This window comes from Hypomesus nipponensis, chromosome 12 (assembly GCF_054491055.1).
Source record: "Hypomesus nipponensis isolate SF chromosome 12, ASM5449105v1, whole genome shotgun sequence".
Lineage (NCBI taxonomy): Eukaryota > Metazoa > Chordata > Actinopteri > Osmeriformes > Osmeridae > Hypomesus > Hypomesus nipponensis.
The window spans coordinates 4,305,970-4,378,058 of record NC_140372.1 but is presented as its reverse complement, the minus strand read 5'-3'; the positions used below and the strand labels follow the sequence as shown (position 1 = coordinate 4,378,058).

At 49.1% G+C, this 72,089-nt stretch overlaps 1 protein-coding gene across 2 annotated transcripts; it reads right to left on the bottom strand.

The window, feature by feature from the left end:
• Positions 1-12,035: 12,035 nt before the first annotated feature.
• pcdh17 (protocadherin 17) lies at positions 12,036-67,887 on the bottom strand. 2 transcript variants are annotated; one of them, XM_084668096.1, is made up of 5 exons: positions 67,330-67,887; positions 63,720-66,549; positions 42,648-42,706; positions 41,837-42,012; positions 12,036-13,161 (listed from the first exon to the last, which is right to left on the bottom strand). In XM_084668096.1, exons 2-5 carry the CDS (start codon positions 66,207-66,209, stop codon positions 12,470-12,472), a joined length of 3,417 nt encoding a protein of 1,138 aa, XP_084524222.1. In that variant the 5' UTR covers positions 66,210-66,549; positions 67,330-67,887; the 3' UTR covers positions 12,036-12,469. The 2 variants fall into 2 exon arrangements, with proteins under 2 accessions (XP_084524222.1, XP_084524223.1); XM_084668097.1 differs by having other exon boundaries at positions 41,837-42,009.
• Between the last annotated feature and the right edge of the window lie 4,202 nt (positions 67,888-72,089).

Sequence of the window (72,089 nt, the reverse complement as noted above, 5' to 3'; positions counted from 1 at the left end):
ACATGAGTGCACGCACACACACACACACACACACACACACACACACACACACATACACCTCATGTGCAGACACACACACATGCACACACACACACACAAATACTTGCACCCAGACACACTCATGCACGCACGTACATACACACACGCACACACATATACGCACACATACACACGTGCACACACAGTTTTGCCCTCTTTCTGTACTATTTTGTTCACTCTTTCACTGTCTCTATCTCTCACTGTGTCAGTCAATGTCCTTCTTTGAAAGCCTTCTCTCTCCTGAACACACGCACACACACACGCACACACACACGCACACACACACGCACACACACAAACACGCTAAGAGAGCGTAGGCTGAGGAGTAACTTTAGAAGGGCACCTCTCATGTTATTCCATTAAGGTCCAGAGGTAATGGCTAGGATGTGGAGGCTGATAAGACCACACAAAGATCATCAAGTGGAACATGTGTGTGTATGCTTTCAACAGTGTCCGCACATGTCTGCTTGACAGTGTGCGTGTGTGTACGTCGGCCTCTGTGCATGCAAGTGTGTGTGTGTGTGTGTGTTTCTGTGTTTGTGTGAAACGCAAGGCTAATTCCATTCCATCATGGCCCTGACTATTGATACATCCATTGTGACTGAATGTTGAAAGACTCTCTCAAACATCAGATGCATCCTATGACAATACTATTTGTATTCAAACCCTGTTTGCAATGTTCAGCAGAAACCATCTCCCACAACCTTCAGGAGAAGTCATAGGTGTTCTTGTAGATGAGAAATGTATCAAGTCTGAACAGACTGGCTCAAACTGGCTGTGCTGAGTGATTCTCCTCTCTTTCACTCACTTCCTGTCCAGAGCAGACCCACATCCCAATGCTTGACGCCTCACTTCCTGTCCAGAGCAGACCCACATCCCAATACATGACGCCTCACTTCCTGTCCAGAGCAGACCCACATCCCAATGCTTGACGCTCACTTCCTGTCCAGAGCAGACCCACATCCCAATGCTTGACGCTCACTTCCTGTCCAGAGCAGACCCACATCCCAACGCCTCACAATTCACTTCCTGTCCAGAGCAGACTTGCACTACCGCTCCACGCTTCACTTCCTGTGTGGAGCAGACCCACAGTAAGACAGGCTCCTTCCCATGGCGCTTCCTCTCTTTGTCTCCGACTGACTGCAGCCGCCCGAGGGGGAAAACCTTCACAAAGAGCGTCAGTGGAGAGAGTTGGGCTGGTGGCCACCAGCCGCCATACACATCTTCATTTGTTTGCCTCACACCCAGTCCCGTTAGATCCGTTTTCATCTCTCGGGCGTTTGATGCGGTCTGCTCTTGTTCACTTTTGTCTCTATGTCATTGTCATCGCCGGGGGGGTGGGGAGGTATACAGAGCGCCAGCGGACTAGCCAATCAAAAGAGTGCACATTGTTTGAGGCTTTCTAATCGTCTTTGTCGGCCTTCTGCAGTAGTTCAGAGAGCGGGCAGTATCCCTGTGTGCTGCCATGAGCACAATGAGCACACACACACAGATACAACACACAAACACAGATACAACACACACACACAGATACAACACACAAACACAGATGCAACACACAAACACACACACTTTGGATGGAAGGAAAGAAAGGGAACAGATAAAGAACAGAAGACTTTGATCTGACTGAAAGCAATCAGTTGCCACACATATCACACTGTCCTCAGTTCCGTCAGACAAAACCCTGCTGGAGGCCGATCAGCAGCACAACAGAGGCGGACATTTTCTTTCCCTGGTTTTTCATGGCTTCATGGTGGAGTGCATGTTGTGGTTCCACAAGAGATTAGGAGAGAAGTGCTGACATAATCGTCAGAATAGACAGAATGGATCTTCACTGATCGTCACACACACACACACACACACACACATTCAATTGAAGACACACACTAAGGTCACACACATACACAGAAAAATAAAGACACACACATACAGACAGACAAAAGGACACGCATACAAACAAGAAAAGACACACACACACACACACTCATAGCGCCAAATTAAGACACACACCTACACCAACACACACACCCTCCCCGTTTCCAAGTCTTGAGTGGTGTGAGGCAGCTTAGCGACGAGGCTGTCTTCCAGACAGCTCCCCCATGCTCCACCTCACGTCTGGAAGCGAAAACGCTGGATGAAAAGGTCACTAAGCAACAAGGAAACTTAATAGGAAGTCGACGTATAAATTCCATGGGATAGGATTAGTGCCCTTGGCAAAGAGCAGCACTGACTGACACTGCATAATCAACCCATAAATATCCTGTAGCAGGTGAGCGAGGAACGCTGGGGCACTGGGAACCAAACCACGTAATGCCACCTGCACTTTGAACCCGTCTTTATCAAACTTTTTTTACTTTGTATTTTTCTTTGTTGGTGTGGGAAGAGGAGGAGGGAGGAGGGGTGGGAGGAAGGGTGTGGGGAGAGGAGGAGGGAGGAGGAGGGGTGGGAGGAAGGGTGTGGGGAGAGGAGGAGGGAGGAGGGGTGGGAGGAAGGGTGTGGGGAGAGGAGGAGGGAGGGGTGGTAGAGAAGGAGGAAGGGTGTGGGGGGAGGAGGAGGGATGGGAGGGAGGGTGTGGGGGGAGGAGGAGGGATGGGAGGGAGGGGGGGGGGGAGACATTCCCTTCCCTCATGCTTATTTAGTTATGCTTTTGAAATGTTTGCACACAGCTTACACACCATGTCCTGAAGCTAGGCGGAATACTTTAAGATGAATTTAGCTTGAGGTGTCTTGAACCAACATCAAGTAACGGCACCTTAGAGATGCAGGGCTGGGGTTTTCCAGTCGGGATCATATCAGAGACCGTGCCAGAGGTAGGGTAAATGGAAGGCTGTCCTTGGATGACACTAAGATATCAACAGGAAGTGAATCAGACAATGTGCCAGCGTGAGTAAGAAGAGAAAGGTCAATATAATAGCAACCGAAGAATGACCTTCGAAACAAACGTCTAAATACCACAGCTGCCAGGGCATCATCTTCTGGCAGAGAAGCCATATCGATTGTTCTGGAATATCAATTAGCCATGCCATCGTTAACAAAACTCTTAAGAGATCACAATGTCAGGCTGTCAATGTTAAGTGGAGGGTAACTTCCTCTGTAAGACTTGCATTGTGTGTACTGTATGTGGCTGTTTCACCACAGATATCATCCACACACACACGCACGCACGTGCACACACACTCGCAGACGTACTCACGTGCACACACACAGACGTACTCACGTGCACACACACACAGACGTACTCACGTGCACACACACAGACGTACTCACGTGCACACACACACAGACGTACTCACGTACACACACACAAGCAGACGTACTCACGTGCACACACAGACGTACTCACGTGCACACACACACACACACACACACACGCTTGTTACACCACGCACCACACACAGTAACAGCTCCGCCTCCATGATAAATCTCACCCTCAGAGAACAAATGACACTGTGGCATGATGAAGTTAGCCTTCATAGCTGAGGCTGCTTGTCTGCGGTGTTGACACCTGGTGCGCAGAGCGATTCCTGAGAGAACACACACGGTCAAAACGAATCCCCCCCAGCTGAACAGGATGCAGGGGCTGGTGTCGGCCATCTTTGTTTGTGCCCAAACGACCATGGCACTGGTTTAGACAGCTCTGGCATTTCCTTATCAGCCCAGTCGCTCTCCTGTCTCCCCCAGACAAGCTTTGGTGTGGTGGCTGCTGAGCCCAGACAAGATACATCCTATCAGAACACAGCTGACAACCACATGTCTCTGTTCATTACTGGGATGATGGGTGCCTGGCGTGTTGGTCATTGACTCTACCACACACACATGCACACACACACACACACACACATGCTATTACACGTACACACAGACACACACACACACACACACAGACAGTCAGACATGCCCACACGCACGTACTCATACAGAAACACACACTACACACGCACACACACACAGACATAACACACGCAAACCGACACACACATGCACACAGACCCTGGTCCTGGTCGTGGTTGAATGATACGGATCACTGTGAGCAGGTACGCAGGTGGAAAGGTCACTGTCTTCAGATGAAGAACGTTTCTCTCCTGGACAGTCCTGTTCTCGGCCATCACCAAAAGTCGTGTCATCCTCAGCGAAGCAGTATGATACAAATGATTCAGTCACAGAGACGTCAGTTAGGTCAAACAGCAGCTTCCCTTTTACTTCAGAGAAAGTGCATTCTCACATATTTGAAACCTTTCTACAGACCAAAATTTGAAGAACTACTGCAGCACTTCAGAAGGCTGTCCCAGAAGATGTCAGACCTGGGTCCTCAGTTGCTATTTAGCGGCCCTAGAAACGGGCTCAAACCACTGAGAAACCTCTGCTGCGTGATGTGTATTGCTCGGATGATGGGATATCTGCCTTCAGAATGGTTTGAGAGAGAGCTATCACTGACAGCCATGTGGACGTAGCTCCACCCTGCCGTTTAGTTGTAAGTGTCGCCTGCTTCCTGGTTCTGTGTGCAGCAGGGTATCATTTTCCCTGCTTCTTGCTGTTTCTGTTTGATGACAAGTGGCTTCTCAAGCACCTGATCAGGCCGCCCCAAAGCGTCCTCTACTTCCTGTACAGCTCTTCCTCTGTGGTATCAAGTCAAAGTCACCACTGATTACCTTGCCATCCTCCAGCTAGCTCATATTCCCCGTCTCTCATCATCAGACTCCAACCCCTCTATTTCATTTTGATTTGAGCAGCCTCCCTTTAGCTCACTCTCATTCTCTTTATCTCTCTCTCCTCTTTATATCTCTCTCTCCTTCTCTTTATATCTTTCTCCTTGTCTCATTCTCTCTTTCATTTTCATTCTTTGTCTCCCTGCCTCTCTTCCTCTCTCTCACTCTCTCTGTCTCTCTCCCTCTCTCTGTCTCTCTCCCTCTCTCTGTCTCACTCCCTCTCTCTGTCTCTCTCACTCTCTCTGTCTCTCTCCCTCTCTCTGTCTCTCTCCCTCTCTCTGTCTCTCCCTCTCTTTCTTTTATCCTCAGGCTTTCTTTCTCTCCCTGTCTCTCTCTCTTTGTCTCTCTACCTCTCTCTCTCTCTCTTCCTCCCTCCATAACTCTCTCCCTCTCTCCCACTTTCTTCCTGCCTCCCTAATTATCTCTCCCCCTTTTTGTCTCTTTCCCATTCTCTGTCCCTCCGTGACTCTCTCTCTTTCTGTCTATTCATCTCTCCATAACTCTCTCTCTACTTCTCTCTCCCCCGCTCAGCTCTTCCATTGTACTCCTCCCTGGTTGAAAGCTCAAAGAGGGTCCTTGGTGATGTTGACAATGTGAAGCGGTGAGTCCTCCCCCGACCTGTCGAAAGGTCCTGGTTCATTTCGTTTTTTTTACCCAGCCCGCTCTGTCTAGCAAACACTTCCTGATTAAATCCCATCAATACACTCGTTCAAGTCCCCTGATTAAAACGCAGTGATATGATTCTGGTGTCTAATCTGACTCAGTAATCTTTGCCTCAATTGCCTTGAGATTAAACTAATTGAATACGTGATTGAGACATTAGATGGTGTGTGTGTGTTGTGTGTGTTTTCCAGCTTGCTAGGCTAATTTAAAGGCAGGCTCACTGCAGAAGCCATGATTAGGATGATTATAGTTTTGATTCCTAGAAACTGTAGTGTGTTCAGTGGGCTCGCAATTGATGTTTTGTTTGTCTAATAATCAGGCAGAAATCATTTCAATGAAGGTTCTCTTCCGGTTTTAAGTGAACATTTGAAACGTCTGTTGATGAAGAATAGCGTGAACAATGAACATCTGCGGACGTTGTATGTGAAACGGTTTGCGGAGCATTGAGTCAGAAAGCACAGCAGGTTGGTTTGGGAAAAGGACCGAAATATGTGCACATTTCAGCTGCCACCCTTTCTGCTCTTTCATATGCTATTCTCATTCATATTCATTATCCATACCAATTTCACTTTAAATTACTTCTAACCTTTTGGTGCAGTATTTTCAAACACTCACCCTCCACTAACAGGGTTCGCTTCATCTATCCAACAGGGCCATTCACCTCGGGCTGTCTAAGACAGTCTTATGAAAGATGTTGGGTGGTCTGGAGAAAGAAAGAGAGAGGCAGAAAGAGAGAGAAAGCGAGGTAGAGAGAGAGAGAGAGAGAGAGACAACAAGCGTGGAGCTGATGAAGACATGCGGGGTGGAGCAGCTCCGGCCCTTATTAGCTCTGAGGCTCGAATTAAGAGAGAAACCTCGGCCCGAGCAAGCAGCAGCGACGTGCGAGCACTGGAGTGTGCGAAATGGTGCTTGATTTAAAAGATGGGTTCTTCTCCTTTCAATCCCTTTTAATTAATATCTGCCTGAGGGCCGCTGGTATATCCAAACAAGACGGGCGGGCGGGCATGCCAATGCCCTGCAAATGAACAGGATGACGGCGATAGGCCACTGTCTTCACAGTCGTGATGTAAATGAATTTGATCCAATCTTTTCAACAAAATAAACCACGCCGGCATGAATTATTTATCGCTATGGGATTTTTTATTTTTTAATTGCCTGCGATTCTGCAGTGCCAGTGAGCAAGCCTTGCCTAGCGTCTTCATCAAAACAGCATAAGCACGGAAAGATCCGCTTACTAGAATGAGTTAGTTGAGCGTGTGGATTGTGGATGAGTGCTGGAGGAGATTGAGCTTTATGTTTGGGAAGTCCTCGACAGGTTTTCTGAGTGAAGATCAAAGTCTGGTATCCTGTCTGCCAGGCCCGCCTGTCTGCTAATGAAGATGACTTCCTGTTTCCTCTGAGGGCCACGTTTGGACTCTTCACTCTCTCAGACTCACGGTGTTGTAGCTCGTCGGGAGAGTAGGGTTCAAAGCGTCTAAGTCTGCAGTTACGAGGCAAAGAGCCCCATCCCTCCCGAGAGAAACATGAGGGGAGTCTCATTCACTGGTGTTGCTTTCAGTCTCACCAGACTCTCGAGATGCTGTCTAACCCCCATGGCAATGAACACCCAATCACACACAGCTACGTTTGTGACCAAACAAATGAATGTGTGCCTATCTCTGTCAGCAGACGTCTCGGTTCCGTTGTGAGTACTGAAATTGGCCCGGCCGCGCAAATCTCGCTGGAGGTGGAGTGCTGGGTCTTATCTGTGAAACATTAGCGCACATGATTTCACCCGCTGTATCATTTGCCTCTCAGCGCAAAAAACACGAGCTGTAATCTTTTGTATGGTGGGAATGTGAACTAATGAGATGAATCAAGGATCCCTAGCCCAGGGCTACACTTTCAAGGGTGTGCGTTTCTGTGTGTGTGCGCGCGTTCACGCCAAAGACCTATTTTCTTTATAAAAATAACATAAAATGAAACGATCCTATTTTTTATGGCAGCAAACAAAGCTTGAGGAAACATGGCAAGCAGAATTCTCAATGAGGTAACGCCATCTTTAATGTTTCTACTGACTGCACATTCACCTCTTAAGATAGGAAAACCCACCCAAACAATGCTAATGTTATATTATCTGGGCAAACACTCCTATACAAACTCAGAAAAGAACACGAAGCCACTGCTATTAGTAACAGCTTTTTTTTTTTTTATTCGTAATTTTTGAACTTTTTTCTTCCAGATAGATCACATTGAACACAGCCTGTAGACAATAGCGGTTGAGATAATCCATACAAATTTCTGTGTGTGGTCCAGTTGCCTGTTGTACCATTTCCCCCCTCGTAAAGGAGAGTGCATGAATGAGTTGGAGGACCATGACAAACAATAGGGGCCAGCTTCAATTGCTCAGTTGTTGATGTGTGAGTGCATGTATGTGTGTGAGACAAAGAGGCGAGGATTGAACCCATCCTCTATATATCGCTTGGATAAATCAGCTAGTCTGCCCTGCCAGTTATACCACTGTCCAGATCCATGCCTCTACTGCGGCAGGTGTCATTAGAAAGCAGTGAGAGGCCGTACTCTGCAGCCCAGCCCAAACTATGTGTTGACCTCAGCAACTTCTGTCCTGTTTGACAGCTTGCAGACAGATAGGGGGGTGGAGAAAGAGAGAGATAGAGAGAGGGGGGGAGACAGAAAGAGAGAAGGTTGTGGTTATGAAGCTTTCACTAGTTCAATCTCATTTCATGCTGAGGGTTCCGTTAGGCTATCAATCAGCCAGCCAGCCAGCCTGGTAAACCAGCTAGTCAGTGAGCCAGCCAGCCTGGTAAACCAGCTAGTCAGTCAGCCAGTCAGCCTGGTAAACCAGCTAGTCAGCCATCCAGTCAGCCAGCCAGGTAAACCAGCTAGTCAGTCAGCCAGTCAGCCTGGTAAACCAGCTAGTCAGCCAGCCAGCCAGCCAGCCAGCCTGGTAAACCAGCTAGTCAGTCAGCCAGTCAGCCTGGTAAACCATCCAATCAGCCAGCCAGCCAGCCTGGTAAACCAGCTAGTCAGCCAGCCAGCCAGCCAGCCTGGTAAACCAGCTAGTCAGTCAGCCAGTCAGCCTGGTAAACCATCCAGTCAGCCAGCCAGTCAGCCTGGTAAACCAGCTAGTCAGTCAGCCAGTCAGCCTGGTAAACCAGCTAGTCAGTCAGCCTGGAACCCTTTTTGGTTCTATATAGAACCATTTATTTTAAGAGTGTAATCAGTCGTTACAGACTGCTGTTGTTAATCAGTAATAGGTCTGTTGTCAAACACTATGTCTATGCAGAACTACAGCACACGCACACACAGTCCCCAGGTAGCACAGCCTGTTTGGTGAGTGGTGGATTAAAACCAAACGTTACAAAACAGTTTAATCAGGAGGGCATTGTTTTCCAAGTGATGAAGGTGGTTCCGCTTTGAAAATGGCTAGGCCTACTGCAGAAACACACACACACACACACACACACACAGTATGAGAATATGAGCACCAATGGTGAGTGAGGAAAGATGTCAAAAAAGTAGGATCAAGGTGAGAATAGCTATGGGCTGAGTGGGCTTGCTGGTGTGTCTGGTCCAGGTTTATAGCTCTCATCCTCAGTGTCTCAGCTGCTCAGAGGGATGTCCCGTTCAGTTAATGAGAAGACAAGAGCAGAGGCCTTGACAGGTAGTGGTGAAGGGGAGGGATGGAAATTTGGCAGTGTGTGTACATTGGGTGAGAGTGTGTGTGGTGTGTGTGTGTGTGTGTGCTGACAACACAACAGGGCGCAGTGTTGGCGCCACGCTTTCGTTATTTTATTTCCGTTTGTTAATGTCAGACGCGTCACGCGTCCGTGCGGGACCGAGAAGGGAGGAGAACAAAATAATCTCATTTAGAAATGAACAAGAAAGCATTCCTGTTTTACCCCACCGTGCACCCTCATCCCCCTCCCTATAAACAGCTTTTCTCGCTGCTTCACAACGGGGGTAAACAAACCACACACCGAGGAGAGATGAGGGCGGGTAAAATCACCACTTGTTTTTTCGCGCGCTCCTTTGAGGCAACCGAACAGAGAACCGAGGAAAGGAATCGTCAAATAAATACATGCACAGATATATAAATAAAGACAGAAAGTGCAACTGAAGCAGGGTAAAGATGGAAATAGAGACATGCTTCTTTCTGCGCTGCCGTGTTCGCTGTAGCGTATGTGTGTTCTTCCACCGGCTACCCAGGCTACGCTGTTTCTCAGAACACAACAGAGAGACGAGGAGCGTGAGTGGAACACCGCTCTCATCATCTTTCCCGACTCTCCTGTTGCTGACAGGCCAACGTTTATTGTAATGAAGCTGAATAACACACCTGCAGACATCCCAACCCGCAGAGACTCATTTCAGGGAGGTGGCTTCTCCAATTCGGACACATGTTCCCCCCTCAACCAGCACATACCCCCCCCCCCCCCCCCTCCGATTTCCGGGAGATTGTATAGCATTTGCGGGCGTCAGAGAGCCGCTATTGAAATGCGGAAGACTCCCGAAACGTCCGGGAGATTTGGGATGTCTGCACCTGGAGATGAGAAAGCCACGAGAAGCACATATTGGGCGCGCACATATTTGGGAGTTTGCGGTCGTCATAGTGACTTGTAGTGACCTTCATTGACCTTCAACGCTGTCCGTTGTATTGTCTTTGAATATTAGAAAAAAGCTCCTCAATAAAGAGTCCACACCTATACGTAGCTGTCATATGTTTTTAGAAAAGACCAAAAAATAATTAAACGCTTGAAGCTAAACACATTTGGTTGGTATAAAGTGTGAATATTGGCATAACGCGTAAGGTGAACAGCTTCGACGCTAAACGATGACACCGATAATAGGCTATGATTTCAGGTGTGACGTTTAACTGTCAAGTGAGACAACAGCCTAAGAATGCATATTTAACAGTGAATGAACACAGACAGGATGAGGATGAGAGGATACATAGACTGCTCCAAAACAGGAACATTATTTGTGTTCCTTTTATACAAAAATGCACATTCTAATGTATCAGAGCTCCAACCAGTCATGTGGTGGATAGGACCGCCTCTCTCACCTCGCTAATAGTAAGGCAGTTTTAAATTCATCAGGGAAGCTACACTTGCCTCCAAAATGGCAGATTTCGCATTTGGAAAGTCAAAACTCAAAATTGTAACAGTATCAGTTATTGGTAACGAAAGAATAGCTGCCCTGTAAAAAATCAGCTTGATAAAAAATATTCAAATTGTAGTTATGTGGTTTGTCTTTGTTCTCGTTGTTGCTGTTGCCGGTTTGTTGAGTTGATAAGCTGGCGCATGAAGCTCTGATCAGTTTACGTGCGCGAGTCTGTCTGCTGGGCAGAAGATGATGTTAAAAGAGTTGAAGCGGCTTCCAAGCACACACATTAGAGAGAGAAAACACCCCCAAAAAAAAATAAAGTAAATGAAACTCATAGAGTTTGACAGCTACTAAGGCAACAGTTGCCAAATACAATATAAGCCCATGTATATTGCAACACAACTATATATTAATTTAATAAAATACACAATATAGCTCTTGTACACGTAACAATTTGGCTCAAATGCACAGAAATTGCAGTAAAATCAATAAAAATATGTCAATATTTTTTATGTAAACACATTAAATTGTATACATTTGCACATTTAATGATATTGTGTATAGTGTGGTAATGTGAAGGGACATTTTCTTTATTAGTTGTTCTCTTTTGGATGTTTTTCTTTGAATCAGTGGCAGTTTCCTTTACAGTTCCATGAATAAATATCCTGCCATCGGCTGGCCCTGCACTTCAGGACATGTTTTAAAAATTTCTAGCATTTTTCCGTTTCTTATTTTTTTTCTTTTCTTAAAAAATGTATAAATATCTTGTTAATATCTGGACACTATACATGAGTTCATACATATATTCATCTATATGATGAGATATCTTTTCACAGTTGAAGAAAAATGTCCCTTTTTATACAGGATTGTGATTGCCACAGGGCATGGTCAGACAAGTGAGTTTTACTATACATGAGGGACTTGAAGCTGATGATACACATGAAAGAGACACTTACACAAACTGCCGTGTGGGAGTGTGTCTGTGGGAATCTGTATTTGTGTGTGGTTGTAAATGTGTGAACATGTGTGTGTTGTTCAGTACTGTGTGTGTGCCTGTGTGTGTGTGTGTGTGCTTCACCAGTCTGGAATGTTCTATGAATGTTTAAATAGAAGTTCAAAAACACAGCTTACACATGTGACAATGACAGTTGAAACAATGATTACACTGCTCAAACCCCCCCCTATCAACCCCCCCATCCCTCCCTCAACCCTCCCCACACACACCCCCCCCACCTAGACCCTGACCACGCCCTCCACTTCGTCAGACTGACCATCCTCTCTGGATGTTAACAGTCTCATCTGCAACTTCAAACATCAATATTACAAAGTCAGAAAAGATGAAAGGGTGTTCAAGTCTCTTGGGGTCTTTGCGCTCGTCCCCGGACGACCAGTCGCAGGAACGGCGGCCGTTCTCTTCGCACCTCCGATTGTCACAACTGAGCGGCTGCTTGAACGCTAGCAGCGGCGCGCACACACACACGAAACAAACAACCCCCCCCCCCCCCCCCCCCCCCGAGACCTGGGGGTCTGACGGGCGGATGGACGGACAGTGAGACGGCACACACAGATGAGCTGCTGGGCACTTGGAGAAAAGCTGTTAGAGAAGCCGGGACAGGCGGCTTCTACCACGGCGCGAGAACGCAACACGAGAGTCCAAACAAATAGTCGGCAGACTGTTCAGCTGTCCCTGTTTACTCATCAATCTCTGCTCTGTCGTCTGCAGTAGTCACTGGTTTTAGTCGTCATGATTCATAACAGTAGCGGCATGTAGGCGTCCAGGCAAACTCCTTTCATGTACAAGGTTCATCAACGACACAATCAACAAACAAGATTGGCTCCTCAAAGAGTTCTCTTTTTGATCTCTCTTTTCCATTTTGGTGGCAGTCTGACAGGCAGAGCGCGCCCCCTCTCCTCCTCACACTCACCCCCCCTCGATCTCCCCCCCTCCCCGCAACATGTCACTTCCTGAGAGTGGCCGTCTCACTTCCTCTACAATCCTGGAGGAGTTTGTCGATGTCCCTGACCACCTGATCCGCATCCACGCCCTCCCGGCCCGTCTCCGCCCCGTTCCCAGCATGCTCCAGAACGCAGTCCATCTCCCCGGCCCCGCCCACCACGCCGGCCTCCTGGCTGATCCGCGACCGGGCCTCGGCCAGGACCTTGGCCACGGGGTCGGTGGGTGGGTACTCCCTGCTCTGTTTGTTGGGGGAGAGGTACTGCCCGTCGGGGGGGCCGTAGTGGCCGGAGCAGGACACCTGGGGGGGCTTGCCCTCGGCTCCGTCTGCTGGGCTCTTGACAGCCGAGCAGGGGGAGGAGGCGCTCTTGGTGGGGCTCCCGGAGGCGGAGGGGACCTCCTGGAGGAGGGGGCTGAGGGCGCGCTTGGCCTTCAGGTAGGGTTTGACGTTGGCCACCAGGATGGTGTGGTCGCGCCGCTCCTTGCCGAAGGTGCAGAAGGTCTTCTTGCCGTTGGGGTTGGTGGTCTCGTAGGTCTCGGTCTCCGGGACCGGCTCCATGCCCGGAGGGACGAACAGGTTGTTGCGGTAGTCCACCCCCTCCGCCTGGCTGCCCCCCGCGGGGAACTGGGGCATCCAGCAGCGGTCGGAGTGGCCTAGGACTCGACACTCCTCTGTACAGTTGACACAGTCTTCATCTGGAGAAAGAGGGAGAGAGAGAGACAGAGAGAGAGAGAAAGGGGGAGGGAGAGAGAGAGGGAGAGAGACAGACAGAGAGAGAGAAAAGGGGGAGGGAGAGAGAGAAGGGGGAGGGAGAGAGAGAGAGAAGGGGGGAGGAGGGAGGGAGAGAGAGAGAGAGGAGGGAGGGATAAAGAGAGCGGGATCGAGTGGGAGACGGTTAGATGAAGAAAAAAAAAATAGGGACAGTCTGTTAGTTTGTTTTGAAATAATATGAATCCATAGCAATATGGTGCGGATCTGTGATCAGTGCCTGATATCTGCTGTGGAATTGTCATGTACAGCAGCTAACTGTGACAAGCTAACAGTCCAAGTCCCAGAGGGTGGTCCCGGGCCAGACTGGATGAAGTGACCTGACTGGATGTGGACATGAAAGCCAAACACACAGACACACCACGCACACACACCCCACACACGTGGCACAGACAAATAGAAATGTTGGAGGTGGAGAGAGGGGGGTGGAGGAACCAGAGTAATTCTATAAAGAGTAGACACGTGTTTGTAAGGGGGATAGAGGGCACCAGCTGGTCCAATAGGCTTTTTCCATAACCATGATCAAGGCCATGGCTGAGCTTGCTGGAGAGACTCTGAACTACCCAACCAAGAGGCTGGAGGCAGCAGGAACAACAACAACAGTTGAATTTTGGCAAAGAAAAGGTGACGTTATCATAAAATTATGTCACTGCGCTTTGAAGGCGTCCCTAGATAGGGAGATGGGCTGGCCAGCCAAACGCATCCCTCTTCAATGTGTGTGTTTGTGTGTGTGTGTGTGTATGAGCGTGTGTACAAGTGGGTATGTTGTGGTGTGTGTATGTGTGTGTAGGGGTGTGCATGTGTGTACGTGTGGCATAAATGTGTAGGGTGTGTGTGTGTGTGTACATGTGTGTAGGGGTGGGCATGTGTGTAGGGTGTGTGTGTGTGTGTACATGTGTGTATGGGTGGGCATGTGTGTGTGTACAGTATGTGTATGGGTGTGTGTGGGTACATGTGCGTAGGGGTGGGCATGTGTGTGTATACAGTATGTGTATGTGTGTGTGTGTGTGTGTGTGTACATGTGTGTAGGGGTGGGCATGTGTGTGTGTACAGTATGTGTATGGGTGTGTTCCCGCTTTCATCTCTGCTCAGAAAAAACAACTCTGGGTTATTATGGGATGGCGGATGTGTCCAGACAGGATCCAGGGGAGGAGAAAACAACATAACATTTTTTCAGTTGGAAAACTGAACTAAAAGGAGGCCAGAGAAATGGCAGTAGTTCTCCCACCGATGTGGTCACACCTACTGGCCTGTTGGGCCCTGCCTCAGCCCCAGGACAGGTACTGGGATTCAAACCCTGGCTTCAGGACTGTGTGAGCTCGCGAAACTGAAGCTGATAACTTCTGAAGCCCAGCACTGGTCTACAAATCTAAAACAAAGTCAACGACAAACCTTCACTCGCTTTTATCCAAAGTGACATATAGGGGAGAATTTAAACCTGTAACATTTTGATCTGCAGTCAAATGCTGCAACTTTAAGCTACATATATATACTGTATATATAGTATACGTAAATATATGGACTGTTAGATTATCTAGTTTGATTGATCTATTTTTAGAGTGAGAGGACAGAAAACAGAGAAAGTGAGAGCGAGTGACAGGAAGTGAGATGTTCAGCTGGTGTCCAATTAGAACTAGTATCTATACTTACTCTTAGCTCGAAATGATACCAGCATGATTTAACCGACCCCTTCCTTCACCACTCTCTCTCTCTCTCTCTCACACACACACACACATACAATAACACCAATTAAACATTTAAAAGGTGTCCCCACACGATGCTGTATATAGAACATAAAACTGTAAGAAGTATAAAGCTCTGGCGCTTGTTTTGCAGCAAGGTTGAACCTCTGCAACTGTGTGTGCGACAACAGTGATGGGAACCTCCCTGTTATCCTGCACTATCCTGTCCTCATGACTGAGACTGACACACACTGATCCTACTGCACACACAGTCCAGCCATCAAGAGAAAGAGAGAGTGACGGAGAGATAGAGGGAGAAGAAAGAGAGAGAGAGAGAAATAAGAGGGTAGGCAGTATTAGATTCTACCATCTCTGCTGGTCCCTGCCTCCTGTGTTCTCAGAGATAAACCTGACACACTTGACCTCATGTCCATCCCTGAGTGGTCATCTCTCCCCTATTAGAGGCCAGAACATGCTTTTAGAAGTGGCACGCTGAGACACACACACACACACACACACACACACACACACACACACACATACACACATGCCTTGCCTTGGTCAAATAAGACAGTTTCAAAAGTTCACACTCTACACTCAGACAAGTATTCAGGTAGAGAGAGGCAGAGAGGTAGAGAGAGGTAGAGAGGTAGAGAGGTAGAGAGAGGCAGAGAGGTAGAGAGGTAGAGAGAGGCAGAGAGGTAGAGAGGTAGAGAGAGGTAGAGGGAGGTAGAGAGGTAGAGAGAGGTAGAGAGGTAGAGAGAGGTAGAGAGAGGTAGAGGGAGGTAGAGAGGTAGAGAGAGGTAGAGAGAGGTAGAGGGAGGTAGAGAGGTAGAGAGAGGTAGAGAGAGGTAGAGGGAGGTAGAGAGAGGCAGAGAGAGGTAGAGGGAGGTAGAGGGAGGTAGAGAGAGGTAGAGAGAGGTAGAGAGAGGTGAGAGGGAGGTAGAGAGGTAGAGAGGTAGAGAGAGGTAGAGGGAGGTAGAGAGGTAGAGAGAGGCAGAGAGAGGTAGAGGGAGGTAGAGAGGCAGAGGGAGGTAGAGAGAAGTAGAGAGGCAGAGAGAGGCAGAGAGGTAGAGAGAGGTAGAGAGGTAGAGAGAGGTATAGAGAGGTAGAGGGAGGTAGAGAGGTAGAGAGGTAGAGGGAGGTAGAGAGAGGTAGAGGGAGGTAGAGAGGTAGAGAGGTAGAGAGAGGTAGAGGGAGGTAGAGAGGTAGAGAGAGGCAGAGAGAGGTAGAGGGAGGTAGAGAGGCAGAGGGAGGTAGAGAGAGGTAGAGAGGTAGAGAGAGGTAGAGAGAGGTAGAGAGAGGTAGAGGGAGGTAGAGATGTATAGAGGTAGAGAGTAGAGAGAGGTAGAGGGAGATAGAGAGGTAGAGAGAGGCAGAGAGAGGTAGAGGGAGGTAGAGAGAGGTAGAGAGAGGTAGAGAGAGGTAGAGGGAGGTAGAGAGGTAGAGAGGTAGAGAGAGGTAGAGAGAGGTAGAGGGAGGTAGAGAGGTAGAGAGAGGTAGAGGGAGGTAGAGAGAGGTAGAGAGGTAGAGAGAGGTAGAGAGAGGTAGAGGGAGGTAGAGAGGTAGAGAGAGGCAGAGAGAGGTAGAGGGAGGTAGAGAGGCAGAGGGAGGTAGAGAGGTAGAGAGAGGTAGAGAGGTAGAGAGAGGTCGAGAGAGGCAGAGAGAGGTAGAGAGGTAGAGAGAGGTAGAGAGGTAGAGAGAGGTAGAGAGGTAGAGAGAGGTAGAGGGAGGTGGAGAAGTAGAGAGAGGCAGAGGGAGGTAGAGAGGTAGAGAGAGGTAGAGGGAGGTAGAGAGGTAGAGAGAGCTAGAGGGAGGTAGAATGAGGCTAGAGAGGTAGAGAGAGGTAGAGGGAGGTAGAGAGGTAGAGAGGCAGAGGGAGGTGGAGAGGTAGAGAGAGGCAGAGAGAGGCAGAGAGAGGCAGAGAGAGGCAGAGAGAGGCAGAGAACTGACATGTTTCTCTGCTGGTGCCCTCATCTGGAGAGGAAAGACAGAAGGCCAGGTCAAACCCGCCAACTAAGACATGGAGTCGATTGAAATTGTGTGTGTGTGGGAGTGTGAGAGTGTGTGTGTGTGTGGGGGGGGAGTGTGTGTGTGTGTGTGTGTGTGTGTGTGTGTGGGAGATACAGATAGAGGGAGAGACAAATAAATGTGTCCAAGCACACAGCTGAAGGGGTTTAAACCAAGCTCCATTGCAGTAGATTGAAACTCCACTTTCCACTCTCCAGCCACTGAGACCTGAGAGGACAGGACAGGATCCTACCCTGTGTTCTGTCTGATCTCTCGCTACTCCAATCTGTTTGGGCAACCCCCCCACTTCCCCCCACACCCCCATCCTTGCCCTAGGACACACACACGATTGTCCATTCACTGGGCGCATATTAACACATAAATAATCCATGCAGAAACATTTTTCTGCATTTAGTCAGAGGAGATCTGTTATAGATTATTCATGTCTGTGCCATGGAGTTAACCTTGAGGCCATCTCCTCATATCCATAACCAGACATATGACACACGAGACCAGCGGTGACTTTCCTCTGCCTCACGCCTTCTCTCCCTCTCTCTCTTTCTCTACCTCTCTTTACCTGGAACACCTCACCCTCTCCTTCTCCTCCTCTCCTTCTAACCTCACTCCATTTTGCCCCTTCGGTGGATTTCAATTCAATACGCTTCGTTAACATGAAGCGTTCAGGTTGGGCAATGTTGCCAAAGCAGTCCACGGTGAAGGGACAACATCATTATTCACATACATCAGAGAACTTAATTGTCAATACTTTCTTTTCATTATTCATTTTCTCCTTCTGTTTGTTTCCATACCTCGCACATCTCCTCTGTCTCTCTCACTCACTCTCTCTCTCTCGACTTCCCACCATCCCCCGTGTATCTCAAACAAAGAACAAAACACTTCCAGAAACAGAGACAACTCCAGCTTGCTTTCATAACCGCGACCCCCCACCCCGCCTGTGTTTACCAGGTGGGTTAGTGTGAGTGAACTCAAGGGCTCTGCGAGAGGAATTCTCTGTTTTCAAACGCTCCACCTCCGAGGGCCTGTCTGCAGAAGGTGAGTATTCTGCAGCTTGTCCTTGTATAGGGGATTCAGGAAGAGCAGTGGCTGGCTAGCTAGCAGGTACCTCGCCGTGTTAGCTAGCGAGCAAGCACTTCGCCGTCTTAGCTAGCGAACAAGCACTTTGGCGTGTTAGCTAGCAAGCAAGCACTTCGCCGTCTTAGCTAGCAAGCAAGCACTTTGCTGTCTTAGCTAGCGAACAAGCACTTTGCCTCATTAGCTAGCAAGCAAGCACTTCGCCGTCTTAGCTAGCAAGCAAGCACTTTGCCGTCTTAGCTAGCGAGCAGGTACCTCGTCGCGTTAGCAGTGGCTGGCTAGCGAGCAGGCACCTCGCCATGTGAGCGCTGCAGAGAGGAGGAAGTGGGTAGGCCTACCAGCCTGGGCGAAAATCTTTTATTAGTTCCTCATTTGTCAACCTGGATTCTCTCATGTGCCTAATGTTGACGCACGAAAAAATGCAGGCTAGACATAACGGTGTGCGGCCTGACATGTGTACACAAACACACACGCACACACAGGAAACAAGAAAACGCGTGCAGCCATTTGTGAAATGCCAATGGAGAATGAGGGAGAGATTACAACTCCCAAACAACCCACAGGAGCGCGAGCAAAACACAGCAAGCTACCTCTGAGAGCCAGGCTTTGCTGCTTTATCTGCACTACAGTTTATCACAAAGGCTATTAAAACTTCAGTATTGTCTGCCGGCTGCCTAGTGTGCAATCTCAAAGCAGACACACATCCAGCCTGCTATCAACAGCTGCTATCTAGTATTTCTCCATTGGAGGCAGCTATCGCTGGGTTGATGCTGGACTGACATTCATCACTCATATCCTCTCCTCACAATCAAAGAATACTGGGTTTCTTTCCCCATTACCTGCAGCAGACGATAAAGGTATTTTAGCTAATCAACATTGAAGTAAAGATGTTAATGGCCTAGTGACATCAACCAAAGACCAATGATAGATGATGGAGCTGATCGCCTCTTCCTGGTTCTTCTCTCTTTATCGTCAGACTGAGTGTGTTTACCTGTCTGCGTTTGTATGTGTAGCATGTGTGTGCTTGCACATCTCTGTGTTTGTGTGTGTTTGTTTATCTATGCTTGTGTGTGTGTGTGTGTGTGTGTGCATGCCAGTGTGAGTGTGCATTTGTGTGTATGTGTGTGTGTGTGTGTGTGTGTGTGTGTGCATGTGCAATAAAAAGGAGGGTGATTTCCCTAAACATCCGCCATCGCCCCAGGCATCTGCCCCCCTGGCCCATCCCACCCTTCCCTTCCTCAGTTTATTACCCAGCACCATGATTAATGTCCCGCCATCACACAGGGAGCGAGAGAGATGGAGGGAGGGAGGGAGAGAGAGAGAGTGAGGGAATTATAGTGAGAGGAAGGGAGAGGGAAAAAGAGATGGAGGGTTGGAGGAGAGAAGGACAAGATGGAGGGAGAGAGATGGAAGGAGGGAGAGGGAGGAGGAGAAGGAGGGAGAGAGACAGAGGGAGGAAAGAAGGGCAAGATGGAGGGAGAGAGATGTTAGGAAAGATGGAGGGAAAAAGAGAAAGGGAGAGAGAAGGATCTGCAGCAACAGCCCGTATGCAGTAGCTAATGCTAGCAGCCCAGAACTACAGTAGAAATATGAGGGCGGTACAGTAATGCTATGTAGCCGTGTACAATTTAAAGCTAATCCTTCTAACACATAATTACATTAGCATGCTAAAGATGTTCTATATGATTTCCCTCCTCCCCCGATGAGCAGATGCAGCCATGGCAACACAGCCCCCCACCATCCCTCTGCCCTAAGGGGGGAAGGGGGGTATTGACCATCACACACACACACACACACACACACAAACACAGGACTAATCAAACCCAGCCTGCTGGCCGGCCGGCCGGTGCCTTGGGCTCGCCCGGGGAATCAGAGTGGATAAATATCTGGCGTGGAACCGAGAGCTTTTCTTGATGGTTGACCGGCTCATCAGTCAGTCTGTTGCTTTTAAAGAACAGAGAGAGAGAGTTGGGCCTGTAAACCAGCCAGCTGGGGGCTCCGGACCACACTGACAATAACCCACTATCGCTCACCACAAGGCCTGTCCGTACCTCGCGGTATTGGGAGGTCATGTGTTGCTATTCTCTCTCTCTCTTTCTCTGCGTGTCTTTCTCTCTCGCTCCCGTTATCTATCGCTGTTTTGTCTCTCTCTCCTTTTCTCTATCTTTCTCTGCCTTGCTCTTCCCCATTCAATCGTTCTCTGCCTGTCTCTACCTTTCTTATTCTCTCTATTTCTCTCTCAGCCAGTCTCTCTCTCTCAGCCAGTCTTTCCCTCTCTCTCCCTCTCTCTTTCTCCCTCTCTCTCCCAGTGCGGGGCGTGGAGCAGAGATGTCCCCGGACCAGACCCTGTGTTCCAGCAGTCGTCCCCCAGGCTACCAGCTGGGCCCGGGAGGCTGCTGACGGCACACTTGGCTACAGGGAGCCAGGGGCCCCCCGGGGCCACACGGAACCCAGAGAGGGAGAGGAGAGGGGGAGGAGAGGAAGAGGGAGGAGAGGGAGGGTGAGGAGGGGGAGGGTGGGGAGGGGGAGGAGAGGGAGGATGAGGAGAGGGAGGGGGAGGAGAGGGAGGGGGAGGAGAGGGAGGGAGGGGGAGGAGAGGGAGGGGGAGGACCAAAGCAGCACCCGGCAAACCCAAATAAACATACAGGAATCAAAATTAATGGCTGGATGTTGAACTGAGGTGTTGTGTTTTTTTTGCAACCTAGTAATGACTGTGTTGGCCACAATGGAAACACATCCCCTGAGTGTGTGCGTGTGTTTGTGTGTGTGTGTGTGATCAACCATGCTATCTGTGTTGTGTATGCAGGCAGGCAGTGAGGGCCAGACAGACTGACTGACTTCCTCTGCCCCCCCTCCTGGCTCTGCCAGGGTCAGCTGGGAAAACCTGGTAGTCTGCTGAACAGAAGAGACCATGTCCTCCTCACGCACACACACACACACACTCCTCCACCTGGCATCCACCTGAGGCCTTTCCCATGTCCTAATCTAAATAACTGATCTAGCCTGAGTGCTTGTATAGCTAGTTAACCTTGGAACCAGCATGTGAACCAGGCACTACGATGAGTCACAGCATCCCCTCGCTGCTGTTGCCACAAATCACTTCATCAACCATCCAAAGACAAACAGGAAGAGCGACAAAGGTCGTGTGGAGTCAAAGCAGATGAGGGTGTTTCAGGTTTACCTGCCATGGTCTTTGAGAGAGGGACAATAGCCTTCACAAAGTCGTGCGGCGCAACCTTCTAGCTTCTGCAGAAGGCTACGCACAGCCAAGCTTTTCACAGACACACACATTCACCTTAGCCAAACAGAAGGTCAGATGATGCAGGAACGTTCCTCTAGCTTGTCACCAAAGAACATCCTGTGTGTGCATATCTATCTATCTGGCAGTAAATAGACTGAAAGAGGGAGAGAGAGAGAAAGAGAGAGATAATGAAAGACAGAAAAAGAAATCGAAGACAAATACTGCAGGCTCCTGACTTGCAGGGGCTGAAGGAAAGCTGTGCCATTCTTTAATCCAGCCAACATGAATATTCAGGACACGCTACAGAGGTGGACCCCTGCCCAAGACGGCTGTTTGGCCTCAGTTCTTCCCTCCCCTCCTCTGTCCTCCTCCTCTCTACCTGGCTGGTGGCACCTGGGGCTGGTGGAGGGTGGCGGGGAGAGGAGGACAAGGCTGGCTGGGAGGAGAGACGGGAAGAGGCAGCACGAAGAGGTGGGTTAATCCTCCACTTCCTCTAAGCCTGTGTAATTAGGACACAGGGGAGGGGATGACGGCGGGGAGGGGATGACGGCGGGGGAAGCTCACTGGCTGGGTCTGCCTTTTGTTTCGGCCTCTTTTCTCCATCCAAGCTGTGTTTAGACGTGTGTGTGTGTCCTTTCTCTTCAGCCCGATGATATGTGTTTGTCTCCGTGTGTGTGTGTGTGTGGTGTGCACACAAGCGTACGCACACACGCCTGAGTGTGTTTTCCGTTTCATGTCTCGCCCTCCTCCTTTCTTGCCCGCGTGCATGCGAGCGTGTGTGTGTGCCTGCCCCCCCCCCCCCCTCCCTGTGTGCACGACAAAGATTTTCTCCTGTCCTGTTGTTAGTCAACACAGGTGCGTGTAGACCGGGTGTGGGAGGGGGCCGTTCCCGCGGTGACGACCCAGGACGTGAGGTAACAGCTGGGCCCAGACTGGCCGCCAGCCCTGCACCTGGCCCTCCCTCCTCCAGTCCTCCACAGGAGTGCCTTGTGGGTTGGAGCAACACCAGAAGAAGAACAAAACAACACGACAAGGGTTTCTCTCTCTCCCGCACTCCCTCTCTGCCCGCGCTTGTCAACAGCGTTAATCTGTGTGTCTGCGCACCAGGCCTCAGAAGAGACGGCGGGCTAGACACCAAGACACGCACCGACCAGAGCTGAGTACACGACACACATACACAGGCGCACACACACACACACACACACAGGCAAACACACACACAGGCAGACACACACACACAGGCAGATACACATACACAGGCACACAGGCACACACACACACACAGGCAGACACACATACACAGGCAGATACACATACACAGGCAGACACACATACACAGGCACACACACACACACAATCGACGCTGAGAAAGAGGGGATTTAACGGCTAAGCCTTCAAACGACTGTGACTCACCTGATAATTAGCATTAAATCTGGAGAAAAAAAAGACAATTCCTTTCAACCGCTTGATAAGATACCGTTTCTTTTTTGTTTAGGAGAGAAGAGAGGAGCAGGCTCAGAGATGACTGTTCCTCTAAGGAGAATGAAAGGGGCTTTGTCACTGACTCACTCAGGGTCGCTTTGAGATGAACTCCACCACTAAAAATAACTATGCATGTGCATCTGCAGTATTAAGATTAATTATCTGCTTTCTTTGGTGGTTGTTGCAACTTTGGATAAGGTACTGCAAAACCCTCGCTTAAAGTTAAGTCATTAATTTACAAATTATTGGTAAAGTAACCCATACATCTATAGGTTAGTGTGTTATTATTGTTGCAAATCAAAAGTCCTTTCCTAAAATCGAATAATAACAAACCATATTTATCTATAAATTATATTTATGCATTTAGAGATGTTTACTGCAGACACACACACACTTCTACATCCCCTGAAGTTCTCCAGTACCTCATGTCTCCTTAGTAGGATGACTCACTGCCTTCTAGCCTATCAGGTGGGTTAGGAAGAGTCGAGATGAAGAGAGAGGACAAAGGAGGAGGAGAGGAGGGAAGGGAGAGAAGGAGAAGCAGGAGAAAGGGAACTGCATATGTGATGTGGGATATTTGCTTGCTGAGGGCTGGATACAGAGAGTCAGAGAGAGGACCATATCGTCTGCTGTACTGTTGTGTGATGACCCAGTGTTCAGGGACTCATATCCCTCCCTCTCCCTCTCTCTCCCTCCCTCTCCCTCTCTCTCCCTCTCTCTCCCTCACCATACATGAACAGCTGGACATTGACCTTTAGCCCGGGGCTAATAAGAAGGAAGACAAACGCTGTACACAACTGAGTTCCCATAATGCCTTGCTACACCTCTGCCGGCGGCATGCGGTGTGACTGAAAGATCACCTTGGCAACAGCTGGGAGGTCAGTATGTGTCAGGGACAGGGTTAGGATGTTGCGGCCAAGTTGATCTCAAAGATCTCTCTTCTCACACACACACACACACACACACGAACAAACAGACACTGCAGCTGGTGCAGATCAAGTTTCCTATGTACACAGTGGGAGAGACCAGGGACTGTGGAAACTGAGGCTCCATTAGGGCTCAATGAGGCTTAGACGTCATAGAGGAAACTACAACTGGGGTCAAGGAACTGTCTGAGTAGTCATGGCAACTGTGAAACACGATTAGGGTAAAAAAGATTCAGGAAGGAAAGTATTGATGATGCGGATGATTCAGATCGTTCTCAGACGGATGGAATTCTGCATAACTGCCGATATTTGTCATTTATTGACATTATCTTCTCCTTCTGGAAAACATTTCCACGGTGACGTCTTTACACTAACTGTTATTGTAGTTGGACGTTGGGTGATTATTACCCAAATCACCAAACCACGATCAATATCAGTCTGATTGCAGATCCGCCTGCGTGGCAGATCCTATTGACTGTTAAATCTCCTGCTTCAGGAGGACTAACAGACACCATCAATCAAGGATGTCCTTTTAAAACTCCACCTGAGTGAGTTAGGAGAACTTCAGCTCGCGAGGGAAATATCTGTCCTGAAAGAGCTCCACTGTAGAACGCCACAACGCTCCACCACTCCCCCCAATCATGGCGGGGAGGAGGAGGGGGCAGGTTGAGGGCGCTGTGGAGACGGGGCTAAGTGGAGAGGTGAAGAGGCGAGGAGAGGTAGAGAAAGACGAGTGGTGTTGGGTTTCGACCGCCGCAGGGCCTAATGCATTTAGGGAGTCAACTGACACACTCAGAAAGTATTAGAACTCCACCCTTCCACCCCCCTCCACCCCACCCCTCCACACCACCCCTCCACATCACCGCTCCACCCCACCCCTCCACCCCACCCCTCCACCCCACCCCTCCACTCCACACCACCCCTCCACCCCACCCCTCCACCCCACCGCTCCACACCACCCCTCCACCCCACCCCTCCACCCCACCCCTCCACCCCACCCCTCCACTCCACACCACCCCTCCACCCCACCCCTCCACCCCACCGCTCCACACCACCCCTCCACCCCACCCCTCCACCCCACCGCTCCACACCACCCCTCCACCCCACCCCTCCACCCCACCGCTCCACACCACCCCTCCACCCCACCCCTCCACTCCACACCACCCCTCCACCCCACCGCTCCACACCACCCCTCCACCCCACCCCTCCACCCCACCCCTCCACACCACCCCTCCACCCCACCACTCCACACCACCCCTCCACCCCACCCCTCCACCCCACCCCTCCACCCCACCCCTCCACCCCACCGCTCCACACCACCCCTCCACCCCACCCCTCCACCCCACCGCTCCACACCACCCCTCCACCCCACCCCTCCACCCCACCGCTCCACACCACCCCTCCACCCCACCCCTCCACCCCACCGCTCCACACCACCCCTCCACCCCACCCCTCCACCCCACCCCTCCACACCACCCCTCCACCCCACCCCTCCACCCCACCCCTCCACACCACCCCTCCACCCCTCCACACCACCCCTCCACCCCCAGTCTGACACAGTGTCTGTTTTGCCCAGCCCAACCAGCCCAGGCACACACGAGGCAGTCCAACCCACCTCCAGTTTCAGGTCATTGGTTTAGCATTGACGTTGCACCCCCAGCCCTCCCTCAGCACTGTGTACCGTCTAGACTGGGCTTGCTCTGGATAAACACACGCAAACACGCACACACACACACGACGCTCAGGGCAAACACTCACGTACGCAGATAATGGTACGTACGCAAAGCCACAGGACAACAAACACACTCACAAACGGAAGCGCACACGCAGACACACACGTACGCTATCTCTGTTTGGCATCTTTTCATAAACATGATTTGATTAAAACCAATTCCTTGACAGGGAATGCAATAGAGAGCCTATTAGTCTGGCGTTGGAGATGGGGGGGGATAAATGTTTCACATCATTTCGTTTTCACAATCTCACAATCAGATTTCTATTTTATTCTTCGTGGCCTTTATCTCAAGCCATCCGCCTCTCCTCGCTCGGGTCAGTTATGAGTTGGAGAACCCTTCATGGCCCAGTTCAAATTGAGGCCAGCACAATAAACAACACAACTAAAGAAATAAGTACCCCCAGACCTCGCTACGGAGACTGTCGCCGTGACGGCGAAAATTGGAGCGCTGTTGAGAATTCCATTTCATTGGTAGGCAGGGAATTTATACGGCGGCATGGAAAACTAACTGTGACAATCTGAATCTCAGATGATTCAACGTGGCGATTGAAGATTAAGGTCAAAGATTAGGAGATTTATGCTGGATAAGAATGGGATTATACAAGATCAAAGATGTTAAATCACTGATCAGAGATTATCAACGAAACACACATGCACACATGAGCGCACTAAGGCCTTGTAAACTATGTTGTCGCACACGTGTTACCATCATTCTGGGACACTTTTACAGAAAACAACAACAGCCACGTCAAACTCTTTTTAGGAAAAAATAGAGGAAGTGACATCATCTCTGTTTCCTGTTTTCAGGCTCAGGGTGATGTCTGCAATAGGCTGACACTGGGACACAGCAGCCACACTGGTAGTTTCTCTCTCTCTCTCTCTCCCTCTCTCTCTCTCTCTCACTCTCTCTCTCCCTCTCTCTCTCTCTCTTTCTCTCTCTCTCTCTCTCTCTCTCTCTCTCTCTCTCTCTTCTCTCTCCCTGTCTTTCTCTCTCGCCCTCCCTCTGTGTGTGTCTCTCTCCATGTCTCTCTGTCTTTCTCTCTGCCTCTTTCTGTCCTTCTCACTCTCTCTCCCGGTCTGACTTACAGTGTCTCACTGTTTTTAACTCTCTCTCTCTCTGTCTGTTTCTTGTTCCTGTCTATCCCGGTCCAGTCATTCTATGAAGGCCGTATGATATGAGAGAACACGTTTTAGTTTTTTTTGTAGTTTATCATTGATTATCTTGAGCATGGAAAAGCTGAATAAGTTAGAGGTTTCATTGAAGTGGCAGTCAAGCCCACTCTATAGGACTGTGAGCAAACACTCTGCATGCTCCCCTTCTTAATCCCAAGTCAGCCAGCCAGAAGTAATCACATATCTCTCACACACACAAGCACACATACAAGCACACACCACACACACCACACACACCACACACACACACACACACGCACCACACACACACACGATGAGCCAGTGCCTCCAAGCTCCAACGAGTTCATGCAAATGAACAAATGCAAATTCAGCTGAAAGTCGGTCGCCTTAACTGCCTTTTGAGGAAAATTTGCCGTGTGTACTGTGTGTGTGTGTGTGTACTGTGTGTGTGTACTTTATTTATGTATGTGTACTGTATGTATGTGTATAGTGTATATGTGTGTACAGTAAATGATGCGCGTGCACTGTGTGTGTGTATGCACATTTGCAAATATAGACCACAAGGGATGTAGACCCCCAACCGCAGCCTAAACCGCAACCAGCCCCCCCCCCCCCCACCAGCCCCCCCCCCACCAGCCCCCCCCCCCCCGGGCCCAGGTGTGGACCAGCAGCATGGACCACTGGGTGGAAAACATCGTCTGACAGCGCTATGGTAGCGCTGTGATTGGTCAGTGAACAATAAAGAACAGTCCAGAACCACTTGTCGTGTTGATACAACATCTGGGCGTCAACACAGCCGGACGTGTGTGTGTGTGTGTGGTATGTGTGTGTGGTGTGTGTGTGGTGTGTGTGTGTCGGGGAGATGGAGGGAGGACTTTGGTGCTCAAATAAGAAGACTTCCCAGCTGCTACTTGAGTTTTCCAGAATACTTTCAAATAACAAGGGGAGAGATAATTAGCTAAACGCAGCTAGCACAGCTAACCCCAGCAGGTGATTTAACGGTTGGCTTCTCTAGTCTATAAAGAAACAACAGGAACTTTGAAATATCCCGACTTGTTAAAACAGCTGATCTTGTTAGTAGTTACAGCTGGAAATAAAACGCAAAAACTCATAGTGACAATCTGGCAACAGTCACTTGTATTTCAGATTAATGACATGCAAGACTTTTTAAACTTTTCTTTGTATTTATTTTTAATCATTGGCCCCGTACTTTCTTTATTCTCCCATCCCCCTCTCCCTCCATCCATTCCTCTCCTCGTCTCCCTCCCTCTCTCCATTCCTCTCTTCTTCTCTCTGATACTGATACAGTCCCTACTCCTCCTCTCTGATAGACACAGTCACTCGCTGGGAATGTAAGGGACATGAGAAGCGTTATCCCAATCTGAGACTAGCTTATCCACCAGCTCTGTACCTCATCCCCTCTTCATCCCCTCTCCCTGTGGAGGAAGGGAGGGACAGAGGGAGGGAGGGAGGGACAGAGGGAGGGAGGGACAGAGGGAGGGAGGGACAGAGGGAGGGAGAGACAGAGGGAGGGGGCAGCTGGGTGGGGGAGGGTTCTATCACAGGTTCCCCCATGTTTAATCAAGGAGGATTTCAACCACCTCAGGAAACCCAGATGGCCGCCTGTTTCTGGAGGGATGAAGGGATGGAGGGACGAGGGGAGATAAGTTGTCATGCCATCCAGGATCATTCCCCCCCCACCAATCGCTTCCTCCGCAAACACACCATAAACACATTGCTAACAGCGAGCGTCCACAGTTTTGGTGGCTGCAAGTCCATGGACTCCACAAAGCTTCCCTCACACCCACCCACAAGGGACTCCTCCAGAGATCAGCCTCCCTTAACTCTGCTCATCTCCCCGGCGACAGCCCCGCCTCCCCCAGGAAACTGCACGTGGCCAGCCTCATTCAGCCGCCCCCAGCTCACTAAAGCTGGACCGTTTACATTTGTTCACGGTGAGAACAAACCTCCAAACCATGAACGAAGCTTGACAATGGATGGAAACAGCCAGATAAAGAAGAGACGCATGGCTACAACCATTTTTCTCTTCTTCATGTTTTTTCTTTCTTCCACTGTTTCTCTGAATGTTTTTGTCTCGACGGTGTTTCCCTTGGGAGGAGGAGGTGAAGGAGAGGAGGGGTGGAGGGTTGGAGGGGTGGAGGAGAGGAGGGGCAGGGTGGCGCAAGGGACAATAGCAGTCACCCAATTAAAGTTGTGTTGGCCTCGCAATTCCTCAAGGTATTGCCTTGTGACAGTTTAATTAACCAAGCACCTTATCTTCATTTACCAGGATCACAAAGTAGCAAGCGGAGTGTATCTGTGGAAAACACCCTGTGTGGCCGCCGTCCACACACACCTCCAACATGCACGCACGCACAAACACACACACGACAGAACCCCCCCCCCCCCCCCCCCCCCCCAGTGAGGCTGTGTCTCTGTGGTCCTTCCTCCTTCCGGCTGCTTCCACAGGCGCAGGCAAGCAGCTCATCAGCCAGCTCTGGTCCTGACTAGACCAGTTGCAGTGGGTCTGTGTGGGAGGCCTATCACCACAGCATCACACACACTAATGGAGAAGCCCATCTATCCACATCCTGCTTCATATGATCCTGCTGGCCAGGAACTGATGCAGAGCACTCACATTAATATTCCAGGCACTGAGGTGTCTGTGTGTGTGTGTGTCTGTATCAGAGGGTCTTGGTTTGACTGTGTGGGTGAATATGGGTGTGTGTGTGTCGAGGTGGGTGTGCGTGTACACGTCCAGGTGCGTGTCTCTCCTGGTGGTGAGCACACCAGTATTTATGTGGACAGCTTTTCCTTTGATTATTATTTGAACGGGGGGTGTCTCGTCACAGGCGGGAGCCTCCGGGACCGTGCTACTTAAGCCTCTCCCGCAGAGCAGTCCTGCTGGCCCGTCCCTCTTTCCCTCTCTCTCTCTCTCCCTCCCTCTCTCTCTCCTTCCTTCCCTCCCTCCCTCTCTCTCTCTCTCCCTCCCTCTCTCTCTCCTTCCTTCCCTCCCTCCCTCCCTCCCTCCCTCCCTCCCTCCCTCCCTCCCTCCCTCCCTCCCTCCCTCCCTCCCTCCCTCCCTCCCTCCCTCCCTCCCTCCCTCCCTCCCTCCCTCCCTCTCTCCCTCCCTCTCTCTCTCCTTCCTTCCCTCCCTCCCTCTCTCTCTCCCTCCCTCTCTCTCTCCTTCCTTCCCTCCCTCTCTCTCTCTCTCTCCCCCTCTCTCTCTATCTCTCTCCCTCACCGCTTCACCCCTCCTTTCATCTATCTCCCCTGTTCATTCCCCAACTTTCCACTCTTGCTTTCCTCCGCCTTTCCCCATCCTCCAGTCTGTGTCGGTCCTTTTTCAGGCTCCAGGGGAGAGGCCACAACCAGTTACATCTACCCATGGAGGGGACCAGCTGCTCTGGACAGGCGAGTCCTGATCACCGCCCCGGTTCTTGATGCAGAGCAACATGTAAAACAATGCCTGGGGTCATAACTATTATTCAAATAAGGCAGGGAAACATCCCAAGACAGCGTGCCTTCTCCCGGTCCAGATTCACTGATTCATTCATAATTTCATCAGTTAATATCAAACTGAATCAACGTCAAAGACGTCTTATGTTGTGGAATTCGATTTACGGTACATTTGATGCGGGTGGCGAACCGGTCCTGGCTGTGAGAAATTACGACAGTTATTTTGGAAAGTTATTATTTTTTTATATACAAGTGAATTCCACACATGCATTAGCTGTGAGGCTAATTAAGAATGATAGACACAAGCCAGGGTTTAGCTAATATCTCAACACACAGCGAACATTACAACATGGCACAAAGGCTCGCTAATCCGAACGAATGAGCCTAAATAAACAACTTTGACTCCAGCGGACGTGGTAAACGCCTGGCTGCGCAACACGCTACCCTTCATCAAATACAGCAACCCTATTCTGTCAGGGCGCACTTTGCCTTTTTAGAGCGTCTCTCCTCGGTAGATAAATATGTATCTAGTGGAGGAAACACCAGGAGAGCGCTGTGATGCCGTAAAAGGCTGTCAGTGAGGACGTCGGTTTTTACCGGGAGACGAGAGGTGATGCAATTAAGAAAGAGAAACAGACTAAGAACAAGCCGAAGCTTTCCAGAAGAAGCGTCAGCAGCGAAGACAAGAAAACGCAACATCCTGCAACCGAAAATAGACATGGAGCTGGAAATGTCCTCGACGTGGAGAAGGGAGAACAAGGAAATCCTTGTTTTCTACTCGACTGTTCCTGCTGACGGTTTCAGAGTGTGTCTTGGAAGAAGGGAGGATGAGGCGTGTGATGTGTGAGTGAAGGAAGCTGCTTGTTACTGTCCTGCCTGGAGGGAGGCCTGACTGGGTGCTGGACACACACACACACCCAAATAGACACGCACGCCTCCATGCACACACACACACGTTCCTTGCTTGAACACACACACTCACACACAACACATGTACCAACATCCACAAAGATCACATGTACTCAAACAGACACACACACACACACACATAACACAGGAAGTCACATACACACACAACACATATACGCACCTACACACAACACATATGTACCCAAACACACACACACTCCCTGCTGCCCTTAGACAGAGGACAGATGGCAGAAGATGGGCTGCTGGCCAAGGGTTTGACGACATATCATGATAATCTTCTTTAGTGAGGCCAGTCCACTGCTGTGAGGTACAACATGTTTCTCCTAGTGAGGACTAGCACAGTAAGAACTAGCATACTGGAAACAACTCTGTTTCTCCTAGTGAGGTGTCTGCCATCTTCTCAGTGCTGCCTCTGTGCTGCCTCAGTGCTGCCTCTGTGCTGCCTCTGTGCTGCCTCTGTGCTGCCTCAGTGCTGCCTCTGTGCTGCCTCAGTGCTGCCTCAGTGCTGCCTCAGTGCTGCCTCAGTGCTGCCTCTGTGCTGCCTCTGTGCTGCCTCAGTGCTGCCTCTGTGCTGCCTCTGTGCTGCCTCAGTGCTGCCTCAGTGCTGCCTCAGTGCTGCCTCAGTGCTGCCTCAGTGCTGCCTCCTCGTCAGCACCACAGCCACAGTGCAGTTAGGGGAGATGCTGAACTAGCTGTCACCAGCTAGCAAAGAGACGACACCCTAACAGGGGTGAAGTCACTTCCTGTTGAGGAATCCTGATGTGACATTTAGTATGTGACTGAGAAACCTGGCAATGGGAGAAACATTGTTACATGTGTTATTTAAACCGGTTTATACTGGAACCAGTGGGGAACCATAACAACCGAGGCGAAGGGATGTGCTGATGTGAAAACGCAGTGTTGGTTATTCAAACGAAAAGAAAAAGCCAATAAGTCGAGTCTCTAAGCCAATCACACAAACGCTTCCTTATCTGCTGGCTTGTGTCCTCCAATCAGATAGCTCGGTTAGTGACGGACCCCCCATCCTGTCTCCAGCAGTCTTGAAGTGAAGGCCAGGGTGCCTGGACAGTGAGCGAGCCTTCAGGCACATCCACGCAGCAACCTTCCGAGCCTGCCACACTCCCCAGTCACACGCCAAGGGCAACCTCTTGTACACGTACGCACACACACACACACACACACACACAACTGCTGACAAGCACCACCCCTTCCACCACACACAACACATCACTGTGTCATCAGAACCAGCATCTGCACGCACGTCCCCTCCACGTATCTTTGAAGCAGGCTAATAACTGTTAACATGGCATAATTAGCCTACGATGCCTTTTAACTAACAAAGGTTGCACAACCTCCAGAAACGTGGGCTGACTCTCCATGGGGAAAGACACACAACAGTAATTCATCTCGTTTACAGGCTGCTGTCTTCATAGTCGCAAAGTTGTAATCTGATTAAACGAAAGCTGAAATGTAACGCGTTGGAGGGCGAGCCGCAGGGTGTTTTATGGGAACGAGTGCGTTGCCGCGGTAACTTTAGAACCCACACCCACCTGAGAGACCTGTGAGAGTGCTCTATGTGAGACGCACCCAGCCTAGGGCCCAAACCGCCCTCATCCCCAAAAAACGCAGAGCTCGTAAAACGAGCAAACGGTTCCTCCAGCCTCACGTGACACCCGCCGACACGCCGGCGTGTTTACACACAACACACACGGCTGTGGAAACACCAAACACGGACACAACAACTCTACACACAACATGCAAAGGAGGATGAAAAACATGTTGTTGTGTTGACCTTGAAGGCTTTCATGACCGCAAGCGCCCGGAGACAAGACACAGACCAGAAGCCTGTGTGAAGGGATGGGATCAATACTACTTGTCTTCTTACTGTTCTTTCTACTATTCGTCCCCACGCAGGATTCCTCAAGTGAAGGGGCAGCTGTGTCAAGAGAATATGAAGGTTGTTTGGTTGATGTGTAGGTGAACTGGTATATTCACCATGGTCTCCCTGGGTTTACCTTCTCTGGGCAGTGAGGGCCAGGGACGTTTAGGGAGGAATCCTTCAGAGTGGCTTTCATAGAGGGATTTATCTGACGTCTCCACGACTCAAAGTGCCAGCTCTTTCATTTCGACATGTCCAAAACCGTTTCAAATGACGCCCTTGAATTAGGTTTCCACATCGCTTAATAGCTGATGTTTCTTCTAGAGCTCAATATGAGCTATCTCATGTTAGGATTAATACTCCATAAATGTTCTCATTACCAAGGGGTGGGAGGTGAATACTGACTGGTGGTTAGCGGTTAGCATTTAGCCACAGTAATGAGCTTCCTCTGATGTGACAGAAGGGAGTGGGAAGCCCGCTGACCAATCACATGAGAGAGTGGTTTCCCAGTTTAATCATGATACAAAGGACCTGGTAACGGTTGGCGAGGCGGAAGAAGCTTTTTTTTATGCGCTCATTACTTCCATAAACACACCGGGATCATTCACTGGTCCTGGGCGAATATAGAAGATTTATTAATAGTTAAGGGGGGGGGAGCTAGAGTTATTCATATTAGAAATGGAGAGATGAACTATGAAGGGGTGGAGGGATGGAAAGGTAGAGGGATAAAAGCAGGGGGAGGGAGGGAGGGTGGGGTAGACGGATTGGGGGGTAAGAGGGATGTATGTGTGGAGAAACAGAGGGATGTATGTGTGGAGAAACAGAGGGATGGAGGTGTGGAGAAACAGAGGGATGTATGTGTGGAGAAACAGAGGGATGTATGTGTGGAGAAACAGAGGGATGTATGTGTGGAGAAACAGAGGGATGTATGTGTGGAGAAACAGAGGGATGGAGGTGTGGAGAAACAGAGGGATGTATGTGTGGAGAAACAGAGGAATGTATGTGTGGAGAAACAGAGGGATGGAGGTGTGGAGAAACAGAGGGATGGAGGTGTGGAGAAACAGAGGGATGGAGGTGTGGAGGTATCAACTGCACTCCACATGTTCAGACCAGAGTGAGAAGGACAGTGAGAACAGGCCAATAGCCCCAAAGAATCTCTCCAACAATAGAATTTAATGAAAACTTTGTGTATTAAAGAGAATGGCCTAATCCCTCTAAGTCCGCTATAATGAGGGAGTAGGGAGTCCTAAGTCTCGCAGTTTTTTTTTTTTTTTTTTTTTTTACTTTAGAAGATTTGAAGCTTGTGGGCTGGATTCCGTGAGCTTAGCCACAAATCGCATCACTCCTGCGCCTCTGTACCTCATCCTGGGAGAACGAGGGGAGCAACACGAGCCTCGCTCGCTCCTGCTCACACACATGTAAAGACACACACACTGCCACTCACGCACACACATCCAATCTGGTTTGACTTTAAACACTACTTCCTCCTCCACATTGGAAGGCACACTGCTTCCTTCAACAGCAGAGACTTCCTGAACGTCCAGAAGGACCCAATGGGAATCTGGCACTCTGCATTCTACAATCCTCGTAGACTGGTGCCATTGCATATTTGTGATTTGTATTTCAAATTGTATTTTGGCCCATTTTCCACTATTATTCTGAACCTAACTTGTCCAAAGTGCACAACCTTTCAACCACAAATGCAACCATTTAGTCTAGACCATCAGGTGTCTGAAGGTGGAAACAGGTACATTACTGTAAGGGTCAGGGTTAAGGGTCAGAGTTAAGGTCAGGAATGGTGTTCAAGGAGTACCGATGCCGTCAACTAAACAGTAACTCAAAGACGTTCTCCAAAGCGGAAGGTTCTGGGACGTTCTCCAGATGTTGTCCAGCAGGTGGGACGGCAGATGAAGTGTTCTCCAACTCTTTCTAATTCACACAGAACGGCGCCAGACAATGAAACCGTGCTGACAAGAACGCAAGCGTTCCCTCATCAGAACAAGGTGTCAACGTTCTTCAACGACCCACCCATTAATCACGCTTAACTGACAGATGTGACGTTCTAACGCGGAACCACGACATGCCCATATGGTACCTGTTTGGCCTTCATTTTGTGAACACACTAATTAAAAGGTTTTCATTGAAGCAGTACACATGCCAGATGTTTGCTCATTAACTCCCATACAATCGTGTTTACGTTTCGTGAACTTCCTGAATATTCAACAATGCCTGTACTTTACGGTACTTTACGCTGTCCCAGAGAGAGATGTGAACACAATCACGACAGACAGACAGTATGGATTCTCACAGGGCCAGTATTTTGGGGCGTACACTAAATTTGTATTTACAAAAGCGATGACTACAAGGACCTCAAATGTAATCGTCAGAATTCACACTCCATTTTGGCTCGTACACGAATACCAAATGTTATAAAAAAATAAGGAACATTGTTTTCTAGAAGGCTTTCCAAATGTTTATACTTGATTCTGACAACACAAACGGGAAGGAAAAAGCCCAGTTAAGAGTTGTGGGAGTACTCCATTTGTCTGCGTTACATTTGTAATGATTTAAAACCTGACTGCAAATCAATGCTGTGTTATTGCCAGGCATTTGTTGTTGTCATGTACTCTGCAATAGAAGGACTGTGGGAGGGGGGGGGGGGGGGGGGGGGGAAGGGGGACAATGACACACGACATGGAGGAGGAGGAGGGGGGGGGGTGATGAATCCCAGACGATTGGAATACGGGAACAATGAAGGGATCTAAAGATTCTGGATTTCACTCTTCAGTGTGTCTATGGAGATTTGAAAGAAGACACATACTGCTGAGGGAGGAAGTCTGTGTGGATTACACATGAAGAGACTGACAGCTATCTGGTCTGAGTCAGCCACAACAAAGCTTAGAAAGACTCGAGCGACTCAAGTCAGGGCAAATGGGAGGGGGAGGTTGGTGAAGGGCGTAAGGTGTGTGTGTGAGGTGTGTGTGTGTGTGTATGAGGTGTGTGTGACTTTTCGTACAGGACGTGGCAGAGGGTGTGTGTGAAACACAGGAGACGGGGGTGGTGCTGGTGGGTGTGAAGAAACGGTTGCTCTCTGTCTCTCTGTCTCTCTCTCTTCTATCTATCGAGTTCATAAGCACACACACACACATTTTCCTTTTAAGTTAGTATTAGCGCTCAACTGAGTGACTGCTTCCCAAAAGCTTCTCTGTCGCAGTCTCGAACGCTTTGATGTTTGTGTACGCGTAAGTGTGTGTGTGAGTGTGTGTGCGTGGAACACTTCCCTCTCCTACTCTCATTTTAGCTGCAGATCTGTTCAGCATCTCAGAGCCACAATAATGTGATTACTGGCATGAGAAGTTGGTGCCAGATACATGCTTCACACGCCTTTTACATGTGTGTGTGTGTGTGTGTGTGTGTACGCACCGTGTCTGCTAACATACCAAGAGGGCATCTTTGGGTGAAAACAAACACTCGTGAGAAGCTCTTATTAAATGAGCTTAGAGGAGTGTGTGAAAGAGAGATAGGGGAGAGAGAGATTGAGATGGGATGGGTGAGAGAGATACAGACATGGAGGAAGGAAAACGGGACAGTGTTTGTGAGAGAGGGAGAAACAAAAAAGAGAGAGTGGGTGAGAGAGAACAAGAGAGAAAGGGAGACAGATAGTGTGAGAGAGGAAAAAAGAGAGATAGAGATTTTTCATGTCTGAGAGAGAGACAGAGAGATAGAAAGAGCAAGGAAGAGACAGAGAGACAAGCTCTCTTTTCAGACCACAATATGGCAGCATTATCTATCCATGAAATATGAATGAAGTGGAATGATCTTTCAAACAGCCAGATAGAGGTTTACCCACAAGGCCAGAGACAGGGTGGAAGGCCAAGTGGTTGCCATGGCGACGCGCGAAAAGGGCATCAGATATGACTGTTGAGCGATTAATTAATCTTCCGAATTACGATTTATCTGTTTGTTTCTTTCTCCCTCTGTCTCACTCACTTAAGGGCTTCAAAAGATAACTGATGTAACCGTTGGAAACAAACTGAATGAGAGAAACCCGTGATAAAATATAGATTTCCTCTGTTGTTTATAATATGGTTGCCATGGTGATGTCCTGGCGCGGGTCAGGGAGCTGTCGAGCTGCTGTGATTGGATGGGAGTCACGCACACGTATCCTGAGTTCTCACGTCTACTGGCCGTCGGGTCCCATCCTCCTAGCCTGGGCGTGGAAGACACTCTTCATTTACAAGGAACCGTAAACACTCAGCTGTGACACACACACACACACACACTCACACACACTCATTAATACACACACGGCGCAGGAGCAAATCCAATCCAATGCGATCGTTAGCCACGGTCACGGTAAATCAATCAGGCGGTGCCAACACAATCATCTGTATGCGTGTGTGCGCATATGTGTGTGTGTGTTTGTGTGTTCACGAACGTGCATGCGTGCATCCCTTGCATGTGATTGCATCTGATTAAATGTAACATTTCCCTACTATAAGTTGTTCAGTGTGTGGAGCGATGGGGAGGGGGGGATGGAGATATGGGGAGGGGGGGATGGAGAGATGGGGAGGGGGGGATGGAGCGATGGGGAGGGGGGGATGGAGAGATGGGGAGGGGGGGATGGAGCGATGGGGAGGGGGGGATGGAGCGATGGGGAGGGGGGATGGAGAGATGGGGAGGGAGAGTGATAGACAGGGAGAGAGATGGGTGGAAGGGAGAAATGGAGAGAGTGAAGGTAGGGGGGGGGGCAGGGACAGGGTAGAGAAGACAGTGATGTCATCTGCTGTCACCATGATTTAACCCTCCTCCTCCTCTCTCCATCCCTCCCTCCTCCTTCTATCTCCATCCCTCCCTCCTCCTCTTCTCTGTATCCCTCCCTCCTTACTCCTCCTCCTCTCTCCATCCATCCCTCCCTCCTCCTCTCTCCATCCTACCCTCCTCTCTCCATCCCTCCCTTCTCCCGACCTACCTCTTAACAAGGTAAGGAAATCTGATTATTGCGCTCCAATCACAGCTCATTAGCGGAGGTCAAAGAGAACACTCACACAGGACTGTAACAGACAACCTTCCCACCCAGTCCCCCTCCCCTCACCCCCCAGTCTGTCTGGGTGCGACTGGCCAGTTGCAGGAAAGATGCTGCCGCCGATATAGATAGTGCAAAACAAACACACCTGAGCAGGGTCTCATGTCTGCTACAGGCGATTCCTGCTCCAATTAGTCAGCAATTAATCAGCAATTAGTGGAAATAGTGAACACTTCTGATGCACTCAGGCTTAATGAACACACAGCCATTCGTTTAGCTACGATCCATTCATCAATCGCAGTGTGGCCCGCAGACATGGGGTGGGGTTGTGTGTGTGTGTGTGTGTGAGTAAGAGAGAGAGACAGAGAAATAAATAAACCAATTAGATCAGTGTCTATAACCTGGGACATAAGAGGAATGTGCAGAACATACCACAGAGGCATTGTGGGAAATGAAGTGAGAGGCTCTGTACTCTTGTAGTCATGTGAGAGGGAGAGAGAAAAAGAGACACAGAGATATAAAAAGAGACAGAGAATGAGAGACAGAGAGAGCTAGAAAGACTGATTTAGAAACGGAAAGAGAGAGAAAATGAAATACACAGAAAGAAAGAGACAGAGAGTGAGACAGATAGAGGGATTCAGACAGAGGGACAAAAAAAGAGACATAGAAAAAGAGAGAGAAACAGGATCCTGGGGGAACAGTGACCTCTGATGCATTTTCCTCCCAAGATGCCATGAGTGTGTGTGACTGTGTGTTTGTGTGTGAGTGTATGTGTGTGTATGTGTGCTCTGAATCACATACCGAAACCAAATGATGCAGCATACAGACGCACACAGTGATGGATTTGTGTGCAGCAGCATGCTATTGTCTGCTATTTTATAATACTCTATTCCATTCCATTCTACTGTCTGTCACTATTTGCTATTTTAACAGCTGCAACATCCCTATTACTGTGTACATTTCCATTAGTATTTTAACATAAACAAATGTTATAAAAATTTATGTTCGTTAACACCTTCCTCCTACCTTAGCAAACTTTCTTTTTTTCTTCCTTTCTCTATCTGTCTGTCTTCCTTACTTTCTCTCTGCCTCTCTCTCTGCTTCTCTCTCTGCCTCTCTCTCTCTCTCTCTCTCTCTCTCTCTCTCTCTCTCCACATCTGCCTCCCTCCCCCCTTCTTTAGCCACACACGCAGACCAGCTTACGATAGTATTCACACTCCGGCCTGTATTAACACCCAACCGCCCCCCCCCCCCCCCCCCCCCCCCCCAGCCTGCTTTTAAGAGATGACCCGCCCCACTGATCCTGTCAGCACGCCCCCCACACCCCCACCCCCTCACCTTCACCCGTCGCCTCGCCACGCAATGAAGACTTCCTGGAACCCTGCCAAGCTGGGCTCAACCCCAGGGCCCCCTGAACACACACACACACTCTCTCTCACACACACACAAACACTCTCTCTCTCACACACACACACACACACACTCTCTCTCACACACACACACACACACCAGTGTTATTGGCTGAACACGGCCAACTCTTGTCACTCTCAGATCGATTGCCCACCCACCTAAACGCCCTCTCCCCCCCTCTCACTCCAACCCCCGCACACTGGAGCGAGGTGTGGGGGGGTCCTGGGGGTGAGGCGGAGAGGGACAGCAAGGTTTACAACCTCTCCTCGGGCTAGCCATCCCTGAAGACGTGGCACGCGGCGTGGCGCTGTAAGTGATCCTCCTGTGAGGGAGGGAGGGAGGGAGGGAGGGAGGGAGGGAGGGAGGGAGGGAGGGAGGGAGGGAGGGAGGGAGGGAGGGAGGGAGGGAGGGAGGGAGGGAGGGAGGGAGGGAGGGAGGGAGGGAGGGAGGGAGGGAGGGAGGGAGGGAGGGAGGAGGGAGGGGCCTGTTTGTTTAGTTTTCTCAGTTCGGAGTTTGAGAAGATGTGTCTGATGACACAAACATATTTCTCGTGTGTGTGAGTGTATGTGTGTGATGCTGACTTAATGGGTGCCGCTCGACACGTTTGTGTACATTCACACGAAGATGATCCTTCCATCCGCTCACGGACAATTAGATAGGAACATTCTGGAAATGGGAAACATATGGGACTCTTTAATTGGCCGATTTCTCTTGCCTTTGTGTTTGTGTGTGTGTGTGCGCGTGTGAATGTTTGAGTACTGTATGAGTGTGTGAGCATTCTGTGTTCATTCCAAAACCGGATGCAAATGGAATCAAGCACATCCATGCCTACTGTTAACGCAGTGAGGAGAAGGGTTCTGTTATGTCTAAAATCATCCTTCTGTTGCTTAGATTAATAGGACCATTATGAAAAACCAAGCTCTGTAGCATAACAGAATCACCTGCCTCCTTTGCCTCACCTCTCTCCTGTGCCTCTCTTTCCTTGCCTTTTATGCCTCACCTCTGCCTCCTCTCTCTCACTCCCTGCCTCTCTGCCTCCTCTCTCCCTCCCTGCCTCGCTCCCCACTACAGTATTCATATCTCTTTCTCTGTGGTGATTTTCAGGGAATACCAGTGTTTCTCTGGGACTAGATATTTTGCAGGGTAATGGGCCAATCCCGGTTACAAGGCCTGAACAGCGCTGGAAACAGAACACTTCCCCTATGGTTCCATTACTCAATACAACCCAAGCATCCACCAAGGGGTGCTCCACCCCTCCACCTCTCTCTGCACCACCCAGGAGTGGGAACCAGGGGAGCGAATGAAACATCCTATCTGATGGAGTCATTGTTCTACACATGTCATGAGTAATCGGTCGGGGGCCCAACAGTGCTTAGAATAATTATTCATTTTTAATCAGCACGGCAGGATGCTACATGGCCTGACGCATGCTAAGTTCTTTTCCGTGTTCTGTTATCAAAGTTTCAGCAGATTGGGCTGCAGGAAGAACCAGGCAGGGACACTGAGAGAAAGCTAAAGTGGTTGTGCTTATAAAAACATAATGGGCTTGTCGGCTTTGATAAACTGAGAACGTAGCACGGCTACGCAAACACACACACACAGAAGCGAGGAAAACATTAGTGAGAACCGCAGACAAGGAAATGAGGGGATGGGAGGGGGGGGGAGGAGGAGGAGAGTGGGAATGGAAGATGATGGAAATAGAGAACGGGAGAGAAGGAGAGACAGAGCGAGGGAGGGAGGGAGGGAGGGAGGGAGGGAGGGAGGGAGGGAGGGAGGGAGGGAGGGAGGGAGGGAGGGAGGGAGGGAGGGAGGGAGGGAGGGAGAGTAGCAAATGGGAGGCCAGAGAGGGCTTTGACTGGGTGAGGTCAGGGCAGGTCGTGGATAGATCACAAATAGTTGGAAGAGCCCTAGATTATACAGCAGACGGAAGCCATTTTAATGAGGCTTCTCTTCCCTCTATGTGTTCAGATTTAGATGGGCCTGTGACCCTGCCAGTGGCTTTGGGAACCTCTCCTTACCCCTCCTGCATCCCACTGCCTGGGTCATGTGACTCCCCCTCCTGCATCCCACTGCCTGGGTCATGTGACTCCCCCTCCTGCATCCCACTGCCTGGGTCATGTGACTCCCCCTCCTGCATCCCACTGCCTGGGTCATGTGACTCCCCCTCCTGCATCACACTGCCTGGGTCATGTGACTCCCCCTCCTGCATGACACTGCCTGGGTCATGTGACTCCCCCTCCTGCATCACACTGCCTGGGTCATGTGACTCCCCCTCCTGCATCCCACTGCCTGGGTCATGTGACTCCCCCTCCTGCATCCCACTGCCTGGGTCATGTGACTCCCCCTCCTGCATCACACTGCCTGGGTCATGTGACTCCCCCTCCTGCATCACACTGCCTGGGTCATGTGACTCCCCCTCCTGCATCACACTGCCTGGGTCATGTGACTCCCCCTCCTGCATCACACTGCCTGGGTCATGTGACTCCCCCTCCTGCATCACACTGCCTGGGTCATGTGACTCCCCCTCCTGCATCACACTGCCTGGGTCATGTGACTCCCCCTCCTGCATCACACTGCCTGAATCATGTAGACTCACCCTGCTCAAGAGGTGGGGGGGGTTTGACGCCTGTCGCCTTCATCTTTAGGGCTTCTTTGGCCGACATGTCGCAGCAAGAACCTTTATTGGTGTCTTGGTCGCTATCCGCCTGGTCACTATCGCCATGGCCACTGTCTCTAAGGCTGGCTCTCTCAGGGTCCTTGAATGTGGAGCTGCTAAAGGAAAGATGAAGAAAACAAACCCACACAGGAGGGATGAGAGACCTTGAAGTACTTTGCTTTCCCTGCAGATTGTTTTCTGTCTCATTCTTTGATCAGAAAAATTGGATTTGTTTAAAAGACAATGGTGGTACTAGGACAGGTCAGGTACAACAGCTATTTAGCATTATTCAAGTTCTGAAACTACTGAAGGCTATGCTGCAGGTTTATTAGGGAAGGAGGAGTTTAGAACAGGTATAGATAGACTATGGAATTAGTAAAGGTATACAGCTACAGTTTTAGTACATAGGTATTTAGTTTCAGTGTTAATATAGGTATATAGCTACTACATATCTAGTATCAGAACAGGTATAGTATTAGTACACCTACATAGCTACAGTATTAGTACAGGTATATATCTACTACAGGTCAAGAAATAGTACAGGTCTAGTATTAATACAGGCATAGAGCTTCTAATCTGAAGGATTATTGGAGGTTTAGTATCAGTAAAGGGTTCAGGTCTAGTGGTACCCCAGACTAGAGGGTATGAGTTTAGCGGTGGGATTAGCACAGGTCTGGTGATGCTACAGATTAGGTCCAGTGGACTCCTCCGGACCAGGATCCTGTAGGAGCAGCTGGCTAACAGGCCTTACCTCTGAACAAACTGCTGTCTGCTGCCCATGTAATTGGGCTCGGCGGGGAAACTGTCTGTCTGTGGAGGAGAGAGAGGAGAGAGAATTTACGCCCTGCGCTACACAGCGCCTTGTCCTGCGGGGAAACACCATCTCCTGGTGACAGAACATGATTAATAATGTAGGAGGGAGGAGTGTGTGTGTGGGGGGGTGGGGGTGGGGGGAGAGTGTGTGGTTGGGAGGGGGGGGGGGGGGCAGAGGGGGTGACGAGGGGGGGGAGGGGGGTGAGTGTGTGAGCTCTGGATGGGGCTATTCAAACCCCCCACATTTGTACATTTTAATTACCAAGGAAAACAAGCCTGATGAAAGATTCAGGAGGGCCCTGCCGAGCTAACCTCCCTCTGACCTGTCTACCTCCCACTAGCTCAACACACGCCACTCTCTGGGAGGGCACAACATATATATATATATATATGTGTGTGTGTGTATACATGCGTGAGTGTTTAAGTGTGTTTGTGCATACAGTACTTGTATGTGTGTGAGGACAGGTTGAGGTGTAAACTTGCTTGCATGCTGTTGTACGTGTGTGTTACATTTACATGTAGTCATTTAGCAGATGCTCTTATCCAGAGCGACTTACAGTGAGTACAGGGACATTCCCCCCGAGGCAAGTAGGGTGAAGTGCCTTGGCCAAGGACACAACGTCATTTTGTAACACTGGAAACCGTCTGATTACCAGCCTGATTCCCTCACCGCTCAGCCACCTGACTGTTGGTGCGTACATGTACGTGTGTGGGCACGTGGGTGTTTACACACGCTAGCGACTGATGCTTCTTAACGCACGCTCGTTCTAGGAAGAGCACCTGGATGCTTACTGTGGACAGGCTGTCCCACCACACAGGACATCATACTGGGAAGATCCCAAACACAAAGACACACACACACCCACAGGCACACACACACACCCACAGGCACACACACACCCACAAAAACACATACACACGCTATCGCAGGCACACAAGCATGCACGCAGACAAACAAACCACGCTGAGCAGTGGCTGTTGGCCACAAACAAAAAACAGTTCTTCGAAACCACTGTAAATAAGCAGTAGGCAGCAGTCGATGGTTATTCCTGCTGCACCAGCTCACAGTAATGACTAATGGAGCTAGAGATAGATTCACAAAGGACCTCAGTAGTGCAGCCTCCCCCCCTCCCTCTCCTCCCTCTCTCCCCCATCACCCCGTTGCTAACCTTTAGACCAATCTGTCAGTCAGGACTGGACAAACACACTCTCTCTTCTCTCTATCTCTCTTTCACCCCCTATTTGTCTCACCCCCCTTGTCTCCATCTCTCTCTCTCTCTCTCTCTCTCTCTCTCTCTCTCTCTCTCTCTCTCTCTCTACCCCCCTCTATCTCTCTTCCATCCCTCTCTCTGTCTCTGTCTCTCTCTGTCTCTCTCTCTCTCTCTCTCTCTCTCACACTCTTTAGCCCCCTTTATCTCTCTACCATCCCTCTCTCTCTCTCTGTCTCTCTCTGTCTCTCTCTCTCTCTCTCTCTCTCTCTCACACTCTTTAGCCCCCTTTATCTCTCTACCATCCCTTTCTCTATCTCTCTCCTACTCTGTTTCTCTCTTGCTCTCTCCTTCTCCTCTTCCTCTGTCTCTTCTCTCTCTGGTGGATCTCAATTACTCTCTGTCGCGTCAATGACTCGTCAATGGTGCTGCAGTGTATTTGCTCTAAGGCCCACGGTCAATATAAGGGGAGTGGGGGGGCTGGCTGGGGAGTCCGGCTGCAGGACGGCTTGGTCTGGAACCAGGAGCGATACACTCCAGACAGTATTGACAAGTCTAAAACGAGGAAGCGAGAGGGGAGAATCAGAATGGCCAGAGTTCTCTCTCTCTTTCTCTCTCTCTCTTTCTCTCTCTTTCTTTCTCTCTCTTCTTCATTCTCTCTCTCTCTCTCTCTCCCTCTATCTCTTTCTCTCTCTCTCCATCCCTCTCTCTCTCCCTCTCTCTCTATCTCTCTATCTATATATATCTCTCTCCTCATCTTTCTCGCCCTCTTCTTTATTATTTATTCCTCTTTGTTTCCTCTGTATCGTTCTAATTTGGTTGTCATCCAACTCTCCCTTTCTCAATCTGACTCTCTCTCTCTCTCTCTCTCTCTACAGCTAATTACAGCTAATTAGATCACACTGGGGCACAAGCTCAGTGTTCTCCCTCCCTCTCTCTCCCTCCCTCTCTCTCTCTCTGTCTCTCTCTCACACCCTCTCTCTCTCTTTCTCTCTTTCTCTCTCTCTATCCCTCTCTCTCTCTCTCTCTCTCTCTCTCTCTCTCTCTCTCTCTCTCTCTCTCTCTCTCGCTCTCTCTGCTTTTCCCCCATTCTTTTGTCATTATCAGCCATATTAAGGCCCGTAATCATCTTAATTGGTCATGTAAATGAAAAGGTTAAGGGGAGCCAGGAGAGCAGTCAGCTGACATTTACAGCCCAGCAGAACCTGGTCCAGACCGGCTTTACTACTAGCAGAACCTGGTCCAGACCGGCTTTACTCCCAGCAGAACCTGGTCCAGACCGGCTTTACTCCCAGCAGAACCTCCGCACTTCAGACCGGGCAAGGTACCACCCAACTGGCTCAGTATTTAACAATATAAAACCATTCATTCCCCTCACTGAGAAAAATAATACAAAAAAACATCATTCATGAAATCCAATCAATTCATTTGTTTGCAACATGGTGAGGATGCATGGAAGGCGATAAATATTTAAAAAGGTAGATAACGTTTTTATCTGGAAATAATTACCAGATATAATTCTTATCTTGGGGTGTAAAAATCACACCTGCGTATCCTTTCACAGTGAGCCTGTTTGATGATGGAAGAAAGCGGGGAGATTTGTCTAATCTATTCCACAGACGGCTCTCTCTCATCCTCACAGGAGGATTTCCTAACATCACAAGCAATGTTTACTCCCCTAAAGTCTCTCAGTTTTTCTGTGAATCTATACTAGTGAAATGTCACATGGGCCAGAAGCATACCTCACTCACACACACACACACGCACGCACACACACACACACACACACGCACGCACGCACGCACGCACGCACGCACGCACACACCCTTCCTGATACAGTCGATGGCATATTTCCCTGACGTATCCCGGCGCTCTCCGTCGATAGAGAGCGGCGCAGTGGGGAGCGAGGGAGCGTGAAGGACGGCGGAGCCCCCTCCGCAGCGTGACCTTTCCTGTCTTTGTGGACGCTCTTTGTAGACGCTAAAACATATCGCTCCACCTTAACCTTCTCCTCAAAAGACGGAGCTCACAAGGGATATTTAGAAGGTCCAACAAGAGCCGAGAGGAGGTGGAGAGAGCGCTCCAAACTGTTTGGCATTGAAAAAATAATTGTGAGTTCTTTTAAAAAGCAGGAGGGGCTTGTTTCTTTTCTACCCACACTATTCTGAAAAGTGGATTTGTGCTTTGACGTGCTTTTATATCTAGTCATCCACCACCAACTCAGATCAGGTTGTTTTAGACAGAATAGCCAGAAGGCTGAGAGGTTAAGGGAGCAACCTTGGAGAGAGTGAGGGAGGCCAGTGATGAATAAGCTGCCTCTGACATTATTAAGGAAACTTACGGAAATAAATAATAAAAAAACATTATTCACTGGATCTCAGCAATCCTTGGCAGTGTTTTTGTAATATCCTGCTGTATGCAAAACAGTCCCCTCAGGGACTCTATAAAGATGGCAGTTTAACTGAATCTTTGTTGGCAACATAAAAAGAATTAAATCAACAGATAGATGAAATAACATCTCACTGATGAGCTTTATGTGTTTCCATCACAATCACAGCAACTGCCTGGAATCCAACTCTCCAATGATTCAAATGTCTGATAAATCAACTGCTGTATTATCTGAATCCGGTATTGGGTTTGTCATTATTTCTCCCAAGACATCTGCACTTATATCGCCCAGAGCAACAAGCAATTCGAAACCCAGTAAACAACAACAACAACATGGATCACAAAACACTGATGCAACAACTCCAAACCCTAGCAAAGGGCCACAGTTTCCACAACCCCCCTTGTTTGCTAAAAATACAAACGGAGCGAGTACACGTGCTGTTCAATAAAAAGCACATTAGAGAGGACCTAAGCTACAGGCCTTCCTGTCTATTAGAAGGTGGGTCCTATCTCCCGGTTCAGACTCTTCCTGTCTATTTAATATATTGGGTCATATTTGCTGCCTGGGCCTGTCAATACTGCCGGCCTTCTATCCAATTAATGGAGAAGCATTGCAGATACAGGCTGCTTTGCACTTAGCCAATCACAAGTCTCTATGTACACAGGAGATCGAGGGAGGAAGCGAGGGAGATTGAGATGGAGAAAGAGAGAGGGAGGAATATGGGGAGGGTTTATATATTTGGAGTGACTGGACCAAGTGTCTACATAGCCTTGATAAACACCTATCGTTTATTGAACTTCTGCTAGTCTGGGCAGGGCAGAGAGAAGGACTTGAGGTTGAAAAGGCGTTCGAAAGTTATCACGTTCTTGGACAGCACAGTGTTGTTCAACACTGTACACACGTCTAGCCTTCCATGCACAAACACACACAAGCATGCACACAATCGGTATCAGGAGAAACATGGGACAAGAATACATCTATATTCGTGTTATTATATATTTCATGTGTGTGTGTGAGAGAGGGGGGGGGGGGGGCATTTATCTAATGGATCTAACACTGAATGAGGACCCATGTTAGATGAGTCCACGTCAGAGGAAGAGGGAGGAAGGGGGAGAGAAGATGAGGGAGGAAAGGGGAGTAAGGTAGAGGACAGAGAGAGGGAGGAGGGGTGAGAGACGAGGGGAGGAGGGGGAGGAGGGGGGGAGCGTGGGAGGAGCAGAGAGCATTGGGTCTCACCTCAGCAGGGTAACAGCGATACGCTCCGGTCTATTTCTGGAGCCCCTCAGAGACTGAGCTCGTGTTTCTAAGACTGGCCATGCAGACAGCACTCCGATTGAGACAAATGGGAATGGTACATAGGGAGTTGGTCGCTGGTACGGCTTGGGTAGTGTGTGTCTGTGTGTCTGTGTGTTTGTGTTTGTGTGTGACAGTCTTTGCATGCAACATGGCTAGCTGACATGGACAAATGCTTATTTAGCATCATTGCTTTCCCACGTCACCAGGGTTTTCAGTTTCACGTGGACAAAAACCAACCCCCGTCCACCACCCAAGATATATATATGTCCTCTGCTGGGTCCCATGCACAGATGCATGACTCAGAGGAAAGCAAACGGCTGTGTGTGTGTGTGTGTGTGTGTGTGTGTGTGTGTTTGTGTGCATGTGTGTGTCACAGGGTGTGAGAGGATGTAAATCCTGGCTCACCTTGTCTTTCTGCCAGCTGGACTGAACAGATCTTGTTTTGATAAATAAACCAGGTGTCAGATTCACAGAGGAAACCAAGATCCCCTTCTAAACATCCCTCACTCTACCTGGAGAACAGTCTCAACTGCTCTAGTACCGCCAGGGAAGAAACGAGGAGAGGTGAAAGAGAAATTGAAATAGATAGAAAAATTGGGGGAGGATGGATGAGAGACGAGAGACAGAGAGAAAGAGAAAGAGAGAGAGAGAGAGAAAGAGAGAGAGAGAGAGACGGAAGGACATAGAGAAGGAAGTGATCAAACACAATTGATCCACCAGTTCCTGAAGAGTGTCCTTAAGTGATCAAATTCAATTAGAGCCATGCTCTATGCTTTCCTGCCATCGCTACACCCCGGATCAATGGTCCCAGAAGCAAACAAAAGCCTGAGTGAGTGAAGTAAATGTCATCCAAGTCCGCTTCCCGATGTCCAGTAAATTAACAGGAAGGAGAAGGGGATCAGCCAGACTGGTCATCTGAATGTCATGTATCACAGAGTCTGTTCTATGATGAGCAAGAGGCACAGAGAGGGAGGGAGGGAGGGAGGGAGGGAGGGAAGGAAGGAAGGAAGGAGGGAGGGAGGGAGGGAGGGAGGGAGGGAGGGAGGGAGGGAGGGAGGGAGGGAGGGAGGGAGGGAGGGAGGGAGGGAGGGAGGGAGGGAGGGAGGGAGGGAGGGAGGGAGGGAGGGAGGGAGGGAGGGAGGGAGGGAAAGCAGGTACAAGAAGAAAGAGAGGAGTAAAGAAGAGTAGGAGGGGGCGGCGGCCATCCTTCATTAAGGAAGACGAGAGTAGAAACATAACTTGAAAGGCCATTATCTCTGACCTGTTCCCTTCTTGTTCTTCTAATATTCTAGGCAGTGAGGGGCGAGCAGTCTACGAACCACCAGGAAGCTCTGACAGGGGGGCTGACAACAGCCGCTCGTCACCCCCCAATCCTCCCCCCTCCCCTCTCCTCCCCGCTCACCGAGGGGAGAAGGAGAGAGGGATACTTGGTTTGAACCATCACACACCTCCTCCTTCTCTGCTGGGAGAGATGGATGCTGGGTTCGGTCCGTCACACCTCCCTCCTGCTCGGCTAGGAGAGGGGCATGCTTCGAAGCGTCCCATCACTCCTTGTTCGGCCGCCTTGTTTTTGCAATTTCAAAGCAGAAGAAGAGAGAGAAGATTCTGTCTTCAGTCACAAGGTATTAATGGGGAAAAGCTTCATCTTTTACAGTCTCAGTCTGGTATTATGACTCTGCTATTTTATTTTTCTTTCTTAAAGCACCCTGAACAAACGTTTGTTAGTGTCAATGTGTGTGTGTGCAGGGAATCAAACCGCGCCACATTTGACATTAATCAGCCTGTCCTTATGCTCTTCAGTAGGAACTGATTTGGAAAATTTGAAAATGTGCACCTCTTCTGGATGCAGATTTACACGCACACACACACACACACACCACTCAAGGAAGGTAATGTACCTTTCCGCAAACCAAACAGATTTGGTCACGCATAACAAACCGAATCACTGGCCAAAGAAAATTCTGCTCAAACAAAACTGCTCAATGGCCCTAACAGACACTCAATGTTAACGCACCATCCTAATATTTCCTCTGCAATTCCTGTGCATGTAATTGATTCATTAATGGAAAGATGAGTCATTCTAGAAAAAATGAACTGCATTACCCACAACCCCTTGCTAATTATGGCATGTTTTCCCTCAAGGGGAACCACGTAAATAAACAGCAGAGCTGGAGAGCACGTTTGTAGTCCAGAACTGTTACAGGAAGCACATTGTTTTCCCTTTGATTCGAGCCCTTATATAACCAGCACACTGTCATATACATTTACCTGAGAGTTTCCAACCCTCTCCAGAGTTGGGCCTCAGGGGAACAGAACACCAAACAAATAACGGAAGCATATTATTCTCCGCACAGGCCTTGTTTGTTGAGATGAAACCTGTCAATACAGAGACTCCTCTCCAGAGCTTTCAGCACTGCTCTACAATCAAGACAGGAAGTAGCAGAAATACCCATAATCCACCTCCGGCAGTCTGGGGAATTAGCCAATGGGGGGTGGCTTGAGTGTGTGTGTGTGCGTGTGTGTCATCTCCCAGGGAGAGAAAGTATCCTGACACTACAGAATCCAGACCCCCCACACGGATGACATTCAAAGGGAAGAGTCGCCAGACGTGTGTTTGTCAGCGACGCTCGCTAACGGCCAAATTAGGACAGCGTGACTCACCGACGTTTTATGAAGTTGCGCACGGCTAAAGTGGAACACCTCACACTGTGACTGCGGAGACAGCCCGACGCGCGCACACGCACACGGCTTTACCGTCATACTTTGTAATTACTAGATATTTTAAGGCGGAAATTAGTTTCGGTGAGTGTGTTGTGTGGGTGTGTGTGTGTGAGGGTGTGGTGTGTGAGGGTGTGTGTGTGTGAGGGTGTGTGTGAGGGTGTGTGTGTGAGGGTGTGTGTGTGTGAAGGTGTTTGTCTGCCTGCCTGTCTGTCTGTCTGTCTGTCTGTCTGTCTTCCTGTCTATTTGCCTTCTTATCTGTTTGCCTGTCTACCTGCCAGCCTGTCTGTTTGCCTGTCTACCTGCCAGCCTGCCTGTCTGCTGACCTTCTTTGGCTGTCTGTCGCACCATTGTCATGGACACGGCCACTAACCCTCAGCTCCCCCCCTTGCACATCTACAGCTGGAACTCTGGGGCCAAAGCTGTTGAGACTGACTGATCCTCCATATTTACTTCCAGAGACACTGTCTCTGTGTGTGTTCATAGTGTGTGAATGTGGGTCTGGGCAAAAGTGTGGGTGGTTGTTCACACGTGTGTATGCAACCTGGCTTGTGTGTTGGCTGTGTGTGTGTGTGTTGGCTGTGTGTGTGTGTTGGCTGTGTGTGTGTGTTGGCTGTGTGTGTGTGTTGGCTGTGTGTGTGTGTGTTGGCTGTGTGTGTGTGTTGGCTGTGTGTGTGTGTTGGCTGTGTGTGTTGGCTGTGTGTGTGTGTTGGCTGTGTGTGTGTGTGTTGGCTGTGTGTGTGTGTTGGCTGTGTGTGCGTGTGTTGGCTGTGTGTGTGTGTGTGTTGGCTGTGTGTGTGTGTTGGCTGTGTGTGTGTGGCTCTTATGAACTGCAGAGTCGTAGTGGGAGTGAGCAGGCTCTGTGTTTCAGGAAGCCTTGACTGTAAGCACCAGGCTTCGCTCCAGTATTCCCTCTCACAAAGGAAACAATGTCTGCCATTTGCCTTCCCACACATTTACACAAGACAATAGCAGGACCAACTTAGAAGAGAGGCTCTGAAACAGGAAGTGAAGCTCTAAAAAGGAAACAGGAAGAGGAGAACAGGAAGAGGGGCCCTGAAACAGGAAGTAAGGCTGTGAAACAGGAAGAGAGGCTCTAAAACAGGAAGTAAGGCTGTGAAAAAGGAAGAGGGGAACAGGAAGAGGGGCTTTGAAACAGGAATTGAGGCTCTAAAACAGGACGTAAGGCTGTGAAACAGGAAGAGATGCTCTACGACAGGAATTGACGCTCTGCTATAGGAAGAGAGGGATCTGTGCCTATACATGATGGTATCATACTCCCGAGGTAGCAGGGGAGAGATAGAGACACCAGACAACACAGAATGCACCATGTCGCCAGCCCTGCAAGGGTACCGCCCCCCCCCACCTGCCTTACCAACCCCACTGTTTTGTGTAAACAAACTTAACCAAACCGGCTGGGAGGAATTGGATCCCTGTGTGAAGCCAGGTGCGCTCAGCATTTGCAGTATTTGTGTGTGTGTGTGTTTTGTACATGGGAGGTCATGGAAGGGGATCATTTATTTGCTCTATAATCTTGCCTAGACCTAAAACAAGCTTCAGCCGTGAGCTGTTTGCTTTTAGTCGCTATCTGTTAGCAGCTAGTTGTTCGCTGTTAACTGTTAGCTGTAAGTCCCAAGAGTCAGCTCTGACATTTCACCCTAATTAATCAGCAACTCACTCAAACCACTTGTACACATACGTGTACGCTGGCCACAAAGTAAATGGCCGGAAGGTCACACCGCCGATTACACCAAACACACCGAAGCACACACAAACATTCACAGACAGGTATAAAAAAAACACATGCACTCATAGGGTTACACTACACACTGTGCACTGTAAGCACTAATAGGTGTTTATAACTGCATTCGCTGTTTACAGTATCAGTCAGACAGTATACTGGTAGGAAAATTATTCTAAACTCCTCGCCTGTTTTTTCTCTCTATGGTGGATGGAAGTGATATAGTAAACAACCGCTGCAACAACAAAGAAAATATGGCTCATCTAGTACGTGAGCTAACAAAAACTGAGCTTAAAAAAACAACATGAAAGGACAAACTTATTCCGTTTGAATTGATAAGAGGTGGTGCAGTTGCATCAAAGATAAAAGGGTTCAATTTATCTAGAGCCAAGAGGAGATGCCATACTCACTCACACACACACACTAACACGCACACACACACACACACACACACGACAGATGGAGTAAGTGAGTTTTCACAAGGTTACCTTCCCTGTATTTCGGGTCATTGGCGATGAGGTAGCCTATTTGAGAGGCGGGGGGGCCTGTGTGTGTGTGTGTGTGTGTTGGAAGGGACGTGGGGGTTGTCATTCCTGTCTGAACACGCGGCTGGGGGGGGGGAGATTCCCAAGCAGGCTTTGGCTTTAATGCTGTGTTGTCAAAACCAAGACTGCTACTTCCCCAGCAAACTCTTTTAAGTGTGTCCGCTGTGCATTAAGGATCTGTCAGGACGGCTTTAGCATTAATCAGCTAGCCCCCAGAAGAAACAATCACGCATAATCTACGACGGCAAACTCTGCTGACCTTCCCTTCAAACGCACTGTTAAATTCTCCTTCAAACCAGCCACTTCAAATACACTACACAGAACCCTTCTCTCTCTCTACCTCCATATCTCTCTCTCTCTCTCTCCATCTCTCTCTCTCTCTCCATCTCGCTCTCTCTCTCTCTCTCTCTCTCTCTCTCTCTCTCTCTCTCTCTAGCCAAGTGATTGGTTCATCCTGTCCTGGTTGCAGCTATGTTTCTGTACCTGAGTGTAAATCTACCCAGCCATTGAGGATGTCACTGTGACCTTAGAGCCTGTGTGTGCGGGAGGAGAACAGAGAAGAGGAGGAGATGAAAGGACACACACGTTCTTGAGACATCCATCTCTTGTGCGCGTTCAAGGTTCTGTGTACATGGCGAGCAGAGTTATTACTGAGGCGAGGGCTTCATGGCAGTACTTCATTTATTAAAAGTGTGAGCAGATCGATACACCAGACGCATACACTCGGCACTGGTGACAAGATAATCTCATAATCACAAATTTGGCTTGGGTCGTCAGCAACATGAGAAATCGCGCCGCTTATCTGGTATGACAAGGGAAAGAGAAAAGGGGGGGGGGGGGGGATGGTGGTGGTGCTTGTAGTGGTGGTGGTGGTGGTGGTGGTGGATGTGGTGGTGGGGGGGGGGGGGGCGCAGCACTTGGGAGTGTGTTAAAAACCTTTTACCGAACAACGCTTAGAAACAGATGACCCGAAGCTCTGCCAGCGCTTAACGCAGCCTGGATCAATGAGAGACCGAGAGGAACCAGAGATTGATCGACATGTAAAGAGACAGCAACGACTGGTAGACTGTTTAACAAGCAAAACACGGCTATTGAACGGAACTCTTACAAACGATAGAAAAGAAACAGACCCCGAATCAGCCACATCCTCCTCTCATCTGTCCATCACACTAAACACGTTTCGAACAGGAAAAAAACAAAGCCATCATATAGTGATGAAGCAGGAAATGTTATTTTCTTCGCAGCACTTTGCTCTTTTGCATTTAGGAAACAACCACTGAGCTGGTGGGCTCAATCTCGTTACCACAAACAGATAACTGTGCATACACAACACAGCGGCCGTCAATTCCACTCAGACAGAGACAAGGCCGCGACACCAGCTTCAGATTTCAAACCGTGCCACGGAGATAATGGAAAATTGAGACGCAGTGTGGGAGCCACGCTACCTATTAGCCCGACAACTGCTTCACTCCAAAGATGGGGACAAAAAGTTAATATGAACACACACACACAAGCGTTCTCGAACAGCATTCGCTAAATTACAACAGCACTAACTTGAAGGGACTGCCTATCTTGAATCCGATCGCAAACCTTTTCTGCTAGAAACATGTGGCTACCTATTGTGGAGTGGTTTCACCTGGCTGCTTCAGTAACCTACAATGTCAAGTTGATATCGGTTGGTGCTTTAGTTGTCAAGAGCTATTAAGACTTTCCGCTGCATATAAGACGATTGGCCAAGTATTGTAGCGCCAGTCCCCTATTCAACTAAACAGAAGGTGATAGCATGGACTCTGGCAAAAGAAGGAAGAGGGAGAAGGAAAGGCTAATTTGTTAGCATACTAATCGGGTAGAGGGTGATATGAGGGTCGTACCACGGTTTCCAGAGCAGCTCTCTGTATTTTCCTCCAGTGGGAAAATACCTAGCTAGCGGGCATGTATCAAGGGGAGGAACGGAGGACATCTTAAAATCTCTCTTTTCTTGGATGACAGCCAAGATGCAGCACAGCTAAAGCTCACTTTGTTTGACTTGGGAAGAAAATATAAATTCTCTTTGATTTACAACAAGGAGAATCGGCAGGTACCTGCTTGCATGCCGAATGTTATTTTCTTTTTAAACACACACGCACACACATGATGACATGACAACCAGCATTTACAGACGACCCTTCGATGTAATTAAACCTTGTAACCCAGGACCAAGAGAGGGTAGGCCTACTACACAAAGACAGTTGCGGCCCCCCTTGGTCTATTCGTCTATTTAAGACCATTTAGCCAGCAGACCCTAAGGGAGGTATCAGCAGAGCTCTTGGGGGGCCATTGCTAGTGGCCCCTGGAGGGAAACCCCGATACAGTTCTGATCTCTGCTTCACAGCACAGCTGGAGGTCGTGGAAATAAACTGAGATTCTTCTCCACTTTAGCAACAGCAAACACACTTGCACAAACACACACGTGATAACACATTCACACACACTCTTACAGTCACACACACACACACACACCAACTGTCAGCATGGTTTAGGGGAACTGCACCAGATTTAAGTCAAAAACATTATTTGGATAGTGAAATACTTCAGGTGAGGTTAATTCAGTCTGTCAGTCACTACAGAGACAAGCAAGCAGTGGCCAAAAAAGCCGATTGGGAATTTAAAGCCAACTAAACGAAAAATGTAACCCCATCGATGCAATCATGGAAGAAGAAAACAAGAAACAAAAAATGTGCAAAAACAACAAAATCCTTTCGACAAAGAGTGTCAAATAAATAGTGAAGTCGCAGCTTGGTGAAACCTACCCGTCTACTCTAATAAGGCTGGCTGCAGAGCAGCAAGCCAAGTCAATTATTCAGCGAGGAGGACTTGATTCAGTCCGTCAATCCTCGACCAAACCATAGTGCTGGTGGTCAGCATACATGTAGAGTAAAATGTGGCCACTATTCACAAATACCAATATTAAAACATATCTTTTAACATAAGGTGTTGCTACCATTCATTCACCTTTCTTCCTCTCCATCCCATCCCCTCTAACCCTTTCACTCCCCTTCCCCTCCCTCCCTCCCTCCCTCCCTCCCTCCCTCCCTCCCTCCCTCCCTCCCTCCCTCCCTCCCTCCCTCCCTCCCTCCCTCCCTCCCTCCCTCCCTCCCTCCCTCCCTCCCTCCCTCCCTCCCTCCCTCCCTCCCCCCTCCCTCCCTCCCTCCCTCCCTCCCTCCCTCCCTCCCTCCCCCTCCCTCCCCCCTCCCCCTCCCTCCCTCCCTCCCTCCCTCCCTCCCTCCCTCTCCTCCCTCCCTCCCTCCCTCCCTCCCTCCCTCCCTCTCCTCCCTCCCTCCCTCCCTCCCTCCCTCCCTCCCTCCCTCCCTCCCTCCCTCCCTCCCTCCCCTCCTCCCTCCCTCCCTCCCTCCCTCCCTCCCTCCCTCCCTCCCTCCCTCCCTCCCTCCCTCCCTCCCTCCCTCCCTCCCTCCCTCCCTCCCTCCTCCCTCCCTCCCTCCCTCCCTCCCTCCCTCCCTCCCTCCCTCCCTCCCCCCTTCCTCCCTCCCTCCCTCCCTCCCTCCCTCTCCTCCCTCCCTCCCTCCCTCCCTCCCTCCCTCCCTCCCTCCCTCCCTCCCTCCCTCCCTCCCTCCCTCCCTCTCCTCCTCCCCTCCGTTCTCAATCCCCCTTTTCCTTTGTTGTCAGACACAGGATTGACGGTAAACTCAGAGCCCACGTTCTCCCTTCCTCCTCTGCCACTCCCATTCTTCCAATCGCTGGCTTTCTATTGACTGAGCAAATTAGTTTTAAGTGTCTGACCAACTCCCATCTCAGGGGTCAACGGGTGGTCATATATCCTGTCCGTCTCTCTCACGGGCTGGCAAAAACAACTGCTACTTGTGCCCCCTCGACACTAATAGGTTTGGACGTCTGCTTGAAGTAATTACATGTCCCAAACCACAGAGGAGTTCTTTTTCTTTGTCTAAAGGAACAACTGGCATTGCAAACAACTGTGCAACTATGTCATTCAATCAATCATTAATTTATTTATTCATCCATTCATCTATTTAACAAAATCTAAGTAACCCTGCTAAAAAAGAGAGTCCACAGTAAAGATCCAAGTTCTAATGTTTAATAGTCAGCTGAATAATTCAGCAGGGTTACTTAGATTTTGTAACTTTGCAATAAATAAAACATCTTCGCACACAAACGTCTACAATATCATACACTTGAAAAATACTACTTTTTCCCTAGCTTTTGCAAATGGTCTATCAATCGTCTTAAATCATTTGCTGAAAGTGCAGTGATTTTTCAGTCCAGCCTCTCTGGGCCCTGCGCTGTGGGAGTTTGAGGATGGAGGGTTGACAGGAGGGAAGGAAAAAAGCAAAGGAAGAGAGCAGAGAAATATCTCCACCGCACAAGACGGGATTACAGTCTCTTATTCGAATGGTGGTTTTTCATCTCCACTCTGGGTCATCTTCATCCATCTCCTGTAACATAATCACCACTTCACTCACCCCCCACCTCCTCCCACCCCTTGAGACCAGCAAGTCCCATAAATAAATACATCTTTTGGGGGAGGATGGATTCCAGGGAAAAAGAAAAAAAAACATCAATATGAAGAGCAGTTTGTGCAAAATGGAATTACGAATGTTCATTTGATAAGTGAGGGAAAGGTCTTTTAATATGCCTTTTTTTATTCTACTCCCCCTCCCCCCACGCACACACAAACATGTAGTGGGAGAGATCTCAGATGTTTATCGTGACATCTTTCCGCTTGCTACTGATTTGTTCAACTCCATGATTTATTAATGGGAGGGAAGGCAGTAAATATAGCCATGATGCACCCAACGTTATGCTTTGGTCTTCTCTACTCTGCTCTATTCTGATCTCCTATGCTCTGGTCTCTACTCTGCTCTATTCTGATCTCCTATGTTCTGGTCTCTACTCTGCTCTATTCTGATCTCCTATGCTCTGGTCTCTACTCTGCTCTATTCTGATCTCCTATGCTCTGGTCTCTACTCTGCTCTATTCTGATCTCCTATGCTCTGGTCTCTACTCTGCTCTATTCTGATCTCCTATGCTCTGGTCTCTACTCTGCTCTATTCTGATCTCCTATGCTCTGCGCTGCATAGAGGGATAAGTCCTCAATATCAAATAGTTTCATTTGTGAGGCAGGTTTTCAAAAGATATCAAACAGAAATCGTCTTCTTTACAATTATACTTTACTGCATCCCTTCAAAGCCATACGAAGAATAGAGTACCTTGTTTACCAACACATTTTTTTAACCAACCAATAAATGAACGAGCTGGTAAACGAGGAGTCGAGCAGATAAAACACTGACGCATCAGGGGACATCAGATTTGGCGAATTCAACTTTACATTTAAAGGACCATCTCGTACGGCCAGTGTTCATCATGCTACATAGTCCACATGGTACCCTGCTAGACGTGGTCTCCTCTTCACCGCCAAGAACACATTCCATGCCATGTATGTACATTATTTAAGCAACGCCAAACCACCGCACCACATTTGACTTCCTAGCTCTATAATGGTCTTGAGAGCCTTCAATGCCAATTCACAGAAGAGAGAGAAGAGAGAGAACAGAAATGTGGATGATCCTGATGCCATCCTGTTCCGTGTGCCTGCATGTGAATATAAGGTTACATGAACAAACCTTATGACTAAATAGGTTATTGATTGCATATTTCATATCAAATAACGGATTCTATTTTTCATATCATGGAACAAGAACAGATCAAATATCAACTTTATTAAAACCTCTTCAGCTACTCTGCTATCGCCTACTCTGGTCTGTTCTGCTTAACTCTGCTCTACTCTGTTTTGCTCTGGTCTTCATCTCCACTCATCCTCCCCACACCTCAACACTGAACATTACTACCTTCGAACCTCCCATTCCGTCAACACAACGCTACAGTAGCTTAAAAAATTTAGGAGAACAAAACTAATTCTAAATTTTCCGTACACTGTACATCCTTCTCCTAGCTCTCCCTTGAGATAGATTCAAAGGTCTGGTTCCTCTTTTCCCTTCAGCTGAGATGCATCGATCAAATGAGCTCAGAGGAGAAAAAATAATATAGCGCGGTATTAATAATTCAGACTTCCAACGTGAAAGTGTGCTGTAGTGTAGTACTGTAAGTCTATCTGAAAATATGATGGCACGTCCGAGGGGCAAGGCAATACGGTCTCTTTAATGGACTGACTAACTTGACCTGGAATAAAACAAAAGAACCCCAGAGGGGCCCCGCATAGCACTGCTGAGGAATGTAAGTCCACAAATTATAGAAAGCTTCCTCAAGTCTCCCTGCCCGCTCTACAAACAGCCTGGCCGCCAAAGAGCTTCCAATAGCCGCGCTGCTCAACAGCGCCTCGGGCTAGCGCGAGCGCGTTAGCGGTTAGCTAGCAGAGGCTCGGGCTTTCTTCGTGCGCGGAGGCCGAGCTAGGGGCGATCTGGAGAACAAGACATGGAGAGCGGAGAGGGAGGAAGACCAAACAGAGCGCTGCGCCTCTCCCTCTCGCCCCGCTGAAGTTTGGGAGCCGATTTCAGTCAAATACAGAGAGGCACCAATACACCCCTTAGGGTAGCTTAGAAAAAGTACAAAAGTAAAAGAGTTTGGGAAGGCAGTGGAAGGGAGGAGAGGAGAGGGGAGTAAAACTCGGACAAACGCAAGATTGTCACGCTCAACATAAGAGAGAGGGCCTCTGTCACGGAGACTGAAAGCTAAAGGCTTAAATCACATGCCTGGAATACACAGTGAGGGGCTCTTAAGTTAAACACACACACACACATGCAAAAACTACACACTTGCACACAGAGATGCACACACACGGATGCACATTTGAAGTTATGCACACCCACACAATTGCATCCCCTTGCACACCCAGCTGCACACACATGGATGCAAGCATACATGCATGTACACACACACACACACTGTGTTCAATGCAAACATCTTCTCTCAGTATTCTGAGTTGAATTCAATAAAAATGAACGTGTTCTCCAACCAACCTCATATATAGATGATAAACAAGCCTTCAAAAAACTGTTAGATGCAGACTTCCTTTTTCTCAAATAGAACATAATGTTCACGATGGCCTTGGCACTGTCTTTTACATCTGTCTTGTATTGTGCAGTCACTGAATCTAGCACGGATCCGCAAAAAGCCTTTTTGGCTCTAAGAGTCAATCTCTGCATGCCACACAGAGACCTGCCTACCTACCTGTACCCAAACAGACTGTACCCAAACAGACTGCTGATGAGAGAGAGGAGACACAGATCAAAACAGCGGATGCACCACACTACCGAAACACATCACTCGCTGTGGTCATGGACACAACACTGAGGCAGTGTGATTGGTTCCGGCTGGTTCCGGTTCTGCTCTCGCCACGGCGACCATCCAAGCTTCCCAACCCACCCTGGCGTTCAGCCGTACCAAACTCTGACCAGTACCTGCCATCTCACAATGGAACGCAAGAGAAATATGAAAATATATAAACATTTAAAACGGGAGACGTGCGGCTGTTTCCATGTCAACTGCACGTTGAGTTGGACACATGCTTGGAATCCCACTGCCCTTAACCTCCCAAATTCCCACTCCTCTCACACAATCGACAGAAGGCAGACTGTCGCCACCTACAGGTCATATTTATAGCCATCTGTCCCATCTCAACCCTTCAGTCCTGCTGGACCACAGCATCTAGGACACTCCCTAGAAAACCGCACACCAAGTATTTTCATGCTTAGACGCTGATAACATCAAACACATTGATCCAACCTGGCCATATAAAATTAGATTCACGATGGCCAGCTTAGACCGGCATGGCACTGTGACAGTTCCAATTTGTGAGTGTGTGAATTACAATGCTTGACTAATGGTTGATGTTCTTCTCAAACAGAACACAGTAGTGCTTTCCACAACCAAAATAGGACACTCCCTAGACACCGCACACCAAGTATTTTCATGCTGAGACGCTGATAACATCAAACACATTGATTCAACCTGGCCTGAAAACATGGATTCTAGACGGCCAGTTTGGACCGGTGTGGCACTGTGACAGTTCTTGCTGTTTGTTGCTGGGTGCGGGAGCCTCTGTCAGAGCAGCGTAGCTCATTAGGTAATCCGGCCCACACTCTAGAACCTACCAGGCTGCGGCCGTCGGGGCGAAAACGCAACATCGGGACAAAATCCCCAAGACGCAGGCGGCTATGGCTCGTGCTTTAGAACAAATTACAAAATCCCCCCTCGCAGGCTTTGAGGAATACCGCATCGTCTTGGGTTTAACCTTGATTCGCCAGTAAGTAATACCCTTCAACGCCTTAAGCGGAATTAGGCATCATTACATATCATCCATCTCCTTACACCCCGGGTAATTCTCCACAAATGAAATTAGGCTTTTCTTGTTGCTCTCCCCTGGGTCTGGTGCAGGGAGCAAGGGAGACGCTCGCGCTGGTGCAGGGAGCAGGAGAGATGGTGGGACAGAGCTGTTCTGGGCTGCTGATATAGTTATATTATATCATAGACATTGTGAACTAGTCAAGGCCTGGGCAGTGTCTGTAAAACTTCATTATGAGAGGAGAAAGGAGGGGAGTGGAGAAGAGAGAGGAAGGGAGAGGTAGGGTGTTACAGCCGTCCAGGGTCTAGAGAGAGTGCAGTCTAGAGGTGCCCTTGTCCTGTTGTAGGCCAGGGTGAGGAGCTCCAGCAACTTGTATTTATTTATTTCCCCTCTCCAGCCTCTCTCCTGTGCTCCTATCATCCCCCCGCAGTAATGACAGATAGGCCGAGTGGCCCAGGATCGATGCACGGGGATTCTGTCTTTGTTTCCTGACATTTTTCCCATAGCCACTCTGTTCTAGATTCAGGTTACTGTCCACACCACCGAGGGAGAAAGCAGGGGGGAGGAAAGGGAGGGAGGGTGTGGGAGGGGAGGAGGGAATAAGGAGCAAAAATGGGGGAACGAGAGAAGGAAAGAGAGAATAAACAGAATGAGAGAGTTGTGATAGAGAGACGGAGATCAGAGAGAGAGAGAGAGAGTGAGAGAGAGAGAGAGAGAGAGAGAGAGAGAGAGAGAGAGAGAGGGGGACAGAAGGAGGGTGAGATCATAGAGAGAGAGAGAGAGAGAGAGAGAGAGAGAGAGAGAGAGACAGAGAAAGGGAGGGGTAGATCATAAGGAAAGAGAGAGAGCAGAGAAGACGGAGGAGAGAGACATGCAGGCCTAGCTCCTCAGTAGAAACCTGATGCCTGCGGGCCATCTCCCTCAACACGGATCTGTTGAATAATACAGCACAGCGCGGTGGGGCTTCGTGTTCAGGGAGGACTCAGGGCGGCGGGCGCTAACCAGCGAGCTGCTGTTACGTCAGCTAGCTCTGAGAGAGACCAGCACTATCAAGAAGCATGCAACTACCGACACACTTCACTGACAGGAGGCCCAGACTTCAAATGACTGCATCCCCGCCCCCCCCCCCCCCACACACACACACACACACACACACACAACGCCGTCATCATTAACGATCTCTCTGTGGTGACCTTTGACCTCGGCCCGGCTCACAATGGGAGCACAGTGGAGATTCTGACAGGTACGGACAGACAGAGAGAGCTCCCGAGGGGAACGTGTCGCATGTGATCAGAACGTCCCCTCGGCAGGCACCGAGGCAGAGCGTTCAAAAAGAGGCAGAGCATTTGTATGTTGATCAAGAGGTCGCAGTTTCGACTACCCCCTTTGTACCATCGCATTGGATTCAGTTGTCAGCTGAACGGACACATTATTTATTATGTTTATTTATTTTAAACACACAAAAACAACCACATAATGAGGCATACAGGCCCTGGGATAGCACACATGCTAGTAGCCAGAGGCCACATGCTAGCACAGAGACAACGTGCTTCCACTTCATTAGATTGAGCTGCTATGGTCTCGTTAACATGTTGCATATGAGTACTGCTGCACGGTGTACTAAGTAGGACTTCAGACACTCAGTGGGCTTTTCCTTCCTAGAAGAGAGAGGATTGCACTGGGTTTTCCTCGTTAATGCCTCTTTGTAGGGGGGCAGGGGTGCGCAATTTGGTTAAGCCGCCATCGTGACAAGTCCTCTGTCTCGGAAGCGCTAAGCCCGTTTAAAGTCTGTCGTGTGACTCGTGTCGGATGAGACCAAAAGCGACCGTACAGTGAGGTTCGGAACCTGCTTCATGACTGTTCACTCTTCTCTGTAGTATAACACACGCCTAACACACCTTTGACTGATAACACCATGTGAATATGAGCCGTGTAAAACATCTGGTTAAAGCACTGATCTAATGAACCATTAGAAATACAGCTAAACTAGCATTAATCTGCCCACTCATATTATGTCCATGAAGTGCTATCAAGGTCTGTGAGAAAACCCAGCTGAATTTGAATGAAGCGCATGTTCAATGAAAACAAGGATGAAGAAGAAAAAAAAAAATAGATTGAAGCTTTATATTGATCCAAAGCTTTCCATTACTCATAAGCACATTTTTCCCTTTAAACCACAAGAGCTAATTAATGGATCAGGATATGAAAAGATGATAGGCCTGTATATTTACTGAGAAATGAGCAGTCGATAGTTCATAAACACTTTGTCTACACCCTCGTAGAGACTCTGTTCCACTCCGTAATAACTCAATCACAGGGCACATGCAAGTTTTTTTTTCCCCGTATAAATGCATTGACTTCAATTCTGCCATAAAAAGGTCCGGGAAAGCGAGCTGATTTAAGATGTCTGGCAAACGTTTCACGACATCATACGTCTCCCAACATATCAAAGACAATCGATTTCTCATGATGTCACTGCCTCTGCTTTCTGGGAGGCTTGGATAGACTGCCTTCCACTCCACCTTCCTCCCCCCCCCCCCCCTCGCTCTATCTCTCTCCCTATGTCAGCCTAATCACCACCCACCCACCCCTTCAACCTTGCCCTCTCCATGTCTCTCTCCCCCTCCCTCCCTCCCACTCCTTTACCCCTTCTAACTCTCTTCTTTCCCACGTCCTGTGTTCCATCTGAAGAAGGTATAAAGGGATGTGAAGGGACGGATGGAGGATGGGGCAGGGGCGAGGAACAAACACACGCGGTCAAAATGTAAGACGTGTAAACGTTTGAACGTCAAGTCTTACCTGGATGATGGACATGCGGTTGCTGGGCGTGTCCGTGGTGCTGGTGACGGGACTGGTGAAGCTGGTGTGACACCCCACGTGACCCTGCGACACGCCCAGGTTGTTGGCGGTGGGCTTGAGGTACATGACCTCTGACCTGGGCGAGCTAAGGGGCAGGCGCGTCTGGTAGTCGAAGTACATGGGCGACGTGGCCAGCGATGGGCTGCTCACCACGTTCATCACGTTCATAGCGTCGCGCTCCTCCACCTCGCTCTGCACCAGCATGATGTCGTTCTTGTTGATCTTCTTCTTCTTCCCCTTGCCCAGCTGCGGGTGCGAGTACTCGGCGATGCGGCAGTTGTACGTCCGGATCTCCTTGTTTTCCCGCTTGCACTTGACGGCGATGGTGACCATGGCGGCCAGCAGCATGATGGAGATGATGCTGAGGGTCACGATGAGCGGCAGGGACGTGTCCCAGTTGTGGTGCTCCTCGTTGATCCGCGGCTCGCCCCCCGGGAGGGGCCCGGTGTACGCTCGCACGATCAGCCTTGCTGCCGCCGTCAGAGCGGGCTTCCCGTGATCCATCACCCTGATGATCAGCTCCACCACGGGGCTCACCTCCTCCCAGAGGGAGTTGGCGGTCCGCACCTCGCCCGTCACCGGGTCCATCTCAAACAGCCGCGCCTCGTTGCCGTCGGAGATCTCGTAGGTCAGCCGGCCGCTCTCGCCGTAGTCGTTGTCCACCGCCCTCACCGTGGTGACCACGTAGCCCACGCCGACGTTCCGCGGCACGTGGATCTCGGCCGTGTCGTTCTGCAGGAGGGGCAGCACGATGACGGGGATGTTGTCGTTGACGTCCAGCACGCTGACCCGCACCGTGGTGTTGCTCTCCAGGTGCGGCGAGCCGGCGTCCTGAGCCAGCACCTTGAAGTCGAAATACTTGATCTGCTCGTAGTTGAACGAGCGCACGGCGTAGATGGCGCCGTTGGCGGCGTTGACGTTCACGAAGGTGTTGACGTCGCCGCCGCTCACGTTGGAGTTGAGGATGGAGTAGAACACGGTGCCGTTCTGGCCCAGGTCGGGGTCGTGTGCCAGGACCGAGCCCAGGTACTCCCCTGGGATGTTGTTCTCCGGCACCTGCAGCAGGTATACGGCCTTGGTGAAGCGGGGAACGTTATCGTTCTCGTCCAGGATCTTGACGCTGAACGACTTGGTGGAGTTGAGGGGCGGGAGGCCGTTGTCTTTGGCCATGATGGTGACGTTGTACTCGTCCTGCATCTCTCGGTCCAGGGGCCTGTCGGTCACCACTGTGTAGAAGTTGTCGTAGTTCTCCTCCAGCTTGAAGGGGACGCTCCCCAGGACGCGACACTGCAGCTGGCCGTTCCTCCCAGAGTCCTTGTCCGTGACTCTCACCAGAGCGATGACGGTGCCTGGGGGGGCCGCCTCGCTGATAGCCCCCTGTCGCACCGACACAAAGCCTATCGAGGGCCAATTGTCATTCCTGTCCAGCACCTTAACAGTGACTTTACAATGGCCCGGTATGGGGTTGGGGCCCAGATCCTTAGCTTGCACGTCAATCTCTATAATTGGGCTCTCCTCATAGTCGATCTCCCCCTGGATCTTTATGACTCCTGTTCTGGAATCTATGGAGAATAGCTCCCGGATCCTTTCAGGGGCGTAGCCACTGAAGGAGTACACAACCTGTCCGTTGTTGCCCTCATCTGGGTCCGTAGCGTTCAAATCTATTAAGACCTTTCCCGGGGGAGAGTTTTCAGGAATTTCCACAACATAAGAGGGCTGTTCGAAGACGGGGCTGTTGTCATTGGAATCAATAACTTTTACGTTGATTTGCATTGTCCCTGATCTGGGATATTCGCCACCGTCGGTGGCAGTTAGTATTAGGGTATGGTGGCTCCGTTCTTCCCGGTCTAGTGGCCGTTGAATAACTAACTCGGGAAATTTAGTCCCGTCCCCGCGGGATTTAACGTCCAAAGAAAATAGATTGTAGTCGTCTCGTGTGATCTGATACGTTTTCAGCCCGTTTTCCCCCGCGTCCGGGTCGTGTGCGCTTGTCAGAGGAAAGCGCGTGCCCGGGGCTGCATTTTCAGAAATGTCAATATCAATCTGATCCGAGGGAAAAGTGGGCGAGTTGTCGTTGATGTCTTGAATATCTATTTTAATCATGCAGATCTCTTTGTCGTTAGCAAACACCTCCATTGAGAGCTGGCACTTGGGGCTCCGCCGACACAGTGTCTCCCTGTCGATGCGCTGCTTGGTGTAGAGTAGTCCGCTCTCTGGATCCACGTCGATGAGGTGCGGAGCAGAATTCTCCAACACCCTGAAGTTGGATTTCTTGCCCTGCCCTCCCTGTCCGAGTCCAAGTTTAGCATCTTTGGCAATGTTCCCGATTACCGTTCCTGGTCCTTGCTCTTCGGGAACGGAATAATTCAAGTTTTTCAACGTTAGGGCTCGAGCCCACAGGAGAAAGAAAAAGAAAATAGACAGATACATCCCCTCTAATCCGCGAGAGCGTTTACGATTTCGTAGTTTTTTTTACGCCTCCGACCTGTTGATTTGTCCACTAAATTGGCGATGTCTACCATTCATGATCAAACAAACAGTTCTGTTCATCGTGGAATTAACTTATTCTGGCGCTTTACGTAAATGTCCTCTTCTTTCCTCTTTGTAGACTCTCCTTTTTATATCTTACTCTCTCTCCCTCTCTCTCTTTCTTGCAGCGATCGGTGGTGCTGAACACCTAATTTAAATTCAACTGAACGCCCAGTCTCATTTGAGCCATAATCGCAATCCGGACTCCACCAAATAGAACAGCCGTAGCGCGTTCTTTCTCCTGCAACACAGAAAGATATCACATTAAACATATAGACTACCAAATACAAATGTATAGGCTACTTTTTTTAATCGTTGTTCAGGTACTGTAGAGTGCTTTTCATATGTGCTTTTCATAATAACAGGATCCATCTAAGAATGCACATCTTTAACCGTGTGTAGAGTTTATGAACTGGTTGATGCGTAATTCGTCCATACATTAATAACCAAAGGCAGTCAATAAATTAACCTTGAGAGACGTGGGCGCAGTGCCGATACACATGCTCCATACAGGTTTATGTTAGCCTACCTTTTTATCATAATAAATAAAACGCAATTAAGCAACGCACCTCCGCTGATGTTTTGAGGACAGACACAACGATGTTCGAATGTCATATTCTAAGAGGTCATCGTTTATGACAAAGGTAATTGTTCGTGATCAATTTCTTATTTTTGGAACACATTACATGCGCTTAAATGAGGCCATATTGCCAGCCGACTAAAGTCAACCGTAAGAATGCGTAAAATGAGCCTCTTACACGCGTTAACAAATCAGCATAATCCGGCTATTTGTTAGAACCCAACTGAGATTCAGAAAACAGGCATTCATGACATAAAAGCAAACTGGGGAAAAGGATTTCTGCCAATGTTCATCTCGTTTCCAGAGGTAGGCGAAGCCTTGTGAGAAGCTGTTGCATTCTCTAACACAGAAAAACTCCACTAATAAACCACAAATGTGCTGAAAATCCGTTAAACAGAACATTATGATACGGATATGAGAGTGGCAAAAACGTCAACTTACCGAATAGTAACCTATCAGTTTGAGTAAAATAAATAAAAATCCCAGGAATTCCGTTTTCCGCGCGCCACCCTTATTCCGTCCCCCCGTGCAGCAAAAAGCCACCAGTCTCAGCGACGCACACGAGCTACGACGCTGCCTATCGAAGTAAAAAGTGCTCCAGAAAAGTATGACCGTAATGCCAATGAGCTAAGTCCGCTCTGGTTGATTGGGATGCAGCGGCTTGCCTGCGCTTGCGGCGCGCGCAGTGAGTCACCGGATTCTTCGGGGGAATGTTTATGAGAGATGCGAAGGTTCCAGACGGAAAATATAGATCCAGAGCGGATATTAGCGACGTGATCAGCGCTCTCGCCGACTGCCCAGATGATGGGTGACAACACATTCCCTTAGTGGCATCATGTCCTTGCGGCTGTCAGTAACGTCCCCACGAAAGAAGAGCTTATGGTAAATGACAACCACGTTTTCAAACGTATTCCAGTCGATATAGTCTGTCAAATTTATGGTAGTACCTGAAACGCTGAAAGACAGTTGTATTATTATTGTAAGCACGTTGTTCCTTCCTCACCGCTACAGCGCGACTCACTGACTACTCTCCGGTCACCGCATGGTGCATTAAACATTGTTACTGATCCGCTGCCAACCAATGAATTCAAAGAGGAGGGTCCTTGTCGTTGAATTCGCGTCCTATAGACTTCCCTGAATTTGTTATGTGGGAGGGTTTTTAAAAACCGTTATGAGAAAGTAAGGAATGCGCCGGTTGGTCTTTCTTGTCCAATGCGTTACTGAATCAAAGACACGTTAACAACAAAGTTTGGATCCGACCAAGGCAATGCCTTAAACCAACCTGTAAATCATCGTTAGATTATTGACGGTTGCAGAAGTGATGAGTTCAGTTCGCCTAATTGTTATTAATTGGTCTAAACAGCCTTTGAACCCAAAGGTAACACGTTTGCCATCCGATATTCCCGACACCAAATTATTTACTTAAGAGCCTATAATGGTCATACGCTGTCTACCGCACACAAATACCTAGGCTATTGCACCTGTAATCAATCAAAACTGTCAAACCTGAACAATTTTTCATTTTAAGTAGACAAGACAATTCGACACACTCTGCTCAACATGTATTTGTACAAGTGTGTTAAGAATTGCGAGTTATTTTCTGAAGGACCTTTTTCAGATGACAACCTCCATCAGGACAGCCTGATTATCTGAGGAAGCTATCTGAGCCAACCAGTATTCTGTCGTGCACGCACACACACACACACACACACACACACAGAGAGACACACACATTTGAGAGTCCGGAGCGACAGTGACCCGCCACATTGACCTTTCTCCCTGTCACACAATATTGACAGGGGTGTCAGGATCACTCAGTAGCCAGTCAGACAGTGTGTGTGTGTGTGTGTGTGTGTTGGGGGGTGGCATATGTGTATAATACATTCACAAGGTCCCTTTAACCCTGCTGAATTTTCAGAAGTGCAGGTGCCCCAAGAATGATTAAAATCATGACATCAAGGCAAATGAACCAGCTTACTAATACGCGTTTTAGAGCAGGTTATTTTCTGTGCATGGTAAGTAGCCCATGGAAGAAAATAATCAGAAAAATAATTCAACCTACTCGCAAATAGGATCGAATCACACCTCCACCAAGACGCTATCATTCCACTAGGCAGATTTTGGATGAGTTTTTGCCTCTGAAATAACGAATTGACTTGTTTTCCAGCCGTCAGTTCGGTTCATATACGGCTTAAACAATGAGAGGGAAATCACCTGCGCTGATGAAATGTCACTGGCTGAGCCCAGCGAGATGAAGGCCGCCCTTAACAGCATTCTCCATTTGGCCAATTAAATGACCTTCAGGAAACCACAAGCACAGGAGGGGCTGGTGGAGAATAGCTACATTAAAACACAATTTCCTAAATTAAATTTCAATTTAATGGGCAATGGTCTTTCTTCAGGTAATGAGAGAGAGAAAAAAACGCCACCTCACAGGCCCAAACTGCCAGTTTCAAAACAAGCATATAGAAATCTCTTCATTCACCTCTCTGTTTTCCTTCCTCCATCTGTCTCCTTACCTTCCTCCTTTACCTCTTTACCTCTCGCTGTCCTCGCTACCTACCTCTGTCTCTCGATCCGTGGGTGGATTTTCAGTCAGGTGAAATGTCTTTTTTTTCCCCCCGGTGCTGTAGAAACCTCAAAGGAGGACTGCATGAGGTCGGATGCCCTTTCACTAACATTTTCATCTGATTTCTCTCTGCCTACCCATCTGAGAGCAAAGAGCAGGGTCTGGGGCCAGGGCTGGGGCTAGGACCAGGGAGACCACGGGGGCAGAGCATGGAAGCAGCCTGGAAGCCATATCAACACGACCATCATGAGTCAGATAACGAAGAATAAGAGTCCATCAATGAGAGCTCAGAATCTCTGCAGTATAATAGCCTCCCATTTCCCTCAGCTGCTGGGGACAGTCTGCTCTCCACTTGAGGTCAGGTTCCCATCAAAGTCAATGTCAGGATACATTTTAATTCATTGAGAAATGAGTTTCAAATTGACGTGATTGGTATAATCTTACCGGATGACCTGTGTTTAGGTCACAGTCAAGATCAGGCTGACTTCAAGAGCAAAAAAAAACAAAATACCTTAGAAAGATATGTTAAAGATAAGATAAATTGATGTAAGTATAGTCATCAGCCTAACATCATTCACAACTGGGTAACAGGTGTTTGTTGTGCCAACGTTCGACAGACACACAGCATTCCAAGCATGTCTTTAGTTTGGTAAGTTCATTTCATGACTACCCAAAGACACAACTGGTGGAGTGTTTGGTTCTTAGACAAGTTACAAGATGAGGTTGTGTGTAAGGGTTTGAGTTCAAGTTTGCGTCTGGCCCTATAAGAAGCACAGGTACACCGAAGGTCTTCAGATCCTCTTGGAGTCTGTTTGCTGTCATCATTGAATGATGATGAATGACTGAAGCCCGTCAATAAAACATAGCTTAAAAGAGATCCTACTTTTCTTCAGCCTTGGCTTTTAATGGCAAACTGTTCTGACAGGATACTGCGTGCGGCCACAGAACACAAGTCCTTCAGAGACAAGCACTAAAGCAGAAATCTCTACCCAGCGTGCTGTCACCGGTTAGGTGTTTTTATCCAAGGTCTGGTGAAATAGGAGGACATGGGGAGGAGGGGACCGCCTGTGGTTTCTCTATAGCCCTCCGCCCTGCATGGGAGGGTGCCCCCTGCTGGTCTGAAGCGAGACTGGACCTTGAGGGTACCGAGGGGTAATAGAAAGAGTTCATATGTTGAGGCCTACAACACTTTCAATTCACTGGGCCCAGCGGTGACTAAGGCCCAGAAAAACAGCCCCCTGCTGGCCAGGTGCTTCCATCCCAACAGAGGGGACTGTAAGGGAGGGGGGCAGAGAGGAGTGTGTGAGGGTGTGTGGAGTGGCAGGAGGTGGGGGGTTGCACAGGTGGTCGTGACTCTTCTGAGGCCGCGATGAGTTTGTAACTTGTGTTCTGTGCACACACACACACAAGACAACACACACAACACACACATTCACAACACACACAACAACCGCAACACTGTTTCATTTTCGAATCCACGATGAAGTGATTCTTTTCTCCCTCAGTGTGACGCAGAGCCTCCCCCCCTCACACACACTCATCTCCACGCCGTTTCCGAACGCGGAGAGCGCATTACGTGTCCCGCATCCCGCAGCGCCTCGGAAGCAGCCTTCTCCAAGACCGCTCTCACCTGGAGGTGCAAGATAAGCACCCTTTAGAAAAAAAATATAATTATTGTTTTGTCAGTTCAGAAACCTTGGGAAATAAAAGATCAAGCCTGGGGTGGTGAGTGGGACTGACACGCTCTCACACCTTCCTCCAACGCGCTTTGTGTCGTTAATTAACATCGGGGAGATTGAATTAGAAAACAAACAGTAAGAGTTTACCATGCATTGAAAAGGACTTCCTAATGTCCTAATGTGACACAGAGAACCCCTCGAGAGAGACAATAGAGACACACCTGCCAGCTCTTTATCACAGCATATTTCCATGGTGGCTTATTAGTTTAGTTTTTCAATTTCGCACCAGCAAACAGCTCCATGTCTGATTCGTGGCAGGTATTCAAAGAACAAACTTATCTGTTGGCTATCTCTATGAAACTCCACTGTTTAAAATAGCTTGGACAATGGAAATAGCCTACACGATCAGCTGTTGTTTTAGGGAAATAAAAAATAAAGTCAGTTTCTTTCAGGTCAAAGAATCTTCTTATGGGCCCACTCATGCACACATTAAGCATTTCAAAGTCATTCAAATACATGATCAAGAGAGTAAAATATAGAGGCCGGGTTTCCCAGATTGGTTAAGAAGCTCTTAACGCTAAGATCTTCTTAGGAACGTTCTAAGAGTGCCTTTTTTCAATTGTTTTATGTTGATCTGTGTTGGAATCTGTTTTTAGAGTGTAGAGGGAATTGGACAGTGCGTAGCTACACAGCGCACACCCCTCTCAGCGTTCCTTAGAGTACAGCTCAGATCATTAATCTTATGTGTCTATATTTTCATATTTTGCCTCGCTAGTGTTCTGAAGCAGACCATGATTACCTTTCAAGCTGTGTTTGTTTGCTCTGTCAGGCCTCGCAGTCCGTATTGAACTAGAAGGGTACTTGTAGAGTGTGATGTACGATGTTTCGTTGTAATAGTCTGCTCCGTATATAGCTCAGCGTAGGAACCAGCCGAGACTGGGCCAAGTGGGAAG

Coding starts and splice junctions, on each gene's coding strand:
- pcdh17 (XM_084668096.1), bottom strand. CDS start 66,209: ATGTATCTGTCTATTTTCTTTTTCTTTCTCCTGTGGGCTCGAGCCCTA. Junction 42,013..42,647: donor AGACAGCAGTTTGTTCAGAG/GTAAGGCCTGTT, acceptor TCTTTCCTTTAG/CAGCTCCACATTCAAGGACC. Junction 13,162..41,836: donor CCCCCCACCTCTTGAGCAGG/GTGAGTCTACAT, acceptor CTCTTTCTCCAG/ATGAAGACTGTGTCAACTGT.